This window comes from Apium graveolens, chromosome 5 (genome assembly GCF_009905375.1).
Source record: "Apium graveolens cultivar Ventura chromosome 5, ASM990537v1, whole genome shotgun sequence".
In the NCBI taxonomy this organism is placed as follows: Eukaryota; Viridiplantae; Streptophyta; class Magnoliopsida; order Apiales; family Apiaceae; genus Apium; species Apium graveolens.
Window position 1 is genome coordinate 255894167 of NC_133651.1, and position 72089 is coordinate 255966255.

At 35.9% G+C, this 72089-nt stretch overlaps 1 protein-coding gene and 1 non-coding gene across 3 annotated transcripts; both read right to left on the bottom strand.

Moving 5' to 3' along the window:
• Positions 1 to 19792: 19792 nt before the first annotated feature.
• LOC141662274 (small nucleolar RNA R71) lies at positions 19793 to 19899 on the bottom strand. The gene has a single exon (XR_012550396.1). It is a non-coding gene; the product is annotated as a small nucleolar RNA R71 (small nucleolar RNA).
• Positions 19900 to 34698: 14799 nt separating this feature from the next.
• On the bottom strand, positions 34699 to 38524 carry LOC141725080 (uncharacterized). 2 transcript variants are annotated; one of them, XM_074527464.1, is made up of 4 exons: positions 38278 to 38524; positions 35522 to 35883; positions 35342 to 35426; positions 34699 to 35242 (listed from the first exon to the last, which is right to left on the bottom strand). In XM_074527464.1, the coding sequence occupies exons 2-4, from the start codon at positions 35858 to 35860 to the stop codon at positions 34848 to 34850; spliced, it is 819 nt and encodes a 272-aa protein (XP_074383565.1). In that variant the 5' UTR covers positions 35861 to 35883; positions 38278 to 38524; the 3' UTR covers positions 34699 to 34847. The 2 variants fall into 2 exon arrangements, with proteins under 2 accessions (XP_074383565.1, XP_074383564.1); XM_074527463.1 differs by having other exon boundaries at positions 34699 to 35426; positions 38278 to 38523.
• Between the last annotated feature and the right edge of the window lie 33565 nt (positions 38525 to 72089).

Genomic DNA, 72089 nt, shown 5'->3' on the forward strand with positions numbered 1-72089 from the left:
GGCAAAAGTTTAGTTAGTGTTCTTGGAAAAGTAAGAAATGGTAAGTGGATCTCTCATATTTATAGAGGATAGGAGAGAGAAAGTGATAAGGACACGTGTCATCATGACAACCATGAATGACACAGATCCCCATGACAGCTGTTTTCTAGCTGTCAACCATTCAAAAGATGCAACTCTTAGAAATAATTGCGAGGCAACCAGAAATGTATGCGACCTCACCAGCTCGCGTTATGTAGATGTGAAGAAGTGATGTTGTGGGCTCGCATTCGCGAGAACATACAAACAGGTGTTAGAAATTTCTAGCCTCAAAATGCGATCAGGAATTTTGGGGGGTAGTTGTAATGCCCACTTTTGGGCATGGCCCTAAACATATCCCCATGAGTATATTGGGAAGTTGGGCCCAAATAGTTGGATAATGCGAGCTGGGCCGGTGGGCTTGCACCTTGATCTCTCTGTTGACAACATGGGCCACTCAAAGGATTCAAACTTTATGGGCTGGGCTCGCTATCCGAGCTAGGCTCATGAACGCAGCTATGTGAGCTGGGCTTATGGGCTCACTATGTGAGCTGGGGTTGTTGTGCGAACTGGGCTCATTGGATCACTATCTAAGCCGGGCTCGTTGTGCAAGCTGGGCTCGTTGTGCGAGCTGGGCTCATGGGCTCAATATGTGAGATGGGCTCGTTGTGTGAGCTGGGCTCATGGGCTCACTATGTGAGTTAGGCTCATTGATGCTCTGTTTGTACTGAGCACATGGACTACGAGCCCCTCACATGACTTCCAGCCCACCTCACGTATAAGCTGAAGGGAGTGACCCACATGCGGGCTGGGCTTGTGAGCCCACTTCTGATGAACTGATAAAGGAACTGATTTACTTATTGATATAAGGAGAGTTAGTGCCAGCGGAGGTGTCCAGGCCGGCTCGCATTAGGTAAATTTATCTGAAATATGGAAAATAACTCATAGATGACTTGGTTGTTCGTGAATTTCGGGACTGACACGGGATATTCCTACAATCACGGTAAGAAATGCGGATATGCCATGAGATTGTAGGAAGGTTGTGGAGCCGGTTGAGGTTTACGTGACTAATTGGCTTAATGGCTGATTTAGGTCTGGGCTTGGGCTACAAGGGTAGAATAACCTTAACCCTAGCCTAGATGACTTGTTCCCTAAGAACTACGTAAGGCTTGATCTCTATAAATAGGGTACGTAGGCACTTGTAAGAGACATAAGTCAATATTTAATAAAGAATAAAGAAAACCCTATTTTTTATTGAAAAGTCATCATAGAAGCTTAGTTACCACCATATATAACCTTCATCCGCCCTCAAACACTAATCTTTATTCCCGCCATCAACAATCTCCAAAATACTGTTCTACGAAATTTTCTCTATAACAATTCAGTTTGTATTAGAATACTTGCAGGAATCCAAGTGATGTTGTACTATCAAAGATTCAGTTTAGATATTTAGTGAGAAAATTTCGGTTCAGTTCGGTTTGACTCACTATGTTTATCTTAGCATTTTATCATAAGTTTGCATGGGTGCCTCATCCTTCTGAAAAACTACTAATGTCTAAAGTTTATCTAGTTCACCGCATATCATTATAGGTGATTGTCATAGCTGGATTGCATTCTATAATGTTTTATAGAAAAATGTATTTTTTCAAGCTCTTTTGTATGATAGGCTTGTAACAATGAGAAGGCTGACAAAAATGCACAAAATAATGGTCTCTTTTGCTCTCCCTATGCAGCTGATATCTATTACACTTAAGCCATGTGAGTTCGTCCGATATTTTGGCACACATGTTTAGGAGTTTTGACTACCTAGTTAAAATTATCGTTTTTAAATTTTTCTTTTTCTAAATAAAAATATCAATTCAATACTTTAATTTAGAAAAAGAAAATTTTAAAACAATAATTTTTGACTTAATTGCAGTTTGTATACCTGAAGTATAATTTTATTGCACGAAGTTTTCTAAATTATATTTCTAGCCAGTTGAATGGCTAAATTATTTTATTTTTTATCGAAGGGGCTCCGTGTCCTCCCCGTCTGTTTCACCGTCAAAATGTAACAGAGCCAGGGGTATTTCCATCTTCATATATTTGAACGGATATATCTTGTGTATATAAGAAGATGAGTGAACCAGATGCAGTGCAAAGCTTAACTGAAGATCGAAAATAAAAAATTCATGGAAAATATCTGTTTATGTGGAAGATGGGCGGTGGAAAGGACAGCGTGGATAGATGCCAACGCTGGTAGAAGGTTTTTAGGTTGTGTTGAAGGTGAAAATGGTTGTGGATTTTTTAGGTGGGTTAATGCTCCATTTTGCAATCGAAGGCTCGATGAAGAGAATAAAGTTTCTGCAAATCATGAAGAAGAAGTAAAGTTTTAGAAGAAAGAAGCAAGGAAGTGGAAGTGTTTGGTTTTTGGTCTAGCTTTGGTCTTTGTTTATAGTTTATTCAGTAAGAAATGAATTGACAGCCGATGCTAAAGTCTACTTCCTTTTATGCACTTATGTAATGGATCGAAAGTAAGTTAAGCTTATGTACTTATGTAATGAGTTTGTGATGAATTATGTATGATGAAATGAAGATTAATAAAACACTGCGATAACATTAAAAAGATGTCAAAGTTTCCTTGCGATACCATTCAAAAAAAACTCAAAAGATGTCAAAGTTTCCAACTTGGTTTTCATACCAAGTGGTACAACATATCCTACTGTCTTAACAAAAGTAGATAATTAAGTTAAGATTTAACATAATACTACTTATACAAGGTTTAACTTAAAGTTTAAAAAAAGTTTTAACACAATATGGCTAGATTTTCCAAGGTGCTTTCTTAGCACCATTTCCTTGTTTAGAAGAAGCTTTGTTACTCCTCTTTGCTGCAGCCTCTAACTTCTTGAGAGTGTTGGAAGTTTTGTTCGGTGGAGTTTTTCCTCTTTGCTGCTGTGCTTTGTTCCTTTTGGAGCTTGGTTCCTGAAAATCAGAATCTTCAGCTGTATTGCTGGACTTTTGCTTTTCTTCTATTCTTCCTCTGGTTAGAGTGGTTGTTGGAGTTTGATTTTCAGCTGCACTGGCTGTTGGAGTTGCAGTGGTGCTTTTCTTCTGAAACATTAAAGTGGAGCAACATATAATGAATTAAAACAAAACTATTTAAAACTCAAAACTCAAATGTCTATACCTTCTTTCCATAGGTCCTTGCATTATGACCTTCTTTCCCACAAGTTCCACAAGTTCCACACTTCACCTTTGTTTTTCCTACCTCCACATTACTACCTTCTGCTGCTGCTTTAGCCACCTCATCAGATTTCTACAAAATTATATAGTTAAAATACCAGGATTTATATATACTAGAAAGGATGAAATTAAAAGGGAGTTGATATCTAACCCTTGCAGCGCAACTCCTCCAATTATGACCAATGGTCGTGCAATAAGTGCATTGCACCTTGGTACCTATTCTTTGAAGTTTTGTGGGATCTCTTGGTATATCATTCTTAGTGGTCCTTTTCTTCCTTGGCCTACCAATTGGGATCTTAACATTGGGTGGTAAAGGCTCAGGTTCATTGCAGTATTCCCAAAATCGAGGACCAACTACAGATTCTAATGTATGGCTATATAACTGCAAGAATGTGTAATACCATATAGTAAATGCTCTAATTATGTGTATGTAAAATGTGTAATATCATATACCATATAGTGTAATTATGCAAAAATAAACCTTCATGTAGGTGTGCTTATAACAGTCCTTAACATGCATTTCCCAAGGTTCATTCCTTAGTGCAATACATGCACATGCATGATAACAAGGAAGCCCAGTGAGGTCCCATTTCTTGCATGTGCATGTTTTTCTTACCAAGTCCACAACCAGCTTATGCCCACCTTCACTGGTAGTGACACTATATGAACTACCTTCAGACCATGTAACTACACATGCTCCCGCATAGTGCATAGCCCTGTCATGCATTCAAGTTAGTTTATAATGAGGTGCATATAAACATGTGCATATATAAAAGTTAGTCTATAATGAGGTAAAATATACACTTACTTGGTAAGTTTTTTTCTGTGCACTAGGACATATAATTAGCTCTCTGCCACTCATTTTGTCTCTCCTAACTTGTATTCTACTCATCACAGCCTTATGAATTTCTCTGAGCATAGTAAGAATTGGCAGGTCCCTGTACTTCCTAATAGAGCTATTAAAGACCTCACAGTGATTTTTAACAAACATATCGATTCATGAGGTGGTTCTAAAAGCAGACCTAGACCACTGTTCTCTTGGTTTTGCCATTAGCCATTCATAGCATTTTAGTAAAAAGCTAAACAAAAGGATATATTAATGCAAGTATTTCAAAAATTAAAGTAATGCAAGTCATAATGAAAGTATTTACCTATTTCATTCATATGCAAATTAAATTCCTAAAGAGTTGTTGCTCTGGCAGCTTTCCACAACAATGTCCTTAAAGCAATCCCCTTGTGGTCCTTATGCATGTTTTGATGTAGATGCATTACATAAAACCTCATTTCTGATTGGGGTACAGTGGCTTCCAGAGCATTTATTAACCCCTAATTTGTAACCATAAAATGCAAGTTAAATGAAAGTAAAAATAGGTAGGTTGGGAATTTAATGCAAGTACTAAAAGATGGGAATATACCTTTTGTCTGTCTGATATGAAGGTCCACTCTCTATCATTAGCAATCTTCAAATATTGACTTAAAAATTGAAAAAACCAAGTCCAAGAATATGTTGTTTCAGACTCAACAACACCCCAAACAATGGGGTACACGCCATCATTGGTATCTACCCCAACTGCTGCCAGAAGCTGACCACCATAGGGCTCTTTTAAGTGGCACCCATCTAGCCCTACAATCTTCCTACAATTCTCAGTAAATGCCTTCTTTAATGGTCCAAGACATACATAAAATCTCAAAAATCTACCCCTTTCTTCACCAGGCTCAGGATCTTCAGTAAAAATTTTAACAGTACTTTCAGGGAGCACATTTTTTATTGCATAAGCATATTCCCACAACAATTTGAACTGATCTGCATGAGTTCCATTAATCTTCACCAGGGCTTTTGTCTTTGCCCTATAAACTGCATGTTTGCTGACATGACACTTCAGTTCATTAACAATTTTCTTATGAAATGCATAATGGGCCAGGTAGGATTCATGCGTATATCTTGCTCATAATAATTAGCAAGCCACTTAGAGTTAATCTGATTCTGATTGAAGGTTGGCATACAAGTATGTTCCTTGTAGTAAGTTTTGATCTGATAAGTTGTTGATATGCCCATTGGAGAGGCATAAATCCTCCATTTACAGGGCTTTTCACAAATGTACTGAACCTTTCTACCAAAGTTCCTGCAATTAATGATTGGCCTTCTTTCTAGTATGGCATGTTTCTTTACAGCTTGCCGGAATGTCTTCGAATCTTTAAAACACAATCCAACTTCAAATACAGGCCTCACCATGTCAACATCTGGATTAAACACTAGATATGTGACTTCAACTTCCTCATCAGTTGAATTGGTAGCAATTCTCTCTTCATCAGATTCTGCATACACAGTTGAAGCATCATCATCCTCCTCTGGACCAATGCTCATCTAGCCTAGGATATTCTGCAGTAGTATACTCAATTTGCGGTAGTTCTTGCCTAAGATTCTCATCTACATACTCAACCTCTACATCTTGTGTGTAATTCTCAGCTTGTGTTGGTGTCTCATTTTCCCAGGCTACTTCTTCATCAGGCTGCGATACATGTATAGGAGGGATTGTTGACACAAATATGTCAACATATCTTGCCTTGGGCATTAAAGTACACATTAGCATGACTTCCTCATCATTATCTAGCTCAGCACACCCCCTTTCCATATCAGTACCATGCAACCTATACCATAATTTAGAATACCCAATTTCCCCCAACCTATTTAAGCATATGTATAATTTCTATTAAACTGATATGATCGGCATCACAGTAGTCGAAGTAATCTATATTACCCCCAACATAACATTTTTGTTTCTCCTTCATTTATCCACCATGGTGCAATTTAATTGAAAAGAACTCTATTTCTGCACATTTATTCATATACAAATACAATTTTTTTTATAACAAATGCAAATTTAACTCAAAAATTAGCATATACAGCTATGCTTTAAAAATAGACTATAATCGGGCATTGGTATCAAATAATAAACGACATTTTCAATTACAAATCAAAACCCTAATATGTACTACAATCATTTACCATCGAAATTCTTTTTAAATCATAACAATGAGTACAAAACCCTAATTTATACTACAAAACCCTATTTTGTACTACAATTATTTACCATCAAAAACCTAATTATAAATCATATCCATACATAATCATAAAGCATCAATATCATTCAGTACACATGCAACAAGTTATGATGCTTACCACGATAATCAGGGCATTCTCGTGGCTTGTAGATCTCAGCATCTTCCTTAAATCTCAGATACCAACTCATTTCGTCCTGATCGTTATGGTAGTCGCCTGCAGTTATCGCCTTAGGAGAGAGGGGAGGGAGACTAAAAGACTTAACTTGCAATTTGAGGGAAAATGTGTTTGATATGAGGGTTGCATGTTACTTTCCTACTGATATTACTATTTTATCCATTATTCATTGCTTTCAGTCCTAACGCCGTTAAGCACAGCCTGACGGAGAGGACACAGAGCCCCTTCGATATAAAAATAAAATAATTTAGCCATTCAACTAACTACAAATATAATTTAGACAACTCTGTGCAATAAAATTATACTTCAGGTATACAAACTGCAATTTAGTCATAATTTTAACTAGGTGGTTAAAACTCCTAAACACGACCACAATTATTTAAAAAACAGAGGGAGTATTAAGTAGTAAAAAAATTATAATCCTCTAAATTTTTTAATTTCATATTTCATGTTTGTTTTGTTGAAATAGAGGGTTTAATTATAATTTTCTCTCATATTTGGTTGTGTTATCCCTCTAACAAATCATTTTTTTAAGTATTATAATTCATTTATTAAAATTTTATGTGAAACAAATATATGATTGAAAAATTTAAACCACTATATTCCAATCTCAATAATTATCCCTCAAAACTAGGATAAAATTTTAAAATATTATAATTGAGTCATAAATTTAATCTCTTCAAATTTCTATATTTATTTATTTCATAAAACTAATATTAATAGAATTAATTATTTATGAATTATTTTTTCGGAATTACAATTTCCGAAACAAAAAAGGACCTAGAGACTAGAGTAGCAGACATATAATATAATAGGGATAATTAATTCTAACGTTTTTTTACTAGGTCCCTGAACTATAAATATAAATTTATAAGTAATTCAAATTTTGATTTTTTCTTATCGAAGTCCTTCCATTAAAATCAGATTGACGCGGTTAGTTTCGAAGAACATTCTTGAAGGTCCGCAGAATCAAAGGCAATTTTGAAGATGATTCCAGTTTCCAAACTTAAAACTTGAGTAACCAAATCGCTCGATTTTTAATACTTTATCCATCACCATCGTCAAAATAACTGAAAAAGTAATCAAAACCATAATTTCATTCAAAAATTAAAAGTTTCCCAAACTGAATTTTGATGGTATAGATGGGTAGAGTATTGAAAAATGAGCGTTTTGGTTACTCAAGTTTCGAATTTGGATATCAAAATCCCCTTCAAAATTGTCTTCGATTCTCTGGAATTTTATAAATGTTCCTAAGAGATTTGTCACCTCACTGAAAAAGTAACGGCGTTACTCAGATTTTAATGGAAAGATCGCGATAGGAAAAAATCAAAAATTCAATTAATTGTGAATTTACTTTTATAGTTCAGGAACCTATAAAAAAGTGGTTATAGTTCGGAATTTTATAATTAATTTTCCCAATATAATAAAGTTTAAATAATTAAAAAGCCAAATTGCATTAATAAAACAATTAGAATTATCGAACCGCCATACATAGCTTTTGAGGAGGATTGAGATGATATTATTAGAATAATACAACAATAAATTTTTGCACCCGGAGGGTCAGAATTCAGTATAGTATTGGATCCTTTATAAGACGGGTGACACCTGTCCTATTACGAGGACACTCGAAATGCAAAGACGCTAGCCAGCATAGCTTGATACGAAGCAGCAGGGATTTTAGCCTATGTTACTTGATTCCGAAAAAATTACTCGCATAATCTTATATTTTTTTATATATACTACTACTCAATTTCAATTATAAAATAAATTATAAAATATGTATTGTAGTTATTGACCCGATAATAATATAAATAAACTTACACCAATACTAGTAACAAATTTTAAATTAAATATATACTCTTTATTAATAAGCGAAACCATGTATAATTTGGTGTTAAAAGTATCAAAATACAAATTTTGGTATTTACCTAACATAAGTTGACTTCTATCCTCTATCAAGTTTATTTTTAACACAACTCGACTTCCATTCTTTATAAATTTTATTCTTTGTAAGTTTAATAACATCTATTTACTTTTAATTTGTATATTAATTTTTATCGATAATTAAGTAATATTAAATAAACTATATTGAAAAGGCTAATTATAAGATAATTATCAAATTATATTAATTAATATTAAATTTTCTAAAGAACAGATATTTGATTCATAAGATAGAGATACAATTTGTTTCACAAAAATAAAACTAATATGTTAGATTTTTTTTATATCAAGTAAAACAATGCAAAACAAGAATTATAGTAGAAAATTTCATAACTGATTTGATTCTTTTTAACTACATAACTATTTTTTGCAAGTACCAATTTAATATTTGATATTAATATATTAATTTTAATTCGTATTTCGCACGGATTTGAATAATTCTCTACAAATATTAATTCAATATTTTTAGTCTCGGTCGCGTGTTTCACACGGGTTATCAGCTATCTATACTAATAAGCGAAACCATGTTTAGATCCAAATTTTGGTACTCACTAGAAAATTATACAACTATTTTAAAAATTTTATGTAATAAAATATCAACTGACAAAAATTAACTTTTACTCTCTGTAAATTTTATTTTTCATAAATTTTTATTTGTTGCTGAACATCCAAGCGTCGGTTTACTTTAAAATAATCGTATTAGTAAGTTAACATGTCAGATTTATATAAGTAAATAATTAGATACATGCATAACTAAAACTATACGGTGAAATTTTAGAGTTACACTTAATTTTGATTTTTTAAAATACAAATTTTAAAAGTATTTTATATATTATATTTAGATCTGTATTTTGCACGGATTATGAGTTTCAGTTTTTATGCAATAATGTGGTATTATTATTTTTAAATTTCGGTTCGTGCTTCGCACGGGTACCAATTAGTAAATAAGGACAGAAATTCTCTGTAAAATAACCATTCATTCTGAAATTTTAAGGCCTTGTTCACTTTAACAGTTTTCTGGAAAAATATTCTAGGAAAACAAAAAACAGTAAAACATGTTCAAGTCTTCAGTTTTCCAAAAAAGAAAACCAAAAATTGGAAAACAAGATTTTCTAAATTTTAACTAAATTTTAGAAAAATTTTGAAAACTGATTTTAGATGTTTTCCACAATTTTCCATATAAATTAGAAAATAGTTTTCTAACTTTAGAAAACTAGAAAACACGGCAAAAAATAAGGAGAGGTTATTTTAACGTTACCCATGATACACCACTTTATATTTTTATCTAAACTGTTTTTGTTCATGTTCTACTTTTGCTCTACCGAGCTCTTCTCCACCTCTATTTTTCTACCTTATTTTAAGCACCTTTCATTAAGGTATGATTTCATGGAATTGTTTGTTAATGTTGTTCATTACTTTTTAACCTGATGGTGTATGTATTGTTTGTATAGTTTTAATGTTATATATATTACAATTAATTACTATATTATATATTGCAACAAATATAGATGGGTGCACACCCTACTCATGGAGAACCTGTGGAGTGGACTGAAGAAACTGAGAAGAATTTTTTAGAGATTTTGGTTGAAAGAGTTAAGAGAGATCCAAATGGAGCTCCGATTTTTAAAATAATTGACTGGCAAGAGATGGATGACAAGATGTTTGTAAAAACTGGAATAAAGTATGGGCCTAAAAAATTAAAAGGAAAATATCATCGAATGCGTTCAGTGCATCCTAAATTTGGGGAACTTATAAATAATACTGGTGTTACTTGGAGTTCTGCTACTAGTATGGTGAATGCTGATGAAAGTGTTTGGGATGCTTTTTTTAAGGTTTGGTCTTTCTTTGTTATTTTTAATTTTAGGCTAAATCATTGTTTATTATATAATACAATAAAATATTTGATAATTTTACAGCGAGACAAAATTTTCAAAACCTTTAAGAAAAAAGGGTGTAATATCTATCCATTGTTAAATATTGTTTTCAATAGTTCTACGGCTACATGCGCTTTTCATAATGCATCAAGTGCTATACATCAAATTTCAGAGGAAGAACAAGCAATTGAGTAAGAGTATTTATGTTGTAGATAGCGGTTATCCTAATTTAAAGGGTTTTTTAGCTCCATTTCGAAGTGAAAGATATCATCGCAGAGATTTTGATACTGGTGGAGGAATAAGAGGAAAAGAAGAATTATTTAATTATACACACTCATCTATCTGAAATGTGATTGAAGGCGCATTCGGTGTACTTAAAGCTAGATTTCATATTTTAAAAGATATACCTAATTATCCGTTGAGGCGTCAAATGTTGATTCCACTTGCATAACTTTATACGGATGGAGGATCGAGCTGACATATATTTTACAATTTATGGTCAAGATTATTTAGAAGTTCCGGGAGAAGGGTCCAATGTTGTTCAAGAAGGTTTTCCATTGGATATGACTAATCACGACGAAATGATTCAAGTCAGAGAAACAATTGCTAATAATTTGTGGAATCATCATACAACAAGGCGCCGAAGATAATCATTTTCGTATGATTTCTAAATTTGCATTTTACTTGATTGATGAGAATAAGTTTAATGCACAAAATAAACTTGAATAATTTGGTGCGGTAGATTTGTCACCGTAGAGAATTTTTTTCATGTGAGTTCTAAATTTGCGTTTTACTTGTTAAATGAGAACAAGTTTTATGGCATAAATGAGTTTGAATATTTTTTAGTGTTTTTTTATTTTGCAAATAACTGGTATAAAATTGTACAATTCATAATCTATATATTTTGTTAAGCTTTGATTTTTTATTTCCATATTGAAATTAAATTATAAGTAGATTATATATAATATTAAGTATTTATAATAAATAATAAGTAATTTTAAAAAGTAAACTTAAATATAAGATGTTTTACTTTTGTTAAATATTCGTTATGTGAAACATGTTTTTTAGTTTTTCAGGAATAAAAAACTGTAACATGAAACAAGTTTTCCATTTTTCTTTATTGGAAAACTGCTTTACTTTTGGAACACATTTTCTTTGTTTTCCAAAATTTTCTAAGAAAATGAAAATTCAAGAAAAACAAGAAAAATGAAAAACAGAAAACTGGAAAAAATTTCTGCAAGTAAACAGCCCCTAAGATTTTCGAGAAAACCCAACACAACACAGTAGTCGGATAAATGTTTCTGGAAAAACATTGTCTATTAGTTGAGCATATATTTCATGAACTCTATTCTACCATTACTCCATCTCTTTCCTTCAAACCCCACGAACACCAGGCAGCAAATGGCCTCTAGGCTTTTACTTCTGGTAACTCTGTTCTTCCTTGGTACTCTTCAGGTATGGACAAATATATAAGAGCCTATGTTATAGCCAAAATTTGGTACAAAAGATATCCAGGTCAAATTTGGGTCAATAAAATTTAATAAGGGCGGACGACCAAGGACAAACGGCCAAGGAAGGACGTCCAAGGAAATGGGTTTTTTTGCTGGAAAAGTTAGGGCAAGCCCAAACCTTGGAAGAGTTAGGGCGCGCCCAAACCTTGGACGAGTTAGGGCAAGCCCAAACCTTGGAAAAATTAGGGCGCGCCCAAACCCTTGGACAGCTTGGCACGCGCCCAAACCCTTGGACAGCTTGGCACGCGCCCAAACCCTTGGACAGGTCAGGGCAAGCCCTTACCTTTGCACATATTAGGGCGAGCCCTAAAAGTTTCCTCGGACAAATTCCATGGACGGGTTCCTCGGACATGATTACTTAAACAGATTCATACCTTGGCTTTACTTGGACAGAGTTAACGTGAGCCCTAATGTTGAATAATATAAGGAGCGCCCTATAATATAGAATGACAAAAGAAGAAAGGCTGATGACACAGGGCGGCGCTAACGTACAAAAATGTTTGGGCGCGCCCTTAACTTCTACTTGGCACATAATGCAACTTTGACATGCTACTTGGATGAACTCTTAGGAAGATACAAGGAAGATGGAGATTATTATTACTAACCTATTTGATGCAGGTACTCTTTTGAAGAACTCCTTCCTGTAGCATATCTATAGGAAAGGCGGTGTTTGTGGTCAGAGACCTCCAGGGGTATGCCTGGACTGAAGGCCTCCTCCTGTAGTCAATGAGCGTCCTCATTGGGGATGCGGGGTGAAATATGGTGTGTGCTTTGGGAGCTTTGTCTCTGTAGTCAACGGGTGTCCTCGTTAGGAGACTTTGGAGTATCCTGCACTTTGCACCCAAAAGCTTAGGATCACTTATCCTGCAATCTGGTAGGGGCTCCTTATCGGGGGACAAGGATGCGTCTAACATTTGAGGTGAACCACGGCTATACCTGCGTCCGCGGACTAGAGAAACAGCTGGTAGCGGAGGGTTATCCTTGGCCAGGGAGATGCCTTATCCGTGAAGTCTCGAAGCCGCGGACGAGCCTTGGGCCTTTGTGGTTGGGTCTCATCGGCGGACATTCCTAAAGCTAGTAGAAGACGGTTTCCAGTGGGTTTCCACTGGGCCTCGGGATAAGAAATCTAGGCCCATTAGGTTTCTTATTCTCCAAGAACTACGTGGGCTCAATTCCCTATAAATAGGGATACGTAGGCAAATTGTAAGGGGTCAGAAGCGGGAGCGCAAAGGAGCCACCACTAACCCTAAGTAATCTCAGCCCCCAATAATCTTCACCACCAAACACTGTTCATCTTTCCGACGAATACTGTTCATCGGATCCACCGATTACTGTTCATATTTCCGACGAAGAACTACCATCACAGATCTTGTTTCCGGCTACGAACCTCAGACTTTGTTGTTCCCAAATTCCTCCGTCAACAAATTGGCGCTAGAAGGAGGGGCTAATCAAGATCAGCATCTAGGAGGAGAGATGCCTTAATACCGTGATGGAAGTTTTTATGAAGGAAGCTCTGAAGAAGAATCTGATCATGACTATGATCACCATGAGCCTTATGTTCCGCCAATGACTGATCGCCCCACCCAGTTGTTGGGGGACAGCCACATGTGCTGATCAGTAACGCTGACTTGCTGGAATAACTTTATCGTATAGGAGATGCTCTGAACGGGTTCGACTCAAGGCTGAGCACCGTGGAATGATGCAAGACCAAGAGGGGCCTTCGCCACAATCGTACTGCCCACGCACCTGGAAAAACTCCCATAACTGAGAGAGATGACTTGGTCGGCCGCGGCCGAACTGAAAGAGGGCGCATGCCAATAATCCCGCGGTGCCTCAATTACTCCAACGATGTGACCCCAATCGTTGAACTAGTTGATGAAGACGCGGATGGTCGAGAGAGGCCGCGGGCAGGTAATCAAGTGATTACTTGATAAGTGGCATTTTATACCACTTTGAACGTCTTATAATAGCTTAAATTGGTGTCTTGAAATCAAGTATTTTGTGTATTTGATACGTTTTTCTAGTGTTTGTGCATTTCAGGGTATTAGTTGCATTTCGGTGAAGAATTCATCAATAATAAGCCTTGGCATGTGTTTAGCATTGCAAGTGGGAAGATAGGGGCAGATGTAATAACCCCCAAAATTTTCAACTTTTTGTAACCCTTATGAATAGTGTTTTAGCTGAATGAGAAAACTTTTCATGCCACACTATGTAGGGGTTCTGTTATGGATATTCTGATATTTTATTAGTACTCTACATGGTATATAAGTGTATGTAAAGATCACCAGAATCCAATTCCGAACACTTTGATTTTTCCCAGAAATCCACTAGATACGGAAAGAATTGAGTATAAGGTAACAAGATAAAAAGGATTTAAATTAAATGATTATAAGAGAGGATCATAAAAGGAATATAATATATTGAGAAAGGTTAAGGGAACCTAAGTAATAAGATCCCGGGTATGATCCCTCAAACGATAAACGAAAACGAAAGTTAAGCAAACCGTATAACAGATCAGCGGTCATTAGGCAAACAATTAGGAAGTTAATCAAAGAGATTAGTGGGGATGATGTCACCCAACCAATGAGAAGAGGACAAGGAGGGAAATATGACATCATAGCATGACATAAGCATGACATGGGAAGGAAGGAAATGTGGTGGATTATTAACCACACAAAATCAAGGGCAAATAGGTAAATTACCAAAACAAAAACAAAACTACAACCAACCAAGCCAAATAATTCATTCTTCATCAAAACAAAAAAAAACCAAGGCATTATTTCTTCATTGCTCTCGGCTTTTACTATTGCAAAGGAAGAAGAAATTCAAAACTCAAGATCAAGGCTTCCTAAATTGGTAAGATAATTCCCTAATCATCCTTATGCATAGTTATGGCTATATCATGAGTTTAAGCACCCCATTCATTCTCAATCTTCTTCAATAAATCAATGAAGAAGACAATGAATAGTGACTTCAAGAATTTTAACTTGATTTTCTTGTTTTTCCTTTAAGATCCAAGCTTTCCTAAGACTCCTCAAGGCTTCTTAAGGCTTCCTAGCTACTCCCACCACTTCAAGGAAGGTATATCATCTCCAAACCCTAGATTCCTTTGTATTATAAGATGATTTTGATTATTATGGTGATATAGTAGCTTAATGCTTGTGGTTTAGAGTGTGGGTTGGAGTGGTAGTGAAATGGAATGGTGGATCTTGTTGTTTTGGTTAAAAGAAATTAAGTATAGTTAAATTCAAGCTTAGGCATAAGTATAAATGTTAATATTGAATTGATTGGGGCTGTTATGATGTGATAAGGATGGACTTTGGTTGTATGAATGGATTGAGGTTGAATTGTGATGGTTTTTGAATGGTTTAAAATTGGGAAATCGCGTAAACATAGCCGTCGTAATGTCCGATTTACTTTAGACTACTTTTGTTCATAACATTAGGACCCGAGAACCCCCTGCTATATGTTGACCATTGCCATGTTTAGATAGCTCATGTTACGAGCTTCGTTTTGATATGTAGTTCGTTCGATTCCGATGCACGGTTTAGGAGAAACGACCGTTTCAAGTAACGGCGTTTCGCGAACAAAACTTTTCCCCTCGCCTTACTTTGAAACATAGGTTAAAGACCAAAAAGGGTTAATTAATGTATGAAACAATTATGGTAAGTGTGTTAGGCAATTGGTAAGACACCCGCGAAAGAATCGCCTTAAAACTCGTAATGGTTAATTTATTAAAAAATGGTGGAGCCGAGGGTACTCGAGTGACTTAAGAGAATCAGTAAGTGCAAAACAAGCGTTAGAATCTAAGTTAGTTAAAGTATAGATTTACAAGTGACTTTGGTTTAATTCCAACTTACTTGTTGTTTATAGGTTACCAGACTCGTCCCGAGCCTTTTATCACCCCCAGTCGCTCAGGCAAGTTTTCTACCCGTTATACTGTTGTTGTGATGTATATGTGTATATGCATGATCCTGCGATAAATGCATATTTGTTATTAGCAAATTCTTGCGATATATTGTAGCATGTGATATGGTATATATGCATGCCTATTTCATATTCTTGGATTATATATCTGTTGGTTAAAATGCTTACAGTTGCATAATACCTATGTTAGAGATAAGCGGTATTTGAATTTACCCTTAGTATAGGGGATCAAAAGGTGAACATATTTCTAAACCGGGAGTCGATGTTCCCGAGTATAATATATATATTTTTATATATATATATGGTTATAGTTTTCAAAACTATTAATCGAATAAGGTTTATTCGATAACTTTAACTTTATTTTATTATTGAATATTATTTCAAATATTCATCCGAGTACTTATGACTCCTTTATTTTATTATTGAATATTATTTCGAATATTCATTCGAGGGCTTTTGACTCAGTTATATTATTAATGATTATTAATTGAATATTCATTTGAGGATGTATGACTCCGTTATTTTATTTAATGAATATTATTTATAATATTCATTCGAGGTATTATGACTCCGCTTGGTATTTAATAATATTCTTTATTTTATTAGAGAATAATGTTTCGACAATCAAACTTATTTTCGATTATTCAAATAAAGATAGTACTTTCGTATAAGTATATCTTTGATTATTTAATACTCATTTCAAGTATAAGTCTTACAACTTCTACTTCAATTATTTGTATAAAGATTATTCTTTATGGGAATATTATTTAAATAATAATATTCGGACATTTTCTAAATATATTGGGACTGATTTACTTCATTAAATCAGCATTACTCCAAACACTCTTTAAAGTGTTTTCGAGTCTTCAAAATGATTTTTAAAAGTTAGAGCGGATCCCAAAACTCATTTTTATATTTAAGATCTTCCTTTTAAAAAGGGGATTTAAATACTCGCTCAAAACCTGAGGGACCCGGCTCTATGGTGTATTTTATATTCGCAACAAGGTTGCAGTTTTGGTAAATGAATTGATTACTTACCCAACGTTCGGGAAGTAAGTCCATCTATCGAGTCGGCATAAGCAACATGGGCTCAGTGGGCGTCCATGATAGTGTAAGTGGCTCAGTGGGAGTCCATCAAATGCATAAGTGGCTGAGTGGCAGTCCAACATAAGGTCCTATTGCGACCAGGGTGATGACCAGTGGGGAATTCGTCCATCTACTAGTAGAAAAGGTTACTTATTGGTATCTTTGCCTGATCAGCAAGATATCGGGTTTATGCCACAATTCTTTTTCCCTTCCAAAAATTCATTGGATGTTACAAACTCTGTTCATACTTTACATGACAGAGGTTTTCAGGGACTGTATAAGGAAGATATATATGTGGATATATATATCGGAACTTAATGAAGTATATCATAACTTCATTTCCTTCAATACTACTTCAAAGATTTAATTTATTCAAATCTGTCTTGTAGTCTCATCTATGTGATGAACTGTTGAAAGCTCGTTATACTTTGAACAGTGGTAGTTCAAGTAACTTTATAATTGATATAAGTATAGTGAAGTATTTGGTAACTTCATCCCTTGTTTTTACTTATATCTAGTAAGTAATTATCTTACACATGATAAAAGATTCTAGTAGGTATCCATTTAGATACTTGTATTATTGTTATCACTATATATTATCTTGCGAGTTATAAGGCTCACTCTTGCTTTATTTCTTTATCACACAACAACAGTTAGGAAAGATGGCCAGACTCCAGCAGACCCAGCACAAGCGCGTGGGAAGCGTCCCGCGTCTTCCCGTTGATGTTGTAGCTGCTATAGCTGCAGAGGTAGATCTATTGGTAGATCAGGCATTCTACTTTTGAGAATTAATTATGTATAATTATAACTTGTGTCAGATAATGGCAATTAACTGTAAATTTATCAAGTAATCATTTTGGGTTGTAATAACTTTTAATTGTGGATTCAAGGACTTGTACTTATTTCAATTTCATCTCTGAGACTATAACGGGTTGTGGTGTGTGTTAGTGGGGGGTCACAGCATAAGGTTATTTATTATTAATCAAGTGAAGTGATATTGTGGAAAGAAAGACCGTGACGACCCGGATCCCTGACCCTGGATCTGGGGGTGTTACAGCAGATTACAGCGAAGAAACGGAGCAAAACAGATCAATTTTCCAGAAGGGGTCTGAGCGCCCGCTCAGCTCTGCTGAGCGGCCGCGCAGGAAGCTGCGCGCCCGCTCAAGAAAGCTGAGCGGCCACGCAGGGTCGTAAATTCAGATTTATTATTTTAGAATTCTATTTCTGTTTAGCTTCCAACTTCTGAGTTATTTGGGTTTTATGGGACTCCTATATAAGTAGATTTCAGAGACGTTTCAGAAAGGTTGGATCGTTGTATTAATCAATGAGCGAAGGAGATAAGGAAGAAGACCGTTTTAGCACACCGCAACGAAGAGGAAGCATATTTTCTTGTGATTCTTTATTTCGTTGTAACGTTGGATGCTAGTTTTCTTACTTTGAACCTATTTACTCTTGTGACGTACTCTGGTTTAATATAAGTAGTTTTAGTTATTATTCTCTTGTGTTTATTTATCATGTTTTCATATGAACCCATGATGACGATGAGTGCTATCATGGGCTAATCGTGATCATGGGGTCGTAACGGATTTACTATGAAATTCTGTAGTTAGTTGTTTAATACCTTAGTGTGTGATGATTGTATGATATCTAGTATTGGTTGTGCGTATTCGTCTTATGTGCGTCGCAAACATATAAGATAGGGTGTTAATCTCTTGTAAAGCGACGGTGGATCTTGAGATTTAGAACTTGCCATGCTAGCATAGGTTCATGTATGAATATTCATGATCAGTGGGTAACTCTAACAATTTTATTCGCCCTATGTAATCAAAAAGGAATAACTTGTGCTTAAATCGTTATATTGTCAATTTTTGTAGACATATAGGGACTCAACATAATTGATGCCTATTCAACTTCTATCTTAATTGTGGATGTTTGGTCGAATGGTATTAGTATAATGAAAGTTGACTTTTATCAGTTTCGTGTTATTCGATTAATATCATCAATGTTGCATGCTAAGGGTAATAACAATAGCTATTGAAGGAAGTAGTAATGAAGTTGTGATCTCATGAGTATTTTAATATTGTTAATTCGAGTGTTAATTAAGTGGTTAATTATAGTAGTTAATTATAGTTAATAATTAGTTAATCAATTCTAAGTGTTATTGTCTTAGCATTGAGAAGTAATCATACATTGGTGAGTGAGTTAATTGAACAATAATTAGTCTGAGTCTCTATGGGAACGAACTAGAAAGTATTCTATATTACTTGCGAACGCGTATACTTGCTTGAATATTAGCGCGTGTTTTCACCCTAACAAGTTTTTGGCGCCGCTGTCGGGGACTCGGCGTATTTGTTTAGTTTATGTACTTACCATCATTGGTCATTAGGACTCAGTGATTAAGACGTGTATACTTATTATTTCTGGTTGTATTTCAGGTACTTTAGTGAGCGTTTATGCAAACTCGTTCTCATACTCGCAAGAGGACTTTAGATACAGCTGAGGAGACAGACGAAGTTCTTGATATTCTGGAGAAGATAGATTTTGAAGATTCGGATTCAGGAAGTGAGCAGAAAGAACCTTTAATCATGGGTGATCGTATTGTTCCGGCAGATCCAGCTCTTATGGACTTTTCTCGGCCTAAAATTGATGACATTCAGTCTAGCATCATGCACCCGGCTATTGAGGCCAATAACTTTGAAATCAAGTCGGGCACTATTCAGATGGTGCAGAATTCTGTTTCTTTCGGTGGTGCTGCGACTAAAGACCCCAACATGCACATAAGGAATTTTGTCGAGATCTGTAGTACTTTCAAATACAATGGTGTGACTGATGAGGCTATCAACCTGAGGCTTTTCCCATTCTCTCTGAGGGATAAAGCTAAGGACTGGTTACATTCTGAACCAGCTGGGTCTATCACTACTTGGCAAGTTCTTGCGCAAAAGTTTCTGGTGAAGTTTTACCCAATGGCGAAGACTACGGCTATGAGGAGTGCTCTTACTCAATTTGCGCAGCAACCTATAGAATTTATGTGCGAAGCTTGGGAGCGTTACAAAGAGATGTTGAGAAAGTGTCCACATCATGGAATGCCTGATTGGATGGTGATCACTGGTTTCTATAATGGTTTGGGGGCCCAATCTCGGCCCATGCTCGATGCAGCAGCTGGAGGCGCCTTGTGGGCCAAAAGCTATACGGAGGCTTATAATCTTATTGAGACTATGGCTGCAAATGAGCATCAAAACCCAACTCAAAGGATGATGCCTGGGAAGGTAGCAGGTATTCTGGAAGTCGATGCAGCTACAGCTATTGCAGCACAGCTCCAAGCGCTGTCTATGAAGGTCGATTCTCTAGCTACCTATGGAGTCAATCAGATAGCTATGTTCTGTGAGCTTTGTGCAGGTTCTCATGCTACGGATCAGTGTTCTCTTGTTAATGAATCTGTTCAGTACGTAAACAATTATCCGTGACAGCAGCAGCCTGTGCCAGCTACTTATCATCCTAACAACAGAAATCATCTAAATTTCAGCTGGAGTAATAATCAAAATGCTATTCAGCAACCATATTAGCAAGGCGTTAGTAAATAGTTCAATCCACCAGGATTCCAACAACCACAACATTATGTTCAAAGGCAATCATATCCTCAACAAGGAGGTGCAGCTCCACCCTCTAGTGCTGATTTTGAGGAACTTAAGCTGTTATGCAAGGGTCAGGCGGTTTCTATCAAGACCTTGGAAAATTAAATTGGTCAAATAGCCAATGCAGTACTCAATCGTCAACCTGACACACTTCCCAGTGACACTGAAGTGCCAGGCAGGAAGGAAGCTAAAGAGCAAGTCAAGGCTATTACCTTGAGGTCTGGGAAAGTTGTTGATGCTGAAAAAGCAAAAGAAGGAGAAGCTGAAGCTGGTGATGAAGACGCTAAGGAAAAGGAGAAAGCGGCGGAATTAAGGAAGACTACTGTTGAACACACTCTTCCTGAGGGTAATACAGGGGAGAAACAGCTTTATCCTCCACCACATTTCCCTAAGAGATTGCAACAACAAAAGCTGGATAAGCAGTTCGGTAAGTTTCTGGAGGTGTTCAAGAAACTTCACATCAATATACCTTTCCCTGAGGCTTTGGAGCAAATGCCTAGTTATGCGAGATTTATGAAGAGTATTCTTTCAAGGAAGGTGAAACTGGAAGACCTTGAGACCGTTGCTCTAACAGAAGAATGCTGTGCTGTGCTGCAACAAAAGTTACCTCCAAAGCTTAAAGACACAGGTAGCTTCACCATTCCTTGCACCTTTGGCAAGTTGTCTTTTGACAAGTGTCTTTGTGATTTGGGAGCAAGCATCAATCTGATGTCATTGTCTATCTTTAAAAAGTTGAACTTGCCTGATCCAAATCCCACCTACATGTCTCTATAATTGGCTGATTTTTCTATTACTTACCCAAGAGGCATAGTGGAGGATGTGCTAGTAAAGGTGGATAAGCTCTTCTTTCCTGCAGACTTTGTTATTTTGGATTTCGAGGAAGATAAGAAGATCCCCATAATCTTGGGAAGACCTTTCTTGGCTACCAGCCGTACCTTGATAGATGTGCAGAAAGGTGAACTTACTATGCGGGTGCAGGATCAGGATGTGACATTCAATATATTCAAAGCAATGAAATTCCCTACAGAAGATGAGGAGTGCTTAAAAGTGGATTTTATCGATTCTGCGGTTACTTCAGAACTCGATCATATGTTAATGTCTGATGCATTAGAGAAGGCCTTAGTGGGGGATTTTGACAGTGATGATGAAGATGGCAATGAGCAACTACGATATCTTAATGCTTCTCCCTGGAGGCGAAAGCTAGACATGCCGTTTGAATCTCTTGGTACTTCTGACCTCAAAAATGCTGAAGGAAAGCTCAAACCATCTATTGAGGAAGCACCTACCTTGGAGCTTAAGCCATTGCCTGAACACTTGAGGTATGCTTTTTTAGGTGATGCATCTACTTTACCTGTTATTATTGCATCTAACCTTTCAGGTAGTGAGGAGGACAAGCTCTTAAGGATTTTGAGAGAATTCAAATCGGCTATCGGATGGACTATAGCAGACATCAAAGGGATCAGCCCTTCATATTGCATGCATAAAATTCTGCTAGAAGAGGGTAGTAAGCCGACTGTTGAGCAACAGCGCAGAGTTAATCCTATCATGAAAGAAGTGGTGAAGAAAGATGCTCTGAAGTGGCTAGATGCAGGAATCATTTATCCTATTTCTGACAGTTCTTGGGTGAGCCCCGTGCAATGCGTACCTAAGAAAGGAGGTATTACTGTGGTAGCAAATGAGAAAAATGAGCTCATCCCCACTCGAACAGTCACAGGATGGAGAGTATGCATGGATTACAGAAAGTTGAACAAGGCCACAAGGAAAGATCACTTCCCGCTTCCGTTTATTGATCAGATGCTTGACAGGTTGGCCGGTCATGAGTATTATTGTCTTCTGGATGGCTATTCAGGGTATAATCAGATTTGTATTGCACCAGAGGATCAAGAAAAGACTACCTTCACTTGTCCATTTGGCACGTTTGCTTTTCGTAGAGTTTCGTTTGGGTTATGTGGCGCACCAGCCACTTTTCAGAGATGTATGATGGCTATATTCTCTGACATGATTGGAAATAATGTCAAGGTGTTCATGGACGACTTCTCCGTCTTTGGACATTCGTATGATGAATGTTTGAATAATCTTCGTGCAGTACTCAAAAGGTGTGTGGAAACTAATTTGGTGCTCAATTGGGAAAAGTGTCATTTTATGGTGCGTGAGGGCATTATTCTTGGGCATAAGGTCTCTAGCAAGGGTCTTTAGGTGGACAAAGCCAAGGTGGGAGTCATTGAAAATCTTCCACCACCTATTTCTGTAAAAGGAATTTGTAGTTTTCTTGGTCATGCGGGTTTTTATCGGCGTTTCATCAAGGACTTTTCGAAGATATCTAAGCCGCTGTGCAACTTGCTTGAGAAGGATGTACCTTTCAAATTTGATGATGAATGCTTAACGGCATTCGAGACTCTTAAGAAGAGTTTGATAACTGCGCCAGTTATTACAGCACCTGATTGGACAGAGCCTTTTGAGATGATGTGTGATGCAAGTGATTATGCGGTGGGCGCAGTTCTTGGGCAGCGCAAGAATAATCTCTTTCATGTGGTCTACTATGCTAGCAAGACCTTAAATGGGGCCCAAATAAACTACACCACTACTGAGAAGGAGCTCTTGATGATAGTGTTTGGTTTCGAAAAATTTCGATCTTATTTGCTTGGGACAAAGGTGACAGTGTTCACTGATCATGCGGCCATTCGCTATTTGGTTTCGAAGAAAGATTCGAAGCCGAGACTCATTCGTTGGGTGCTCTTGCTACAGGAATTTGAGTTAGAGATCAAGGATCGAAAAGGTGCCGAGAATCAAGTAGCTGACCATCTCTCTAGATTGGAAATCCCAAGTCCACTTCATTTGATAAGACATTGATCAACGAATCTTTTCCGGATGAGCAGTTGTTCGCAGTTCAGGAGGAGAAGCCATGGTTCACAGATATTGTGAATTATCTTGTCAACAATATAATGCCTCCTAATTTAACCACAGCTCAAAAGAAGAAGTTTTTGCATGAGGTGAAGTGGTATATATGGGATGAACCATATTTGTTTAGACAGGGAGCTGACCAGATCATCAGGAGATGTATCCCATTCTGTGAAACGGAGGGGATATTACGAGATTGCCACTCCATAGTTTATGGTGGACACTATGGTGGTGAAAAGACGGCAGCTCGTATTCTGCAAGCAGGTTTTTTCTGGCCTACTTTGTTTAAGGATGCTCATCAGTTCGTTTTAAGGTGTGACCGTTGCCAAGGAGTGGGAAATCTTACGAGAAAGGATGAGATGCCATTAAATGTGATGCTTGAAGTCGAGGTCTTCGATGTTTGGGGAATCGATTTCATGAGGCCTTTTGTCTCATCCTGCAATAATCATGACATCTTACTGGCAGTCGATTACATCTCAAAATAGGTAGAAGTCAAAGCTCTACCGACTAATGATGCAAAGGCAGTGTTGAATTTTCTTCATAAGCAGATTTTCACAAGGTTTGGAACGCCACGAGTAATCATAAGTGATGAAGGGTCGCATTTCTGCAACCGTAAGTTTACTTCTATGATGCAGCGCTACAATATGAATCATCGAGTTGCTACTGCCTATCATCCGCAAATAAATGATCAAGCGGAAGTGTCTGATAGAGAGATCAAGCGCATTTTAGAGAAGGTTGTTTGTCCGTCAAGGAAGGATTGGTCTTTAAAGCTCAATGAAGCTGTTTGGGCTTACAGAACAACATACAAAACTCCACTTGGGATGTCCCCGTTTCAACTTGTGTATGGTAAGGGATGTCATTTACCTGCGGAGCTTGAGCATAAGGCCTATTGGGCATTGAAGAAGTTGAAACTGGATCTAGATGCAGCTGGAAAGAAGCGAATGCTTCAGCTTAATGAACTTGATGAATTTCGATTCCAAGCGTACGAGAACAACAAAATGTACAAGGAAAAAGTGAAGAGGTGGCACGATAGGAAGCTACATCCTAAGTTATTCATGCCGGGGCAACAAGTTCTCTTATTCAACTCTCGTCTCCGACTTTTTCCTGGAAAGTTGAAATCAAGGTGGTCGGGACCTTTTATTGTCAAAACTGTGTTTCCACATGGAGCGGTGGAGATTTTTGAGAATGATCCGGACCAAGCATTCAAGGTTAATGGTCAGCGTTTGAAGCACTACTATGGGGACACGGAAAACCGGGAAGTGGTTAGTACCGTTTTATTGTCAACTTGAGGAAGGTACGCAACGTCAAGCTAATGACGAAAAAGAAGCGCTTCGTGGGAGGCAACCCATGATTTGTTGTTACAGGAACCCTTAGAAGTTAATAACCTATCCAAAACCACAAAAAAATCAGAAAAACGGAGCCTGGAAAAACATTTTCCAGAAGTCCCATGAGCGCCCGCTCAGCTTTGCTGAGCGACCGCTCAGGGGTCGACTGGAAGAATTTTTTTTAGTCCGAATAAAAACAAAAAAAAAAGCTGAAAAACAAAAAATAAAAACACAGCCCCATTACCCACGACATATTTCCCCATTACCTCATGATTTTAACCCTCAAACCCACTCATAATCAATTTTTACCCTAATCCCTACCCTATATATATATACACTTATCCCATATATTCCCCATACACTTTCAAACCTTAAACTCTCTCCCAAACACAAAAACACAAAGATCTTTAACACTTTTACTCAGTTTCGATGGCACCCAAGAGATCAAGGACTATCGATAGCAGCAACACTATCCCTACTGTTGATTCCACGAGGGGTACTGCTGTGAGGCCTTGTTTGAATGATAGGCTGCTGAGGAGGTTACTAGGCTTCTGGGTAAGCCGATTTTGAAGGCGAGGGGGTTCTTACCATCGGGGAGGGATGGTGAGTTGTTGCCTATGATTGCTGAGAAGGGGTGGATAGCTTTTTGTGAGTCTCCTGAAGCAGTGCCGATGAGCGTGGTTCGCGAGTTCTCTGCGAACGCGAAGGCCGAGAAGAATGGATATTCTGTGGTCCGGGGGATGACGGTTGATTATCACCCTGCGGCGATTTGCCGTGTGATTGGGCAGAGACAGAGGAAGCCCACGGAGGAGAACTGGAATGAGAAGACTGCTGAGGATTTTGACTTGGATTTGATTTGTGCTACTCTCTATAGGTCGGGCACAGTTTGGACATTCAAGACTGGAACTATTGAGTATCGTCACTTTCCGGTGATCGCCATGAATAGGTATGCCCGTGCATGGAATGCTTTTATTTGTGCTAATATTTTGCCTACTTCGCATGCACATGAGGTCACAGTTGAGAGAGCACAGTTGTTGTAGGGAATTTTGAATGAGGAGTACTATATGGACCTTGGTGAGTTCATCTACCAAGGAATTCTGAAGTTTTTAAGGGGAGCTAAGCACATGAACATCCCGTATGCATCCACGGTTACCAAGCTATGCCGAGCGGTGGGAGTTCAGTGGCCGTCTCATGAGCAGTTGCAGTTGTCGGCCACTCCTATTGATTCCGGGACTCTGCATGCGATGCAGGAGTGGACTGGTGGTGAGCCCGAGAAGTATGGGCTGGGTTATCATCTTCCAGGAGGGCGTCCAGCACGAGGTGCTACCATGGAGAGGCCCAGGCGAGATGAGGCTGGTTCTTCTAGAGCTCAGGAGGGTGCTGGGATGGCTGATGCCCAGTATAGGAGGCTTTCGAGGAGGATGGATGCTATGTACGAGACATAGAGCAGGTTTGCTCAGGAGCTCACCCTTGCACTAGGGACTGCTTTTCGAGGCCTTGGAGCTGACATCCAGTGGCCAGTTTTTGGTGAGGACTCTGCATATCCGCCTCCTGATACACCACCCTCTGAGGGTGATGGTGATGGTGATGATGATCTCTCCGAATAGGTATACCCTGCGTTCCTTTCTACTACCTTCACTGGGGACAGTGAAGATTTTAAGTTTGGGGGTGGTAGTTAAGGAATATTTTGTGTGTGTGTCATATAGTTGCATATGCATAATAGTTAGTTCATATAATTGCATAATTTTTGTCATATAGATTTTTTTTTATTTATAGCTTTATTTGTTTATCATGTCATGTAGCTCATGCATAGACCATGATCCCTTTTGCGCTGATTTACTAATTGATTTGTGATGTTGATGCGAGTGTAGTGATAGCGTTAAAGTTGATGTTTAGTCGTGTAAGGTGACATGCATGCTAGAAACACTTGTAATTTCACTAAGTCTTAGAGAATACTGAAGGACTAGATTGTTGTTATGGTTTAATGGTTTTTGAGGTTAATCTATTGATTATGCTTAGAATTTATAATAGGTTCTTAGTGATAAAAGGCATGAAAAGAAAAAAATGGAGTGAAAAATGGAATTCATTGCTAATTGTGGCTAGACGTCAAATGGCTAGTAGCCGGCTCGTATGTTTATGCGAGTAGTCTAGGGTTGAGCAAGATGGAGCGAAACACACTTGCTCAGAAAGTTGAAAAAAAAAAGATAGAAGAAAAAAAGAAGAAGAAAAAAAGAATATAAAGAGTTAATGCATAATTGATCAAGAGTGGGCTCTTTGGTATTCGAGTTATTAAGTTCTTAGGGGACTTTGTGCCTAGTGACCTAAGGCTTTTATAGTCTGGGATCCGCTAACCTAACGCTCGCTACATAGATGCCATTGTATAAGTCTTTTGTGGACCTCACTCATTGCACGTTCAAATAAGCATTTAAATAAAAAGCATGATTCCGTAATAAGCTCCAGGATTCTTGAAGTGTTATAAGTAACTTTGTGCCTAGAATTTTTATTCTTCGTATAGTCATGCGATTGCCTTGAGGATAGTTGAGTCATGATAATTGATCTAGTTTCGAAGCATATCTGTTAAGCATTTGCACACACCACGTTTCTGGCTGTATGTTAGTTTGTATGATTCGATTGATCTTTATTCGCCTAATTGCATTTGTTGAGATGTCGTAAGTTGGTTGGTTTGGTCGTAGTAAGGGGGATCACTGCATTTCATATAGATTGCATTCATGCATGTTTTTATTTTGTTTTTGAGTCTGTGACGCTTGAGGACAAGCATCGATTTAAGTTTGGGGGTGTGATAAGTGGCATTTTATACCACTTAGAACATCTTATAATAGCTTAAATTGGTGTCTTGAAATCAAGTATTTTGTGTATTTGATACGTTTTTCTAGTGTTTGTGCATTTTAGGGTATTAGTTGCATTTCGGGAGAGAATTCATCAATAATAAGCCTTGGCATGTGTTTAGCATTGCAAGTGGGAAGATAGGAGCAGATTACAGCGAAGAAATGGAGCAAAACAGATCAATTTTCCAGAAGGGGTCAGAGAGCTGAGCGGCCGCGCAGGAAGCTGAGCGCCCGCTCAGGAAAGCTGAGGCCGCACAGGGTCGTAAATTCAGTTTTATTATTTTAGACTTCAATTTCTGTTTGGCTTCCAACTTCTGATTTATCTGGGTTTTATGGGACTCCTATATAAGTAGATTTCAGAGATGTTTCAGAAAGGTTGGATCGTTTTATTAATCAATGAGCGAAGGAGATAAGGAAGAAGACCGTTTTAGCACACTGCAACGAAGAGGAAGCATATTTTCTTGTGATTCTTTATTTCGTTGTAACGTTGGATGCTAGTTTTCTTACTTTGAACCTATTTACTCTTGTGACGTACTCTGGTTTAATATAAGTAGTTTTAGTTATTATTCTCTTGTGTTTATTTATCATGTTTTCATATGAACCCATGATGACGATGAGTGCTATCATGGGCTAATCGTGATCATGGGGTCGTAACGGATTTACTATGGAATTCTTTAGTTAATTGTTTAATACCTTAGTGTGTGATGATTGTATGATATCTAGTTTTGGTTGTGCGTATTCGTCTTATGTGCGTCGCGAACATATAAGATAGGGTGTTAATCTCTTGTGAAGCGACGGTGGATCTTGATATTTAGAATTTGCCATGCTAGCATAGGTTCATGTATGAATATTCATGATCAGTGGGTAACTCTAACAGTTTTATTTGCCCTATGTAATCAAAAAGGAATAACTTGTGCTTAAATCGTTATGTTGTCAATTTCTGTAGACATATAGGGACTCAACATAATTGATGCCTATTCAACTTCTATCTTAATTGTGGATGTTTGGTAGAATGGTATTAGTACAATGAAAGTTGGCTTTTATCAGTTTCGTGTTATTCGATTAATATCATCACTGTTGCATGCTAAGGGTAATAACAATAGCTATTGAAGGAAGTAGTAATGAAGTTGTGATCTCATGAGTATTTTAATATTGTTAATTCGAGTGTTAATTAAGTGGTTAATTATAGTAGTTAATTGTAGTTAATAATTAGTTAATCAATTCTAAGTGTTATTATCTTAATATTGAGAAGTAATCATACATTGGTGAGTGAGTTAATTGAACAATAATTAGTCTGAGTCTCTGTGGGAACGAACTAGAAAGTATTCTATATTACTTGCGAACGGGTATACTTGCGTGAATATTAGCGCGTGTTTTCGCCCTAACATTACTCACCCTCATCGGTCCGGGCGTAGGCTCGAGGAACGACGACAAGCAGAGTCTATGCCGGAGAACGAGCAATGGGGATTTGCTGCTTTGAAGGATCGTTTGGGGATCCACCTGGAAGATGATGATCTAAGGATGCTACTTTGGAATGGAAAAAGGAAGTCGACCGCGGAGATGTGACGCCCCACGGTACAACGCGTGTGCCCCTGACTTCCCTTTGGAATCAGGAGCGGCACCGCGATCATGAGAGAGCTCCTCCTCGTGGGTCGTTGGATCGGTATGGCCAAAGATACAGAAGTGACCGCTAGCGAAGATCCTAATGGAGGGGAAGAGGCGGAGGACGAAGCCGGTACTCAGATGGCTACCGCCGCGACAACTATCGGGGTTATAGGGGCACTCACACCTATGACCACGCTGAATGAGACGACAACACAGAGAATCATGGCGGGAGAGAAACCCAAAATTATAATCACGAAACACCTCGTGGCCACGACCAAGGCCAAGGAAGAACCCAGGGAAGAGATAGAAGGCAAAACTAGGAAATAATCAAAAGGCCTGGAGAAGGTTCTCCAAACTAATACCCACGACACCGATCAGCAACAGGCTCCTCCTGGTGGTGATCGAGTAGTGATACCTCCGCCTCAGCCCCAAGATCCATAACCTCATATGCAGGTTATCCCGGGCGTGGGAACTTTTAACGTGGATGACCTAAGGAGGCTGCTTATTCACTTGGAAGGAAGGGTAATGGCCACGGCCGAAATCCCTTCTCCATTCTCTGCTGTGGTAAGAGAGGCTCAGTAGCTGGCTGGCTATCGCAACACTACTAGCGGTCTCCATTTCCACGGAAGCTATGATCCTGTGGAATTCTTGGACCGATTCAATACAGAGATAGACGTGTATTAAGTTATGGACTTGGCTCGATGCCGACTCTTGGCGGCAACTTTCAGGGAAACTGCTCAACAGTGGTTCTAAAAACTCGGGCCAAGAGTAATCACCTCTTGGGAGTTGTGAACTTGATCGTTCGAAGTGACTTAGAATTGGTAGTAAACCAAGTCAACGGGGGTTTTCGAGCTCAAGGACCTCGAACAGAGCTATATATGAGTTGTGTGCAGCGTCTGCTAGAGAAATTTGGAAGTGCTAAACTAGAAGGTGTGCCTCAGGAAGATAATAGTAATGTGTCTTGGCTAAAATGGGATCAAAAATGGATAGCGTGCTGCTTGGACAAATCCCTTTGGGGATCCAAGAAATCCCCAGTATCCCGGAAATAGGGGTATTCCAGACATAAGAAATCCCGCAAGAAAGCTGGATGACCCCCATTCATAACTATATTCAAACAGGAGCTGTACCAGAAGATAAACTACAGGCTCGACGCCTTCGATACCAGGCTACAAAATATGTTGAATATGATAGGGTATTATACAGGAAAGGATTTAACCAGCCACTGTTACGCTGTGTGGACATAGAAGAGAGAATTTATATTCTCATAGAGGTACACGAAGGGATTTGTGGCAATCACTCGGGGGGTGGTTCGTTGGCATTAAAAGTCCTCATACAAGGATATTACTGGCCAACAATGAAAGAGGATGCCTTCAAGTTTGTTAAAGCATGCGATTGTTGCCAACGATTTTCAAACTATTCCAATGCACCAGCAACGTCTATCACTTCGCTGACCAGTCATTGGCCTTTCGCGTTGTGAGGAATTGATCTCATTGGAGAATTACCCAAGGCCAAGGGGGTGTGAAATATTCTGTGGAAGACCCTTCGAGGTAGATGCTCCTCTTACAGAGGACGCGCCCTCCAAGGAAAAAAACCTTGTCGAGGTGGATGCAACTTTGACAGAGGACGCGCCCTCCAAGGATGATTTCCCTTGTCGAGGTGGATGCGTCTCTGACAAAGGACGCGCCCTCCAAGGATGATTTCCCTTGTCGAGGTTGATGCGTCTCTGACAGAGGACGCGCCCTCCAAGGATGATTTCCCTTGTCGAGGTGGATGCGTCTCTGACAGAGGACGCGCCCTCCAAGGATGATTTCCCTTGTCGAGGTGGATGCGTCTCTGACAGAGGACGCGCCCTCCAAGGATGATTTCCCTTGTCGAGGTGGATGCGTCTCTGACAGAGGACGCGCCCTCCAAGGATGATTTCCCTTGTCAAGGTGGATGCGTCTCTGACAGAGGACGCTCACTCGAAGGATGATTTCCTTTGTCGAGGTGGATGCCTCTCTGACAGAGGACGCGCCCTCCAAGGATGATTTCCCTTGTCGAGGTTGATGCATCTCTGATAGAGGACGCGCCCTCCAAGGATGATTTGCCTTGTCGAGGTGGATGTGTCTCTGACAGAGGACACGCCCTCCAAGGATGATTTCCCTGGTCGAGGTAGATGCTCCTCTTATAGAGGATGCGCCCTCCAAGGATGATTTCCCTTGTCGAGGTGGATGCGTCTCTGACAGAGGATGCGCCCTCCAAGGATGATTTCCCTTGTCGAGGTGGATGCGTCTCTGACAGATGACGTGCCCTCCAAGGATGATTTACCTTGTCGAGGTGGATGCGTCTCTAACAGAGGATGCGCCCTCCAAGGATAAATACCTTGTCGAGGTGGATGCATATCTGACAGAGGACGCGCCCTCCAAGGATGATTTCCCTTGTCGAGGTGGATGCGTCTCTGACACAGGACGCGCCCTCCAAGGATAAATACCTTGTCGAGGTAGATGCTCTTCTTGCAGAAGACGCACCCTCTAAGGATGAATACGTTGTCGAGGTAGATGCTACTCTTACAGAGGACGTGCCTTCCAAGGATGAAGAATTTATCGAGGATGATGCTCGTCTTGTAGAAGACGCGCCCTCCAGAGATTAAAACCTTGTCGATGAAAATGCTCCTCTTAGAGGGGGTGCACCCTCCAAGTTTAAAGACTTTGTCGAGTTAGATGCATTTCTTACAGAGGAATTTCCCTCAAATGGGTGGGAAAGATGCCAATACCAAGGGCATGCCTTCATAGATGAAGATGCGGAGGGCCCGCCCTCATGATTAAGGATAACATAAATTTTTGCTTGGGTTTAAAGATAATGGGGACGAATGTCTTCCATGATTTTAATCAGTTAAAATTCTTTGGCTGCGCCCTGAAAGTTACACCAACATAGGTACACCTTATTAAGAGAACGATGCGTACAAATTTTTGAAGCCAAGAAAGTTAAAAATTCCAATCCCATTTCCAATGACATATGGAATTTGGGGGTAGTTGTTATAGCCAAAATTTGGTACAAAAGGTATCCGGGTCAAATTCGGGTCAACATGATTTAATAAGGGCAGACGACCAAGGACAAACGGCCAAGGAAGGACGTCCAAGGAAATGGGTTTTTTGCTGGAAAAGTTAGGGCAAGCCCAAACCTTGGAAGAGTTAGGGCGCGCCCAAACCTTGGACGAGTTAGGGCAAGTCCAAACCTTGGAAAAATTAGGGCGCGCACAAACCCTTGGAAAGCTTGGCACGAGCCCAAACCCTTGGACAGCTTGGCACGCGCCCAAACCCTTGGACAGCTTGACACGCGCCAAAACCCTTGGACAGGTCAGGGCAAGCCCTTACCTTTGCACATATTAGGGCGAGCCCTAAAAGATTCCTCGGACAGATTCCATGGACGGGTTCCTCGGACATGATTACTTTGACAGATTCATACATTGGCTTTACTTGGACAGAGTTAACGCGAGCCCTAACGTTGAATAATTTAGGGCGCGCCCTATAATATAAAATGACAAAAGAAGAAAGGCTGATGACACAGGGCGGCGCCAACGTACAAAAATGTTTGGGCGCGCCCTTAACTTCTACTTGGCACATAATGCAACTTTGACATGCTACTTGGACGAACTCTTTGGAAGGTTCAAGGAAGATGGAGATTATTATTACTAACCTATTTGATGCAGGTACTCTGTTGAAGAACTCCTTCCTGTAGCATATCTATAGGAAAGGCGGTGTCCGTGGTCAGAGACCTCCAGGGATATGCCTGGACTGAAGGCCTCCTCCTGTAGTCAATGAATGTCCTCATTGGGGATGCGGGGTGAAATATGGTGTGTGCTTTGGGAGCTCTGTCTCTGTAGTCAACGGGTGTCCTCGTTGGGAGACTTTGGAGTATCCTGCACTTTGCACCCAAAAGCTTGGGATCACTTGTCCTGCAATCTGGTAGGGGCTCCTTATCGGGGGACAAGGATGCGTCCAACATTTGGGGTGAACCACGGCTATACCTGTGTCCGCGGACTAGAGAAACAGCTGGTAGCGGAGGGTTATCCTTGGTCAGGGAGATGCCTTATCCGTGAAGTCTCGAAGCCGCGGACGAGCCTTGGGCCTTTGTGGTTGGGCCTCATCGGCGGACATTCCTAAAGCTAGTAGAAGACGGTTTCCAGTGGATTTCCCATTGGGCCTCGGGATAAGAAATTTAGGCCCATTAGGTTTTTATTCCCCAAGAACTACGTGGGCTTGATTCCCAATAAATAGGGATAAGTAGGCAAATTGTAAGGGGTCAGAAGCGAGAGCGCAAAGGAGCCACCACTAACCCTAAGCAATCTCAGCCCCCAATAATCATCACCACCAAACACTATTCATCTTTTCCGACGAATACTGTTCATCGGATCCACCGATTACTGTTCACGTTTCCGACGAAGAACCGCCATCACAGATCTTGTTTTCGGTTACGAACCTCAGACTTTGTTGTTCCCAAATTCCTCCGTCAACGGCCTGTAAATATAATAAGCCTGTAAATATAATAAGCCTAACAATTTATGCTAGTGTTATGAACATTAATATGTTCTTTTATGACTGTTCTTAATTTCGTTTCTTTAGCTTCAATCCTATGCAGCAGTTGATGATCAAAAGCACCTACCCCTGCAGGTTGTCATTATCTCCTTGCTACCTAAATCACACGCACACAATATGTACATTTATTCATATGTTCTATATGATTAACCAGGTCGTGAAAGGACCCAACAGGAGACTTTTGACTTGTGTTGGTAAGTTCTTTGGATCAATTACTTACTTTCTAATTTACTCCTATATAAGTTTCTATGCATGTTCCTTGATTTTTACTTGATAAAAAAATTCAGTCCAGTAAATTGTTTAAGTCATCTACTGTAGCTGAAGCACTCGTATAAATTACAAAAGTGGCTCGAGATTACTCCAATTACATGAAAGTTGATAGAAGATAACTTGTTTGATGAATTAGCAATTCTACAGATGCACTTATATTCGTCAAATGTGTTGATTATTGTTGCGTTATTGCAGACTGCCCAGGACTATGTAAAGTGAGGTGCGGGGCGCATTCAAGGCCTAACGTATGCAGCAGGGCTTGCGGAACATGCTGTGCTCGATGCAAGTGTGTGCCTCCTGGCACTTATGGTAACCATCAGGCCTGTGGCAAGTGCTACACCGATATGACCACTCTTGGCAACAGGCCCAAGTGCCCTTGATTCAAATACCCTGTCATATGTAATCACTATGTGTATGCATATGCCAGTATGCATGTCAGGTGGATCAGTTTTAATATATTTCTGTTGTTTTTAGATCTGTTATTAAGAGATATCAATGTATGTCCGTAACTCGCTAGGTGTTGTGTACCTTCATAATATGTAGCTGTCTTTTGAGTCGTCAATGTACCAGGCCGGTTTAGCTAAATAAACTGAATTAAGATTATATCTAAACACCTGAACTACATTAAATTTACCTTTTAAGGTCAAACTTGTACATTTTACTTGATATTCATAACTGCAATGAACAACACAGCTCCTCTAATGATCAATAAACTGAAAGCAATACAGTTCATATAATATAATAAAAAATAAATTATGATATCAGAAAATACCCCGGTTGTCTGACAGCAACAAAATTATGGGTATGTGAGTGAGTTTAACTAGCTAAAGAAAATTTAAAAACTTACTAGTCTAAATTATCCATACAAAATTTAGTAGCAAACCTATACAGACAGGCCTAGCTTTCGCGAGATCATTTTAACCCATATTTCTGCCTCATCTTCTTCCAAATTCATCCATGCTTCCCTGTGACTTGCACTCTCACAAAATATCCCAAGAGCCAATTGATACAATGGATTTTCTGCTGACCAACCAAGACTTTTTAATCTACCTCTACACTCCATATTTGTAGGTCCATTTTGTTTTTGAATTATTATTTCCAAAGCCTTGCACATATTTTCTTCAAATTGGCTATTATTAGATTGATTCACCAGTTGTTTGGATTTCTTTCTGGGCCTTTGACTTTCATCATGGCGAGTATCTTTATTTTCTTGCACTTGTGGTGTTACCTTTTCGGGATTAGGATTCGAGACATTAGATTCTTCAAAGGATCCTCGACCTGGCACAAGGACAATACTATAATCAACTTCGTGTACCTCAGATTCGTTAGTTGAATAAACCCTACTTCTTGTAGATGTAGGCTCCAAAATATTCACACCGGCACTAACACCATCAAAAAGTTGAATGCAGAGATCAGGAAATAATAGAGGTGAAGTCTTTAAGGTCTTAGCCTTTGGGTTGGTCTGCATTCAGAATTAAATGTAATAAAATCAGAGAACTGATACGATACGGCTATGAGTGATTTCTATAAAAAAAAAACAAAATTAAAAGGGCAAACCTGTATCTCCTGGTCCCATTCTTCTTCGGATAGATTGAACGTGTTAGTTGATGCATCATAGACATTTTGAGACTTATTTCTGAGCCTGCACCAAGCTTGATACTTATATCTAATATAATCAAATCGATTTTTTGTTTGTTTTTGGTCAACAACAAAGTTGTGAGATTCTTTCAATATTTTTATTACTTTTCTCCATGACTGCTGCCCAAAACTCCCACCTTGTTTGCCACTGTCAGCTGCTTCACGAATGCATGCTTCTAAAAACGTTTTCGTGACATTTTCATTATTCCAAATCACTCTAGGCTTTGTTTTTGTAAGTTTTTTGGCTGAATCTTCCATGCTTGAAAAATAGTTGTTCTTTACTGTCACGACAAAAATCAGATTATACATTATTGGCAATCCTTATTTCCACTAATTTGTGCAGTTTTCATTTGTTAGTTTAAATTATTCTACCAATACAAGAACATAGCTAGAATCTGTGGTTCTCACTTCTTCATATTTTCTAAAGGTATTACAGTGTGGTACTACTACATGTCCCAATGGATTGGCCAGGACAAGATAAAGGTTATCTCAAAGCAAAACTAAAATTTTCTCATAATAGCAAATGTGAAAGAGGTAAAAGGGTTTATTCTGCTCTATAGAATCATACCTACCCACATAAATTTTGTGAAATTACAGTCACACTAGCTAAATAAATGTTATATATTAGGACTCTGTAAAGCTTTGTCAGTTATATGCTAAGTTACTCCGACTCTTCTGTTTAGGTTGCCGTACCCGTGTCGGACACTTGGACACTCGGACATGACACTTATTCCGTGTCGGATCCTTTGACTGAAACATGGACACTTTGACCAATTTATTGAGCAAATACTAGTCACACTTAATAATCAAAATAAATATGTAAGAAGAACAAAAGGAACTATAATGAGATAAAAGTTGAGAAGATCCCAAATTCGTAAAGTTCTTTAGAAAATTAACTTTAATCTAAGTTATGTTGTTACTTTATTCTTAGATGTCTGACTTAACATACTTGTTTATTAGTAAAATATGTCGTGTCCCCGTACCCGTGTCAAAAAATAGGACAGTGTCCCCGTGTCCCCAATTTTTAGACTACTAAAGTCCGACACTCGGATATGTGTCGTGTCCAACACTCCGTACCCGAGTCAGAGTAACAATGGTTATATGTTTTCAAGTCAAAACACAAGTAAAGATATAACATGTGGGAAGAACAAAGGTTGTTCGACGTATCTGTATGCCCTGTCTTCAGGTAGCGGCGATTCTAGAATGGTGTGAGAGGTGACAATTGTCCCCCCATTATTTATAAAAAAAAGTTTTTTTTTTTTAAATATGATGTAAAAAACACACCTAAATACATACATGTGGCTGTGAGCTATGGCCATGTGTATTCTCTTCACTCCCAGGTCTCTCTTTAATATAAAGATCACAACTACTATCACCACTCCATATCCTATTTGTAACTTACATATAATCATTTGATGTCTGGCTTTTTCTTAAGATAAGAAATATCCCTTTCACTAATTCATCATTTGATATTATGTCATATACTTGCATCGTTTTCGGTCGAAAGAAACTCGTAGGGGAAGATATGTGTTAGGCAAACATGTGTCACAGTCTCTTCATGATCCCCATTCCTTGTAGTTCCTACCGGTTTCAAGCTGCAACAAGGGTTTATAGTGAAGAGACACAACTCTGTCAAACTAGATTTATAAAATTTTAAGAGTCAAACTATAGGAGGCGTTCTAAATAGTCTTCGACAATTGGACAAACTGTGACAACAAGAAACAAGTTGTTCACCTGAAGATAGTGGCGGTTCCAAGATTTTGAAAATGGGGGTAAAAGTTGTAAAAAAAAATGCACAAATAGAATTTACTCAAATTGTGCCAGACCACCGTTTGCAAAGTGCAAACCAGATGCGGAACATGGGGACAAAGAATAAAAATCTGTCGTTGAATCAAGCAGTCCATTAAAGTCGTGGGGTGCACTACCTACACCTCCTTCCTCAACAACTGAATTTTGTTTTCTCATTAGGTATTAACATTCCAATTAAATGTATTAACAACGTTACTGAAATAGCTCATTATGCCGGCATTTGTTTCAAAGTTAATAGAACCAGTTTACACGAATCAGAATCTTATTATTATTTCAGTGTATATAATCATTATTATTTTTCAACTGGAACCATTCCAATTAATCGGGTAATGCATACCTTACTAGAGTCATAAATCATTATTAGGTATTAACATTCCAATTAAATGTATTAACAACGTTACTGAAATAGCTCATTATGCCGGCATTTGTTTCAAAGTTAATAGAACCAGTTTACACGAATCAGAATCTTATTATTATTTCAGTGTATATAATAATTATATTTTTCAACTGGAACCATTCCAATTAATCGGGTAATGCATACCTTACTAGAGTCATAAAATTCCATTTCATTTCTACTCCCATTTCCCCCATTCTCATCCTCATTAAAAGTCCCAATACCGGGTAACAATAAGCTACGAATCCGGTGATTACAACCCCCCCCCCCCAAGTACAAACATGGATTATATAATTATATCTAAGGATTTAGCAGATATCAAATACCAAATTTTAAACCCAACCCTGAGTTGCCTTCATCATAATATTAATACAAAATACATATCTAATTGAAATTGTATAACCCAATTGAAACAATAAAACATATAAAGAGAGAATTAATTTAGAGAGCAAGTTGTAATGGAGTAGCGTACCTGTATATGGAGCGATTTATAGAATGGAAAACCTTAAATCAGTATTTTAGGCTTAGCGAAAAAGTGTTAATTCTGGTCGCGATTGATAACTTAGACCAATTCTAAAAGTAGCACAAGATGATCAAGAGTTACTCAACAAGAGTCGATAGACTGTAACAGCATCTCCGACGCATTATTCTATTCATTACCATTTGTTGGGGGTAAATTATACATTTACTGTTTTCAAATGGCTTAAATTTCAAATAGTCACTAAATTTAGGTTTATATATCAAAAATATCAGTCTAGTTATCCGCTACTTATATGCACTATTTTAGTTGGGATAATGACAGAACCGTTAATCCTATTCATTTACTTAAGAGGGACATGATCAACGAAAGTAATAGCCGAAAAGGTGTAGAATACGTGAAAGGCTCCGTGACTAATTTTCACTCTTTTAATAGCAAATTAACTTTATTTTTAAAAATAAAAATAAAAATGCTTCAATTAAATTTTGTAAACAAATTGTATTAAACTTCACAATTTAAAAAATATTATTTTTTTTCAAAATTTAAAATTGTTCACCAAATATTATAAACCGGATTATGATAATAAAAAATCTTCTTTTCATATCTTTAAAAAATTCAAATATTACATTAAATGACTTTGCTTTTTAAATCTTAATATTTCCTTTAATTTTATAGAAAAATAATTTTTTTTAAAATAGTCTTTTTAAATTTACAAAATACTCCAATTTTATTTTAAAAAAGAACACTGAATTTTTATTTTAGATTTCAATGCTTTTGTTTTAAATTATAAAAAACTCAGAAAAATGTTGAATAAATTATGAAAAAACAAAAAAATAGCTAAAGAAATCTTTATTAATTTAAATATTCTAAGACTAACGGTGTACTATATAATTTGGAGATCAATTGTAAAAACCCAAACTTTTGACATTGAAAAAAGACATTTATTCAAATTAATAAAGATTTCTTTAACTATTTTATAATTAATAAAGAGAGGAAAATTTATAAAGTGACCAAGAGGCTATTTTACAATTAAAAAGACCTTTATTAAAATCGTAAATTAATAGAGATTAATTTCTATATTCACTTTATTAACCAACTGAGTTTAGCCTAGAGGAAAATCATAAATTAATAAAGATTTTTTTAGCCTAGCCTTTGAAAATAGGATGCATATTGTCCTGCACACTTTCTATATTTACAAGAAGCCTATTTCCATCATATTTCCATGAATCAAGCCAAGCAATTCTCTCTGTCTCCAAATTGATTTTCAATAACACCATGAAAAACAAATTCATATCTCATGATCTACTCATTCAAAAATCACCAAATTTTTACCAAACCTCTTTCATATCATGGGTAAGTCACGCACCAAATTTCATGCCCATCCATAGAGTTTTCAATTTTATAAAAATGTTTGAAGTTGAGGGTGAATAGTAACTCCGAAAATCACTAACTTGTTTTCTTGATTTTTCATGGAAGTTTAAGGCTCCTAAAGCTAGACCAAGGTTTCATCAAGGATCTTAGGACTTTATTAAATACTACGTGCGAAGCACGGGCCGTTCGTTTATGCAGTATTTTTAAATACTATTTATGTGTCATTATATTATTTCGAGCGTAAATATAATATTTTATTCTTTGACAAAATATGTAAATGTAACATTTGCAACCTAATAACATTAATAATAATAATAATAAGTACTATGTTTTTAAAAAAAATTATGGATCAAAAATACATTTGAACTGATTTTTCTATTTTCAAATTCGTTAGGATATAAGGTCATTATCATATTATCTATATGTTCAAAATTACATTCGAAATAGATACTGAAACTTTTAGATTTTAAATATATTATACCACATTAAAAGTATCTGTAATTTATTGTTGTAAATTATTAAATTATTTCATATAATATAACATGATTTTGATGAAAACATGTTCTTGACATGTGAATTACGATATCCTAAATCGTGATTAGATGAAGATGTATGACATGTGTTATTTTATATTTATTTCTTTTTTAGCGTAGATTTGGCGTCATAGTTAAGTAATACATGATGGGGCATATCATAAACATAGTCTTGTTGCACACACTTTGTTTAAATAGAATTTGGAACATATGTTGTATGTAAAAAAACTCATACCTAATTTTATTATAAAAGTATAATTGAACTACTAACCTTATAATTGTACCCAAATTTTTTTTGATATCTTTAATGTGGTTTACCCTTTTAATTTTCATATCAACTATATAGTACTTCAATGTCTTATATTTTTATTGTTAATTTAAAATATTATAAGATTATTAGTTTGATACAATATGTTATAAAATTGACTCGTTATAAAAATTTATTTTTTTATCATTAGTTTTCTGAGCTTGATGATTAAGACTTTTAATGATTTTCATGTAATTGTTATAAACCAAATCTCAAATAAATGATTTTCTACAATTTCAAATAGCAAAAATAGAGTAGATATGAGTCAGGCCCTATAAAGTTCATAAAAACATGAAATATTTAGCTCAATTAGTTGTGTAGTTACTATTTTAGCTTTGAGCAAACTCACATTTTTAAATAATATTTGATACTCGTATTTCTTAGGGGTGAGTAATGTAGCATATCATGTTAAATTGTTAAAGATCAAATCAGATATTCGATATTCTGAATTATGAAAAAACTATTCTTGTTCTAGTTCCCTTTAATCAGATATTAGTTTTAACCATATCGCCTGAGATTATCCGGTTCAGGATTAATTCTTTATTTTTAGTTTAATTTGTAAATGATTAATCAATTTAATTGTAGTTTGATTCATTTTTTAATTGGTATGTTATATATTGATTGACGGCATATTATAAATGATAGTTTTAAGACTTTAATATAAGTAACTTATTTCTTTATTTTATTTTATTTTAACCAAATAAAATTTACAACTCAATTCTTTTAGTAGGTCTTGTAAACGCTTTTTATTATTATTTGGTTGACTTTTGATTAAGAATATATAATTCCCCTAAATTCACCTTTAAATCACATGTTATAATATTTCAAATTCATATATCATCAATATTACATCATTTAGATATATTTTATGACACCAAATTTGATGTCTTTGTCCCAATTCTTATATCTATAATTTTTTTAAAAGATTTAGTTACACGTCGAATTCTGAATTCATAAATTTAAAATAAAAAATAATCTAAATAAGAATATTCTTTCAGTTATCTTATTTAGTGTTCTCCAAAAAAATTGTAATCTCTTTATAAATCACCTTTTATAATAAAAAAAAAAATTAATATGATATAGTCCATGTTGAAAGTCCATCAATTTTTCCTTTCAAAGATGCTTACTGAAATTTTAATTTTTGTGCTTAATTAATTCGTCACATTCATGACTTAAAGTTTCTATAATATTGTATTGGTACTCGTTTAAACTGTTAAGTTAGATTTGAATTCGTTCCTTTTTATTCAAAATGAGTTATATCTGAATCATGGTTCGAGCCCGATTATTTAGATTCTTTTTCATTTTAAAATTCATTTACGTGAATTATTATATTATAGGTAGTAATATACATTTAAACAATATATGAGACTTACCTGATATAATAACTTGATCTCGAATAAATAAGATATTAAAGAGAATATAAATACAACAGTCTTAATGTATGTGGTTAATGTTTTTTAATAACAAAGTGAATGCTTGTGTAACGAAATTTTAATTTTTGTGCTTAATTAATTCGTGACATTCATGACTTAAAGTTTCTATAATATTGTATTGATACTCGTTTAAACTATTAATTTAGATTTGAATTCGTTCATTTTTATTCGAAATGAGTTATATCTGAATCATGGTTCGAGCCCGATTATTTAGATTCTTTTTCATTTTAAAATTCATTTACGTGAATTATTAATTTATAGGTAGTAATCTACATTTAAACAATATATGAGACTTATCTGAAATAATAACTTGATCTCGAATAAATAAGATATTAAAGAGAATATAAATACAACAGTCTTAATGTATGTGGTTAATGTTTTATAATAACAAAGTGAATGCTTGTGTAGCGAAATTTTAATTTTTGTGTTTAATTAATTCGTCACATTCATGACTTAAAGTTTCTATAATATTGTATTGGTACTCGTTTAAACTATTAAGTTAGATTTGAATTCGTTCATTTTTATTCGAAATGAGTTATATCTGAATCATGGTTCGAGCCCGATTATTTACATTCTTTTTTATTTTAAATTTCATTTACGTGAATTATTAATTTATAGGTAGTAATCTACATTTAAACAATATATGAGACTTACCTGAAATAATAACTTGATCTCGAATAAATAAGATATTAAAGAGAATATAAATACAACAGTCTTAATGTATGTGGTTAATGTTTTATAATAACAAAGTGAATGCTTGTGTAGCGAAATTTTAATTTTTGTGCTTAAGTAATTCGTGACATTCATGACTTAATGTTTCTATAATATTGTATTGATACTCGTTTAAACTATTAATTTAGATTTGAATTCGTTCATTTTTATTCGAAATGAGTTATATCTGAATCATGGTTCGAGCCCGATTATTCAGATTCTTTTTTATTTTAAAATTCATTTACGTGAATTATTAATTTATAGGTAGTAATCTACATTTAAACAATATATGAGACTTACCTGAAATAATAACTTGATCTCGAATAAATAAGATATTAAAGAGAATATAAATACAACAGTCTTAATTTATGTGGTTAAAGTTTTTTAATAACAAAGTGAATGCTTGTGTAGCGAAATTTTAATTTTTGTGCTTAATTAATTCGTCACATTCATGACTTAAAGTTTCTATAATATTGTATTGGTACTCGTATAAACTATTAAGTTAGATTTGAATTCGTTCATTTTTATTCGAAATGAGTTATATCTGAATCATGGTTCGAGCCCGATTATTTAGATTCTTTTTCATTTTAAAATTCATTTACGTGAATTATTAATTTATAGGTAGTAATCTACATTTAAACAATATATGAGACTTATCTGAAATAATAACTTGATCTCGAATAAATAAGATATTAAAGAGAATATAAATACAACAGCCTTAATGTATGTGGTTAATGTTTTATAATAACAAAGTGAATTCTTGTGTAGCGAAATTTTAATTTTCGTGCTTAATTAATTCGTCACATTCATGACTTAAAGTTTCTATAATATTATATTGGTACTCGTTTAAACTATTAAGTTAGATTTGAATTCATTCATTTTTATTCGAAATGAGTTATATCTGAATCATGGTTCGAGCCCGATTATTCAGATTCTTTTTTATTTTAAAATTCATTTACGTGAATTATTAATTTATAGGTAGTAATCTACATTTAAACAATATATGAGACTTACCTGAAATAATAACTTGATCTCGAATAAATAAGATATTAAAGAGAATATAAATACAACAGTCTTAATGTATGTGGTTAATGTTTTTTAATAACAAAGTGAATGCTTGTGTAGCGAAATTTTAATTTTTGTGCTTAATTAATTCGTCACATTCATGACTTAAAGTTTCTATAATATTGTATTGGTACTCGTTTAAACTATTAAGTTAGATTTTAATTCGTTCATTTTTATTCGAAATGAGTTATATCTGAATCATGGTTCGAACCCGATTATTCAGATTCTTTTTCATTTTAAAATTCATTTACGTGAATTATTAATTTATAGGTAGTAATCTACATTTAAACAATATATGAGACTTACCTGAAATAATAACTTAATCTCGATTAAATAAGATATTAAAGAGAATATAAATACAACAGTCTTAATGTATGTGGTTAATGTTTTTTAATAACAAAGTGAATGCTTGTATAGCTTAAATGGTTTATGTGGTGTTTTTCAATTCAAGAGGTCTTGGGTTCAATTCTTGTGAATGACAAAATTTTTTATATATGAGGAGGAGTTAGGTTCGGAGTTAGGCTCAAGTTCGGAGGTAGGTAATTTATTTGCTCAGGAGGGAGGTTTGACATGTACATGTTGGGCTATTATTTAGATAAAGGATTAAAAAACTTCAAGGAAGGTATAAACATTCATCCAAACTTTGTTTACGTTTTAAGTTTCAAGAAAAGTGAGGATCTTGGATATAAGTATGGTTTTGATAATTGATTTGATATTATCTTGATGTTTAGTTAATTAATTTTAAGGTTGATAATTGTTACCTCAAGAACATGATGTTCTTGATAGGAGTTAGTGTTGAGATAATGATTTGATAATTGTTGATGGTGGTATAATGATTTAAGATGTAAACAAAACTCGGATCGTAATCGTAACCTCGTTAAAACGAACAAAACTCAACTTAAGTTTCTGCTGAAGTTACCAAATGTATAAACTGCAGTTTCTTGAAAAGTGAGCATTGATTATGATAGAAAATGTTATGAGGATCGTTTAGGCGCTTGAATCGCTTGATTTTAATTTACGGATCAATAGTTATGACCGTTTTAGTAAAAGTGATTTACGCGACAAAACTGCTACAAATTACGAATTTTGTAAATATAAATGATCAACTTAAAAATATTTAAAAATCATGAACTTTTTACAGATAGTAATAAATAGAGTTTATTAACTGTCATAAAAATTTCAAGTAAAAATGTTGAGTTTTCAATTTTATAAAAATATCGGACCCGAGGTCGCGCGAAGTACGAACGTCAAAAACAACCCCTGTTAGGAAACTGCCACTTCGGGATTTTTAACCCTGTTACTAGAAAACCATTTTCAAGTGATGTGTTCCAAATTTTGTCTAGATCGCGCACACAAAAATGGTGCATCAATTGAGTTAACGGTTTGAGAGATACCAACATTTTTAGTGAAAGCGGTTTGAATAGTAAAATTCTGTAGTTGACCGAACTTTTGAAATACTTTTCACCTAATTAAATTCATTTTATCAAAATGAAACTTTTAGGATAAATATTAAAAGCACTAAAGAAACTCCTCGAGGTGGTTTCGTATTAAAATACTAATTTTACAATTTATTAAAAATGATAGAGTGCGAGTCGCGTAATAGTAACATTTGGTAAAGTCAACTCTAGAAGACCACTTTGACCGTCCGGTTCGACCAAGGATTGATACTTATTTCGAGTCGGTCGAATATTGAAAATTATGAAGTATTGAACTTATTAGAAATATAAGTTGGTGATGAGATTAGGAATACTAATTAAGATTATGATATTTGTTGATTAGAAAACCCGGAACGAGAGGAAGTCGGAAAACGTATCTTGGACTCCAGGCAAGTTTTCAAACCCAACCTTTTTAGAACTGTTGTGTTGTGATTGCTTTTAAACACTGCGATGCGATATATGCATGATAAATTTTTTACGGTGATTTACAAATTATTATATATTGAATCATAAGATATGATGATTTTGGTATAATAAAAGTACCAGATTTGAAACGATATATTTAGACCGAGGATTGGTCGGTGTAAGTTTATAAAAACCCGGAAGTATTCCGGAGTTGTTATATTTGAGAAATGTTAACGCTAGAAAGTAGCGTGACATGTATATTGTAGACCGAGAGTCGGTCGGTATGTATATTATAGTAAAAACCCGGGAATCATCCTGGTGATATTTTAGGACGATTAAAGTCCGTAGTAGTTGTAATCCAAGGGACTCGACGGCCACTTATGAAACATTAAATACCTCGAACTTTTATTAAAATTATTTCCAAAGATCGTATTCCCTCAACTATATTTTATTGTTCGAATAATGAATATTATTTAACTATTCATTTATTATAGAAAAAGTATTCTCCAACGATTATTTATTTCAAACCCGATTTATTATTAAAGATTACTTTAAACTACTTAAACATAAATTAGTTGAGGAATATTATTTCAAATATTCTTTTAAAGTATAATTATTCGAGTTTTAATTATTTAAAGATTAATATTTAATTATTAATAAATAATTTATTATGATTTAAAGATCATAAAACCTGATTTAAAATACTTTCTGATTTTCGAAAAATCATTCCAATAATTTCAGATCGTCGGAGAATATTATCTCGACTTGTTTCAAATATTTTGAATATAGTTTCAAAAGAAACTCCCCCTTATTTACTTATCTGTTGACAACGGTCAACTCACATCCTTAGTACTTCCTCCGAAAACTTTCGGAAGTACATATATATATATATATGAGGTAAAGTTGTGCCTATCAACAAGCAAAATGCTTGGGGAACTTTGATATAGTTCGATGATTCCAAGTATATGATAGGATTCTTAAAAGGACAAGGTTGGGTAGAGATCCAGTATTTCATGGACTGGGGAGACTGCCATATTTATTTTCCATATGAGAAGGTACCATGTGTACTGAAGGACATATGAAGTATGCAAAATATACCCTGGTGGAATGGGGAAGCATATAAAGCCCGGATGCGGCTTGGGTGACAACCAGGATGTTAGGAAGTCGTCCCTCTACATGTAGAAACGGTTATTGTTACCGTTATACGACTGATCATCGTATCTCAGGGGCTCCAGTGAATGTTCTATTCTTCCAATTGGAATTGTGATGCAATACCATAACCCAAGCCTAGGTGTTGGGTTTACCATTAAGGTATTCGCAGGATAATAAGTCCACAAAAGAATTGTTTTCGAAAGAAGGTGTGTATCACCGAGGAAAACTATTTTTGTATAAACATATTTATCATATATGGAATTATACTTGAATTTCTCATACAGTCTTTTCATACTGTACATTATTATGGCTGAGCATTATTGCTCACTCTTGCTTTCTTTTAAATGTCACAACACAACAGATAACCAGTATGCCGGTGTGGGACTTAGTCGCTTGCAGTCATGGGGAGAATCCCTGGCTGTAAGAACCCTAAATTTTGTAATATTTTAAAACTTCTGTGAATAATAATTGGATGTGATTATGCAAAAATTTTGAGTTCACCATAAATGAATAGTGGAATCTTGAGAATCCGAGAACGTATTCTGGTTTAACGAGCGAAATAAGTGAATGCAAAAGTCGTCGAAATTCGAAGATTCCCACCCATACTACGTGTTTTAGAATCCGTAAAGAATGGTGTAGAACCGGGAATACTACGTTAAATAAACATCTCATCAAGATGTTATCAAGTTCAAGAGAAATGAATGGAAGTGATTAAAGGATTATAGACGATAAACGAAATCCTTGCGAAACGAAACGTTCTACGGGGAAACTATCGGAATAAAATGACAAGTTCATGAACGATAATTAAATGAGGAAGTAATTGGAAGCCATGCAAGTTGACCATGCACAATTCTACACCCAACTAGTAGTTAGAAGTGTAACTAGTAGTTAGTCAATCAAACTAGAATAATGTTGTGAATTGTAAAGGGGAAGACAAGGAATAATGTTGTGAATAGTAAAGGGGGAGACAAGGAGTACATGCACTATACCTCCATATTTCTCTCATTCAACACACAATCACAAGCCATACTTCTATTATTTCTTTGTCCAAGTGCAGCTCTTATACATATATCCACATATGTATACTTATAACCTATGATACTTTCAAGAGCCAAGCAAAAGAAAGCCATTCTCTCCATCCTTCTCCATTTCCGAATTTCCAAGAACCCCCAAGAAAGAAATATTCATAACTTAAGATCTACCCACTCAGATATCATGAAATTTTAACCGTAGCTGCTCCATATCATAGGTAAGCTTCATACCAAATTTCAGACTCAAATAATTTTTTTCAATTTTATAATAATGTTTGAAGGAGATGTTGAATAGTAACTCTGAATTTTACTAACTTATTTTCTTGATTTCTCTTGTTAGTCTAAGGCTTGTTAGGGATAGATCAATCTTCTACAAGGTTAATACACTCCTCCTAGGTGTTCTAAGGATTCAAGAAGGTATAACTCTTCACCCTTAAACATTTTATGGTTGGATTTTAAGGATTATTGTTATATGGTTTCAAGATTTAAGAGATTGTGAATGCTTAAGGTTTATATGTTTAAATCTTGTTAAGTTTTAAAGATTATGAAATGTGGTTCTTGGATGTTACACTAGATGATGTAAAGAATGAATAGATGAGTGAATATTGAAGATTATATGTGTTGATGTTGGTTACAAGTAGTGGAAATGGCAAGATCTTGTTGTGGTTGTTAAGTAGTGGACTTGTTGCACATGTTCTGGTTTGTGTAGAGAATTCAGCAATGAAATAATCTGTAAAGTGCGAACCACTAGACATGAAAATCTAGATATTGTTTTTTAGTTTCGGTACATATAAAGAACGTCGCGAGGCGATTTACGGTTTAGGAGTTATGGCCGATTTAGTGAAAAGCATTTCTGTGAGAACACAGTTACGGATTGTGGAGTGTGTGATGATTTTGGAACCCTACAAATTATAATTTGACTATGGAAAAATCATGGTAACTGGATATTACAGTAAGGAAGAAGAACCAAAAATAATTTTATTAAAATATTAATTTTCCAATTTTATAAAAATGTTGGAACCAAAGTCGCGCGGTAATGCTACACGACGCGTAGCCACTGCCTAGCTACTGCCCTATTTTGATTAAATCTGGGAAATTTGTTTTCTAAAAAGGACAAAGTTTGTTTTTGATTAAAACGTAGAAGTTATCTAGATCGTGCACGCAAAGACGGCGTGTCGATTGATTTAACGGTTTGTGTGTTATGAGCGTTTTAGTAAAACTAGCGCGAATAGTAGAACTCCATAGTCGACCGAACTTTGGAAATGTTTTCACCTATTTAAATTCATATTTTCAAATCGAAACTTTTGTGATAATTATCAAAAAACACTCAAGTAGTCCTTGAGGTGGTTTCGCATTTAAATCTTAATTTTTTCGATTTATTAAAAATGGTAGCGTGCAAGTCGCGTAATAGTAATTCAGTGAAAAGTCAACTATGGAAGTACTACTTTGACCGCCCGTTTTGGCCAAGTTAATAATATAATTTGGAGATGATCAAAACACACGAGTTGTTAAGAATTGTAAGAAGAACACATAGGTGTGTCGAACGAGATTTTAAATGGATAGTAACGAGGTGTGAGATGTCGTAAGTTAAATGAACCCGAGAGAGTGAAGATCGGGTAGAGTGAGTCTACTTAGAATAAGTCGATCATTGATTAACCCGACTAACCGAGGTTATATTATGTCTTGGTAGAGGTTCCAGGACCAAGAGGGATACATCAAGGTAGAGCTTGGACATCAAGCAAGTTTTCGAAATCTTATCTTATGATATCCATGCTTTAATTACTGTTGTGATTAGGATGCCATGCTTTACAGTTTTAAATAAACGAATGATATATGCTTGTCTATGATTTCAATATGCCTATAATGTGCGTTTGTTTATGAAATATAATTTCATTCCATACAAGTATGAGAAGTTGGAATTTATTTCCGAGATAATACATTATAGTGGGAGTCAGAGATATTTTTAATAATGATTTAATTCGGGGATTAGCCAGATTTGAGATATTTCGATTTTATTAACAAAGTAAGTTCGCGTGAGATATATCGAGCGAACGTTTGAGATTTAATTTGAATCAATATCTTTAGTAAGTATTTGAATATTCATTTAAGGAATATCCTTATTTGATTATTTATTATGTAAAATAATATTTAAATGATTATTAAATATCCAGAACGTATTTAAAAATACATTGAATAGATCATAAATCGTTTCACTTTACTTAAAAAGTATTTAACTATTAAAAGGTATTTATAGGGTATTAAATCATGTCTTAACTATTTATTTAAGGTTTATTAATTAATTAAACCTTATCTAAAAATATTCTGATACTCTAAATATTTAATAAAAATATTTTTCCGGACTTCTAAAAATTATTTAAAAATAGACGTAGTTTCCGAAGGTACTTTCTAAATTAATTCAAACCTCAATGAAAGGATCAATCAATTGAAACTTATCAAAACCTTGGGGAACTTGGTCTAGAAGCATAAGAGTTTTGCTTTTTCGCTCAGTGAAAAATAAGAAGTCAGTATATGTATCACCCTACTATAGTTAGGGATTTGAAAATGATTTCAAGTCAAAAATCCGACAACTCCCAAGGATCAATTGAATTAAAAGTTGAAAAACAAATAATCTGATTAATGATTAACTCTAAGTGATCTATTCCGTCAAAAAGGATTTTTAAAAATAAAAGTTAGCATTGTTTTGGGACTGGAATGTGGCCTGCCCGGCACAGAGAGGTATAGGGCAGTGACCAGGCGCGGAGTGGCGCAGTGTACGGTTATATGGTCTATGTGACCATTGACTTTCAGACTTGCATGGCAATGGGCAACCACCGTGTAGTGTCTTGATAAGCCCAAAGGCGGCTAGGTTTGTATTCCTTCTACTAGTAGAGAAAATTTCGTACTCGGCTGATCACTGGTACGTGGTTTATTCCAGTATAGTCCCTTTCTTCCATTTTGGAAAATTATTGTGCAATCTATAACAGAAGGCCGATAAGGCTGAGTTTTAAATCATGAGATACATGATGTGAATATCAAATCCAGTTCATAATTCTGGTTCGAGTAAAATCTTGAAGTTTGAAAAAGAGATGGATACAAGTATAAAGTGGATATAATGTTACAGTTGATTTTGAGAATATTACAAGTTTGACAAGCATATATGTTTTCAGAAATCTTTGAAAAATATGAAGTACATTTATTGTTATATATATATATGTATACATATAAATATACATGTACCTTGCTGAGCCATAGTGCCCACTCTTGCTTTAATATATTATATCACAACAGATAGCCAGTATGTTAGAGAGAAGGCAATTGCGTGGAGAATACGTAGATTGCCCACAAACTCTTTGCAGCTTTGCTCAGGTGGACCAGAGTATGCAGATAGGATGGTGTTCAAGTTAGAAATATTCATAACTTCATGTAGAGGTTATGAGTAATAGTGTGAGATCCTGGAAAGTGTATTTGATGTGTAATAACAGATGTTATTGGTTATGTATTGTTTCTAAGATTATAACTTGTATGTGTGAAGGATTGGGGTCTATGATGTAGTTTTGTTGGATCATGGGGATTAACACATGTGACAAAGGATTGGATGGATATGTGACGACCCAGATTCCTAACCCCGGATTTGGGGGTGTTACACTGGCAGCTTTGTCTCAAGTGGGCAGAGTATCAGATAGGTATAAGATATCAGTCGTAATTATTGTAACTTCATGTAGAGGTTATGAATTAATTGTTTGAGATCCTGTAAAGTACATTTGAGTTTTAATAACAGATGATACTTGTTGTACGTCGTTTCTAAGGCTATAACTTGTGAGTGTGTGAGATTGGGGGTCTGTGATACGGAATTATTGGATTATTGAGTTAATGATGTTAGGCCTCAATGATACTATAGAAGGGGGTTGATTATAGTATCTATAATCAATTCGATTATGAACACAAGTATGTAACAGAAAACAAGTTTATTCAATATATCAAACTCTGTTACAGTATGTTTTAATCTACTATCTCAGTGATGTATGATATCACTAAGAGCTGCTAGGGTTACAATGAATAATATTCTCGTGAATGATAACACATATAGTGTAAACCCTAATATGTGTTTATATACTACACAGTTACAAGATATCTCCTAATTGATATGATATGTTCTATTTCATAAAATACATCAATCAGAGATTATCTACTGTAGTCCTTTAGCTGTACAACTTTCCAAGCATATCTTCTGTTGTTTAATCCAGATCCTCTTCTGTAAATCAGCCGCTTTTCATCCCTGAAGTGTATCTGCACTTAAGTTCTGATGCAAGTCCTGATGGCTTAAGTTCTGATAACTTCATGTTTCAGTAAGTTCTGATTTCTAGTTAAGTTCTGATAGTAAGTTCTGAAACTAAACAAATCAGATTAGACATGACATTAAAAATATATCTAACAATCTCCCCCAATTTTTAAATTATAAAAATATACAAGTTTATAGATTTGATGATGTCAAAAACATTTAAGTACAAATGCGATGAGAGTTTATATGCACCACTAAATACAACTTACAATCCATGCAACTTTTACCAAATTCACTGAATCAGCCTGAATCTATAATGATTCCTTACAAAGTCTGATACCAGCTTAGTCTCTGCATTTCTCTTAACATCAAGTAACTGAGCTTTGACTTGCTGCATTTTTTCATCTTCAGTATCACCAATCTGATATATGGCAGCTCTGAGTGCAGAAATTGGAGTTCTTTCAAGTCCATCTCCCAGTCTGATTACCCTTGGATGTGTAGAATCTTCATTATAACATAAGCATCTTCCTTTCAGAATTATTTCTACCTTAGCAGAATTCTTCCTCATAGGAATTTCTCTTCCATCATCCTCAGTTATCATTGGAGTATACTCTGTCATTCTTGCACCAGAAATTTTGAGTAAATCTCTTGTTGTCTTCAAAATATATTCTGACCATTTCCTAGTAACATCAGAATTTACCTCCAGTAGATAATGAATATATTGGAGCTTTTTGACAGATTTCTTTAGCACATCAGAGTCAGATAATCTATAAGTTATGCCATCAACCAGAAATAAGATCAATTTCTCTTTTTTTTCATAACCATCATGAGTATCCATCACTACTTGAGCAGAAAGCACTTTGTCAAGGTGCTTCTGTGTGATCTCTTCATATGGCTTGTCAGTCAATGTGAATAGATCTCTAATATTAACTTTTATCCCAGTCTGGAATTTCTCTCTGTTGAGACCTAATCTTGAAGTGTTTCTAGCTTGCTTGGCTTTTACCCCAAATGCTGCAAGTTGATTCAACATCTGATTTGTCTTAGGCTGAACTGGAATAGACTTGTTCCATAGCAGCTTCTTCCTATCTTCTAATGTTAAGCTGTCTATGTGAACTTGAGCAGTGTCAGAGGTTGATGTCTTGATGAATTGGTCAGAATTTGCAGTTTCATCTGTAGCTTGCTGTTCTGAAATATCTTCAGGATTTATTAAGTTATGAACTTCTTCACTCTGAACAACTTGAGCTATGTCAGAGGTTGTCTTAGATTCTTCTGTCATCCTCTTTCTCTTCAGAGTTTCAACTATTTCATCTTTAGCAGCACCATCATCAAAGACTTGAACCATCTTGCACACAGGATCTATCAGAATTTGAGGAATCTTCATCTTCTATTTCTTCACTGTCTCCCCAACTTTTCCTTTTTCCTTGTCTTTGGGATCAGTAGTAGTTTGAGATCTAATCCTTGATCTAGGACTCTCTGTGGCAGATCTTTCTCTGATCACAATCCCCTTTTGGCCTTGGTGGCTTTTTAGCATCAGAAGCTTTTGACTTGGGTTTGCTCTTCTCAATAGCAAATTTAGCTTCTTCTTCTCTTAATTCCTATAATCCACTCTTGGATTATCCTTAAGGAATAGTCTCTTGGCCAATTCTTCATCAATAGATTGAATTTTGGGATCTTTGTAGAAGAATGTTGCTTTCTTTCCTTTGAATTTCAAAGTCTGCAAAAACTTATGTGACTCTTGGCTTCCAGCTTGGACTATCACATCAGAAGTAGTTGTCAGAACTTGATCATCAGTATTTGAAGTATTAACATTTGTTATCAACAAAGGAACATCCTGATCTGTTGGCTTCTTTCCTTTCTTATTCCTCCCTTGCATAGCAGATCGATCAAAGTTCTTGCTACCAGACATTCTCTGATGAAAACTTGTCTGTTGAGTGGGAATTCTGCTCAGCTGCTTCCTTTGACTTTGACATCTACTCTTTTCAGAGTTTTCCTGTCATCTCCATGATCATCCTTTTTCTTCAGTGTTTGGCTTGGTGAGCATTTGGACTTAACTACCTTCTCCCCCTTTTTGGCAACATCTGTCAGGAGTAGAGAAAGAAGGAGTTCTACTGAAGATTGGATCTTATTTAACTGAGTCTGTTGAGCAGCTTGATTTTGTAATACCTCATCCAGTTGGGCCTGCTGCTTGGTTTGAACAAGCTCAATAGCATCCAATTTTTCTTGAATTGGTCTGATAAACCTCTTCTTGTCTAGTTTTTGCATCATGGCTAGCTTATTAGCTGTTTACTAAAGTTTATCAACCTTTGCATGAGTCTTGGAGTGTTGACCTTGTAGAGTTCTTGTACTGAGAGCAGTGACCTTTAGTTGATGCTTGAAGTAAGATCTTGTCAGCAACTCATCAGCTTTTGAGACATGTTCTGTCATAATATGTGGGCTGGGAATAAAATCAGTATCATTCCATTTATGCATCCACTCAGCCCCTCTAAAGGTTTCCTCCCATGGAACTGGAGCAGCCTCTTCCTCAAACTGGAATAATGCCTCATTTCATGTAGGCATTGGAGTGTTTACTGGAGCTGACTCTCCAGAACTTGCCAGAATCTCCTCATCTTCAGATAACACCAAGGTGTGTGTGGCTGTAGGAGATTCTGAAGCAGTTGCAGCTTTGTCTAAATTCCGATCTTTAGTTCTAAGATCAAGAATTGGTGTTGTTAATATCTCAGCCTGTAAAATTGGAGAAGTAACAGGAGTTGGCTGTTTTGTAGTTGGAGCTTCCAGATATAGAACAGTAGGTATATTCAAATTATGAATATCTATTTCAAGACTTGTCTCTTGTTCTTCAACATCATCTGTAGCTTTGATTGGAGAGTGAGGTGGAGAAATCACAGATGCTTGTACAAGTTCTGATATGTGGACTTCAGGAATTTCAGATTCCTGAATCAGCACTTCTTCAGCTGCTGGCAGGGCTTCAATCACAATAGGTTCTGATGAGATCAGAGATTCCTGATCCCCTTCCTCAGCATCTTCAGCATCCTCAGATTGAGTTTGTGCAATATGCACACCTGCTCTCACCTTCCTGAATTTTGATTTTCTAGATGGAGGGGTGACATGATCTGTATCAAATTTTGAAGACCTCTTTCTTTTCTGAATTCCAGAAGCTTCAGCTGCTTTCTCCTTCTGAAGAGTTGACTCTTCATCTTCTTCTGTCACAGGTTCTGATGCAAGAACCTGGACCTGTTCTTCCTCATCTGATTCATCTCTCAGAATCAGCCTTCTCTTTCTCCTTGGTGAAGATTGAGGAACAGATTTAGCTCTTGAGGTTTTGGGTCTGGAGGATGTGTCAGATTTTACAACTGGCACCTTTTAAGAATTACCAGAGGTTGGTTTGGTTTTGGATTTGGGTCTGGACTGTGAAGTGCTGACAACAGGTGCTGATGTTGGTGGTTCTGAGGTAGAATGTGGTTGTTGAGTAGTGGATGGTTGTGATGGTGCTACATCAGGGGATATGGTGTGTAAGTGCCTGGGATAGTGTTGACTAAGAACTGTTTGACAGATTGGGGTATTTGGAGAGGTCTTAGTACTTCCTTCTTGTTATCAGCAAATAACAAGTCAGTAAATGCCCTTTTATGTTGTTAGATATATTTGAGATGTCATGTCTAATCTGATTTATGTTTAGTTTCAGAACTTAATATCAGGACTTATCAGTACTTACTGAAAATCAGACTTTAGTGAGGACAGGAAGATATCAGAACTTAAGGTATCAGAACTTGTGATATCAGAACTTAAGGAGGATATGCTTCAGGAGTAAAGTGCGGCTGATTATAGGAAATGATCTGGACTAAACAAAGGAAGATATGCATTAAGAGTTGGACAGCTAGAAGACTTGTAAAAAGATAATATCTAACTGATATATTTTAGGAGACAGAATCATATTCCATATCAATTAGAAGATATCTTGTAACTGCGTATTATATAAACACAGCTTAGGGTTTACATTATAGGTGTTATCATTCACGAGAACATTATTCATTGTAACCTAGCAGCTCTTAGTGATATTGTTCATCACTGAGAGAGTAGTTTAACCTACTTTGTAACATAACTTATTATATTGAATAAACTTAATTACTGTTACATACTTGTGTTCTAAATCGATTTGATTGTATCAACACTATATTCAACCCCCTTCTATAGTGTTGTGTGACCTAACAAGTGGTATCAGAGCCTCTCTGTTGATATACAAACAGTGAGATCCAGTTTACAATCATGTCTGACAAAACACAAACTCCACCTAAGCCCACCAAAACTCAAGATACTCAAAACAATCAAACACACAGTCGATATGAGAGTATTAGGGTTCCCATACTGAGAGCATTTGAGTATCATATATGGAAGGTAAAGATGGTTATGTTTCTGGAAGCCACAGATCCAGAATACCTTGATAGAATTAATGATGGACCATATAAGCCTACCAAGCTCCTTGTTGCAGTTGTTGATCAACCAGCAAAGATGATACCAAAGGAGAAAGGTGATTACACACCTGAAGATATCTCATCTATTGCCAAGGATACAAGGGTAAGGCATTTGCTTCATAGTGCAATTGACAATGTCATGTCAAACAGGGTAATTGGATGCAAGACAACATAGTAAATATGGGATGCTTTGGAGACAAGATGCCAGGGAACGGAAGCCATCAAAAAGAACCAGAAGACTATACTCACACAAGAGTATGAGCACTTTGATTCAAAAGCTGATGAATCATTAACTGATTTATATGTCAGGTTTTCCAAACTCCTGAATGATCTGTCACTGGTAGACAAGGAATATGATCTTGAAGATTCAAATCTAAAATTCCTTTTAGCTCTTCCTGAAAATTGGGATTTGAAGTCTACTACCATAAGAGACAACTATGACCTTGCTGAAACTACTCTTGATGAAATTTATGGTATGCTCAAGACTCATGAACTTGAGATGGATCAAAGGAGCAAAAGGCATGGAAGAAAGTCAAAGATAGTTACTCTTAAAGCTGAGGAGGAATCTCCTAAAGTGGTTGTCTCAAAGAGGGGCAAGGGAAAGGCTCTCGTCATACAGTCTGATTCAGAGTCATCATATTCTGATGATGATGATTCAGAATCTGAAAATTTATCTGAAGTGGATATTGATGCAGAGATGATGCAACTGTGTGCTCTTATGGTGAAGGGTATCACAAAGATAGCCTACAAGAAATTCAGAAAGGGCAAGAAGTTTTCTAAGAAATGTGCAAGTTTTGAAAAGAAAGGGTTCAAAAAGTCTGAAGGCAAAGGAGGAAAGTCTGACAGAGGAGACAACTCAAATGTCAAATGTTACAATTGTGGTGAAAGAGGCCACATCTCTCCTGACTGCAAGAAAGGAAAAAGTGATAAAGGCCAGGCACTTATCACAAAGAAGAAAAACTGGGCAGACACTTCAGACTCTGAAGAAGAGGTGAACTATGCCTTGATGGAAAATACTGATAGCAACTGCTGAATTGAAGGTACCTCATTCAACTCTAGCTTTTTATACTGATGATATTTCTGAGCAAAGTTTATATCTTAAAACCATGTTCATTAGTTTTATAGATCAGACTTTAGAAAATGAAAGATTAAAATCTGAAAGTTTTGCTCTTAAAAACGGAAATGACTACTTAGAAAAAGAGTTAGTTATATTCCATCAAACTCAGAAAGAAAGAGATGAGGCTTTGTACGTTAGAGATGAACTGCTAAAATTGAATAAATCTCTTAAATCTGAACTGGAAAAGGAAAAGAAAATAATAAAAACTTGGACTAACTCTGGAAGAACAACTCAGAAAATCTTAGAAAATGGAAATTGGAAAGAATGACTAGGTTACCTAGATGATAAAAAAGAAAAGGAAACTGTGTCATCTAAACCAAACTTTACCAAGAAAGCTGAAAAGCCAAAGGAAAATCCTGTTAAATTTGTTGCAAAAACTGATGTGTCAAAATCTGAAACGATGAATTATTCTAAAACAGAAGTCAAAGAAAAGTCAACTTCTGAAAAATTAAAACAAGATAAACCAACTGTGGTAAATGTTGGCTTAATGACAAAGAAGCAGCTTAAGTATAAGCTGAAAGAGATTAAAAATGTGAACAGGGTAAAGGAAGCTAGGAAAAATAGGAATGGAAAGGAAGGTGTGAATAAAAGCAATAATTATAAGCCTGTTCCTAATGCTCCTAGAAAGAAATGCTATAATTATGGAAACTCTAACCATCTTGCTTCTTTTTGCAGGAAAAATAAAGATATAAACTCTTTACCTCCTAGATCAGGAGTTAAGAGTCAGTCTGTTAGGTTTAAACCACAAAATCCTTGTTTTCATTGTGGTAGTTTATGGCATTCTATTTATACTTGTAATGAATATCATAGTTTGTACTATGATTATTATCAAATAAAACCTTCTTTAAAGAAAGTTAGTGTAATTCCTTTTAGTGTAAATTCTGATGCAAAGTCTGATATAAAGTCTGATAAAAAGCATGTTAGCATAAACTCTGAAATTAAATCCACTGCAAATACTAACATACTTAATAAGGCCAAATGATCCAAGCAAGTCTAGGTCCTTAAAATTAACCAAAAGTGGTTTTTGTGATTGCAGGGCAACAGGAAAAACATCCTAGTTCTGGATAGTGGATGTTCAGGACATATGACTGGAAATAAAGCCCTGCTATCAGACTTTGTGAAGAAAGTTGGCCCAGGAGTTTCTTATGGAGATGGCAACATGGGAAAGACTCTGGGATATGGCAATATCAATCTTGGGAATGTCATAATTGAAACAGTAGCTCTTGTCTCAGGACTTAAACATAATCTGCTAAGTGTGAGTCAAATCTGTGACAGAGGTTTTTTGTGGATTTCTTTGAAGAACACTGTGAAGTTGTAAGTAATTCTAGTGGCAAAGTGGTTCTGAAAGGTTACATACATGGTAACATATATGAAGCCAGACTTTCAACAAACTCTGATGGTTTTGCAATATGTCTGTTAAGCAGAGCATCAATTGAAGAAAGCTGGAATTGGCACAAGAGACTCTCTCATTTAAATTTCAACAACATAAATGAGCTAGTAAAGAAAGATCTTGTGAGAGGGCTGCCAAAATCAATATTTGCTCCTGATGGTCTTTGTGATTCATATCAAAAGGAAAAACAAAGAAAATCTACATTCAAGAGCAAAATTGAATCCTCAATTCTTGAACCTTATCACTTACTGCATGTTGATCTATTTGGTCCATGCAATGTCATGTCTATTGCAAAGAAGAAATATGATATGGTTATAATGGATGAGTTCACAAGTTACACTTGGGTGTATTTTTTGCACAAGAAGAATGAAACTGCATCTACTCTAACTGATCATGTCAAACAGCTGGATAAGTTAATCAAAGATTATGTTAAAATTATAAGAAGTGATAATGGCATTGAGTTCAAGAATTCAATCATGGAAGAGTTCTGCAAAGAACATGGAATAAAGCAGGAATTTTCTGCACCTGGAACTCTAAAGCAGAATGGAGTTAATGAAGCAAAGCTACTAACCTACTTTTGGGCTGAAGCTGTGCAGACTGCTTGTTTTACACAGAATGCTACACTCATAAATAAGCATGGAAAACACCATATGAGATAGTGAAGAAAAAGAAGCCAAATCTGAAATACTTTCATGTATTTGGATGCAAGTGTTTTGTTCTTAAGACTCATCCTAAACAGCTGTCAAAATTTGATCTAAAAACTGATGAAGGAATTTTTGTTGGATATCCACTTTCCACAAAAGCCTTAAGAGTCTGCAATTTAAGAACAAGGGTTGTCATGGAATCTATCAATGTATCTTTTGATGATGAAAAAATTACTGGAGTTGAAGATTTTAATGATCATGATCAGCTGAGATTTAAAAATGAAGATATAAATTTTGATTCCATAAATTCTGATGACCTAAGTCCTGATCCTGTAAGTTCTGATGGGTTAAATTCTGATGTTATTGAAACTGTGGTAACTGCTCCAAAGGAAAATGCACCTGTTCAGGGGGAGCAAGCTAATGATCCTACCACATCTCAAGACCCTCAAGAAGTATCGGAACCAGTCACTGGCTCTTCAAGTTCTGATTCATCAAGTTCTGATGAGCCAAATTCTGATAATTTTGGAAACTCTGATTCTTCAATTCCTGAAGGATCCAGCTCAAATTCTGGAATTTCAGAGAGCATAACTTCAGGGGGAGCATTAGAAAATGCTGATGGAGACAACATGGATCATGGGGGAGGATCCAGTTCTAGAGATCAACTTCCATCTGCAAGGAAGTAGACTAAAGCACACACACCTGACTTAATAATTGGAGATCCTGAAGCAGGTGTCCGAGCTAGAACTGCAACATCAAATGAATGTCTCTATCATTCCTTTCTATCTCAGACTGAACCAAAGAAAATGGAAGAAGCTCTTCAAGATGCTGATTGGTTGCAAGCAATGCAGGAGGAGTTAAATGAATTTGAAAGAAATAAAGTATGGACCCTAGTGCCAAGACCAAAGAAAAGATCCATTGTTGGCACAAAATGGGTGTTCAGAAACAAAACTGATATTGATGGCATAATTACAAGAAACAAAGTAAGGCTGGTTGCTAAAGGTTACTCTCAACAGGAGGGTATTGACTATGATGAAACATTTGCTCCAGTTGCTAGATTGGAAGCCATAAGGATCTTTTTGGCTTATTCTGCTCACAAGAAGTTAAAAGTCTTTCAAATGGATGTGAAAAGTGCTTTTCTCAATGGAAAATTAGAAGAAGAGGTATATGTTGAACAACCTCCAGGATTTGTAGATCCAAAATTTCCTAATCATGTCTACAGACTTGATAAAGCACTCTATGGCCTTAAGCAAGCTCCAAGAGCATGGTATGAGACTTTAGCTCAATTTTTTCTGGAAAGTGGATTTACCAGAGGCACAATTGATAAAACTCTGTTCTACCTCAACCATGGAAAGGACTTACTTTTGGTACAAATATAAGTTGATGATATCATCTTTGGTTCTACAAATGCAAAACTTTGTGAAAGATTTTCCAAGTTAATGCAGTCAAGATATCAAATGAGTATGATGGGATAACTTAGCTATTTTCTGGGATTTCAAGTCAAGAAAACTGAAGAAGGTACTTTAATAAATCAATCCAAGTATACCAGAAATTTACTCAAAAAATTTGGAATGCAAAACTGTTCAACTGCATCCACTCTCATGGCCACTGCAACCAAGTTAGATAAAGATAATGGAGCATCAGTAGATATTACTAACTACAGAGGTATGATTGGCTCTTTACTCTATCTAACTACAAGTAGACATGATATCATGTATGCTACCTGTCTTTGTGAAAGATTTCAGGCTGATCCAAGAGAACCTCATCTAATAGGGGTGAAAAGAATTTTCAAGTACCTCAAGGGTACAGCTGATCTAGGATTGTGGTATCCCAGGGAATCAGATTTTAAGCTAATAGTTTACTCCGGATGCAGATTTTGCAGGATGCAAAATTGACAGGAAAAACACTAGTGGAAGCTGCCAATTTCTTGGAGGCAGATTGGTTTCTTGGTTTAGCAAGAAATAGAAATCAATTTCCACATCAACTGTGGAAGCAGAATATATTGCTGCAGGAAGCTGTTGTGCATAGATTCTTTGGATGAAGAATTAGTTACTGGACTATGGGTTAGAATTATCTAAAATACCCATTTACTGTGATAATCAAAGTGCTATTGCTATGACAGGTAATCCAGTTCGACACTCAATGACAAAGCACATCAGCATTAGGTACCATTTCATAAGGGAACATATGATGGAAGGTATAGTGAAATTGCATTTTGTTCCAACAGATCAACAACTAGCAGATATCTTCACAAAACCACTATGTGAAGCTACTTTTACAAGACTGGTAAATGAACTTGGAAAGGTTTTAGGTTCTTAGTTTTTGTTCTCATGCATCAGACTTTATGATCAGTGTTTACAGATTGTCCTATCTCAATGTAATCTGTACTTAAATTATATCATATTCAATACTGATTGTTATCTGATGTGATTCTATATACTCTGATAGTGTTTTGAATGTTCTGTGACTATTCAATCCAATGAGGATTATTTTGTTAGATGCTGACTTAGTAGTCTTTAACAAACTATGTATCCCATGTTTGAATTAGTTTTTTATGTGGAAATCATTAACACAAGCAAATTCTGATTTTGATCTTAGTTAAATTTACTTCCTGTATCTTATTACTAAGTCACAAACTAGATTTTTGCTTCTTATCTGTCAAATTCTGATGTCAGTAAATCTTAAAGATGAACTACATGCTTGATAAGCCTCACTTATCTGAAGATAATAAAAAAAATTGAAATCAGTTACTCCTTTGAGATTTAGAGTAAATATGTGAAATGGAAGATCCAAGTGCATTGCTGGTATTAAGTTATATGCATTAGAAAAGTAAATTAATTTTTCTTGGTGACTTTTCACATTCTCTGATTACTTTAGAGATATTCTGATAACAACATAAATTTTGAAGGCAGTTGTAACTCATTTACACTGAGAATCCATTGTCAAAATAATTTCAAAAGATGCATAAAATAAGCACAAACAATTGAGGTGGACTCTTGCATAACTTTATTCTATAGTAGACTTTACAATTAAAGACAGATTTTAAGCATTTTTCTTAGTTATGCCTTATTTGTAAGATATACTGAAGTTTATCAGACTTTAATCTTTATCTGATCATTTGCACATGCACACACTATCACTCCAAATGAATGATGAAAATTACCGTGGTGATTAACTTGTTTCTGACAAACAGTTAAGTATCATTTGCATAAATTCTGAGGACAAGTTCTGATGATTAAACTCGAAAGAAACCAGTCAGTATTTATGTGAAGAATCATAGAAACAGTCATTCACTTTTTGAGTACATAAGCCATGTTCTGATGACCATTAAATTCTGATAATAGTCAAGTTCTGATGCAAATCCTGATGGAAACTCTGATGCTTACGTGTCATTATTTAATTACTTGACTTATTTTTGGTATTTACTGTAACGGTCATATTTTATCAGAAAATAATTAGGTGAGATAAAAACAGTGATAATCATTTGGTTGATGGGTTGCGTGTTTGTTTTGGTAACAGCATGTGAGCAAAAATTACTGCACATTTGCCGTGCCCACTAATAATGTTTTGACTGATTACATGCTGCCAGGTGTCCAATGTCGGTTCTGCTTAAGAATTTAGCCGTTGTAACTAGTGGAGAGTATATATATATATATGAGAGATAAAAGATTTTTACAATCTTTTACCTACTTTTACTCTTTTCTAATCTCTCTTTTACTCTCGATTATTCTCTGAAGCTATTTTTCACAAGCATTTTATCAAACACCTTGCGTACACACAACTTTTCACTTAATTTCTTACAGAAATGGCACCAAAGGATGTTATCTTTAATGAAGCCAAGTTCGTCCCCAACAATTATATGGTTATTCTCACCAAGGACGATGTTCCTTCAGATCTTCAGTTTATCCAAGACTTTCTTGCTCACAGTGAGATTGGGTATGCTTTGACCCAACCACAATCACTCTCAGGAACACAGATACTAGAGTTTTGGAGGACTGAAGTATATGATGATAGTGGTGAAGATGGGTCTCCAAGCATCATTTTCACATCTGGGGAAGATGAGCACCTGGTTACCTTGTCTACTATTCGACAAGCTCTGCATCTGCCAGAAAATTGTACTTTCAATGCTCAGATTGAAGATCCACTGCTACAGGATATGATGGCCAATCTTGGCTATGATAAAAGTTTGTCCAAGGTGGGACAACTAAAAAGGGCCCACATCAAAAGGGAGTGGAGTTTCTTTTTCGACCGCATCACCAGAGCTTTTGCCAACAAATGCTCTAACTTTGATGCTATTCCAATTCTGAGTCAGCGAATAGGGTATGTACTTCTAAATCAAACTCATTTTGATTATGCTACTGCTATTTTGGGTTTTATTGGGGATAGGATGAAGGAGGACCCAAATATTCTTTATTTTGCTAGGTTCTATCAGCTTATTTACAGTTTTTGTTGTTCTGATAAGCCCCAAAACTTTAGTGAGATAATTCAACCTTTTAAACTTCATAAAAGGGCTTTCACAGACTTGTTATCTACTGATAATAAGAAAAACTTAATAAGACCCCTTCAAATTCCTGAATATGTAAAAAAGTTCTTAGTAAACTCTGACCTCAACACATACACACCCAAATTTTCTAAAGTTGCACCCTCTCAACCTCCACCAACACAGCCTTCCAACTCTCAACCGCAACCTACCATCAAAACCTATTTCCAACCAGCACAATTCTCTCAACCACAACCATCAGCACCTACCATCAGAACCTCGCCTCTCAAATCCAAAACCAAACCAATCTCTGGTACTTCTCAAAAGGTGCCAGTTGTAAAATCTGACACATCCTCTAGGCCTACAACCAAAAGAACTAAATCTGTTCCTCAATCTCCACCAAGGAGAAAGAGAAGGCTGATTCTGAGAGATGAATCAGATGAGGATGAACAAGTCCAGGTTCCTGCATCATAACCTGTGACAATAGAAGTTGAAAAGGTAATTTTTCAGAAGGAGGTACAAACTACTGAGGGTTCTGGCATTTTAAAAAGGAAAAGATCTGCAAATTCTGATAAAGATCATATCTCTCCACCATCCAAAAGATCAAAGAAGACAAGAGCAGGTGTGCATATGGCACAAGTTCAATTTGAAGATGCTGAAGAAGCTTTGGAAGGGGATCAGGAATCTCTGATCTCATCAGAACCAATAGTCATTGAAGCCCTTCTGGCACCTGAAGACACTGTTCCAGACACAGTGATCACACCTCCTATCTCTCCATTCAAAAAAATAGCTACAGTTGAAGATTTAGGATTAAGTCCTGAAATTGATATTCACGGGTTACATATACCAACTGTCTTGTATCTGGAAGCACCATAAGCAAAGGAGTCAACTCCACCTGTTTCTCTATTAAATGCTGATATTCCTACTACTCCAATTCTGGGTTTGGATCCTGAAACAGATGAAGTAGTTCCAGAATCTCCTTCAGCTACACACACTCTTCTGTTATCAGAAGATGAGGAGATGTTATCAAGTTCTGGAGACAGTGCTCTAGTTAATGCTCCAATTCTTGGAAAGGAGGCACTACTTAAATTTGTTGACGAAGATGCTCCTGTTCTATGGGAAGAAACTCACAGAGGAGTTGAATGGACCAAGAAGTGGAATGAACCTAACTTCATTCCAAGCTCAAATGTTCTGAAAGATCATATTTCCAAAGCTGATGAGTTGCTGACAAATTCTGATTTTAAGACACAACTTAAAGTCACTACTCTTAGTACTAAATCTCTTCAAGGTCTACAATCCACAACTACAGCAAAGGTTGATAAACTTCAAGAAACAGCTGATAAGCTAGACATGTAGATCAAATTAGACAAAAAGAGGTTTATCAGACCTATTCAAGAGAAAGTGGAAGCAATTGAGAAAGTTCAAGAAAAGCAGCAGGCCCAACTGGATGAGGTCTTACAAAATCAAGTTGCTCAACAAATTCAATTAACTGAGATCCAATCTTCAGTGTAACTCCTTCTTTCTCTACTCCTATCAGATGATTCCAAAAAGGGGGAGAAGGTAGTTAAGTCCAAATGCTCAACTAGCCAAACTCTGAAGAAGAAGGATGATAAATGAGATGACCATGGAAACTCTAGTGAGGGTAAAGGTCAAGTTCAAAGCAGCAAAGTTTCTTCACAGAAACTAAATTCTGATTCTAGCAAATCTTCTACACAGAAGAATACAAGTTCTGAAGCTGCGAATGCTCAAGTTCTGAAAGCAAGTTCTGATGATCAAAGTCTGATGACAAAGCCTGATATTCTGATTCAGTCTGGAAGTCAAGACTCTCAGAAGTTTTAACAAACTCTGAAACTTAAGGGAAGGGAGACTACTGTCTACTATAAGGATCCCAAGATTCAGACTCTTGATGAAGAAATTGCTAAAAGATTGTTTCTCAAGCATAATCCTGGAATGGATTTAGAGACTCTAAAGGAGGAAGAAGCTAGATTTACAGATGAGAAGACAAATCTTAAATCTAAAGCTTCTAATACGAAGAAACCTCCAAGGCCTAAGGAAAAAGGCATTGTGATCAAGGAAAGGTCAACTTCTGAGGCTTCAAAGCCCAATACAAGATCACAAGTTGAAATTGATCCCAAGGAAAAAGGGAAAGGAAAGATTGATGAACCAATAATGAAACAGGAGATGAAGATTACTCAAATCCTGATGGATCCTGTGTGCAAAATGGTTCAGGTTTTTGATGATACAGCTGCAGAAGATGAAACTGTTGAAACTCTGAAAAGAAAGAAGATAACATAAGAATCTAAGACAGCCTCTGACATAGCTCAAGTTGTTCAGAGTGAAGACATTTCAGAACAGCAAGGTATAAATGAAACATCAAATCCTGATCAAGTCATCTAGACATCAACCTCTGACAGAGCTTAAGTTGATTTGAACAAGATGACAATTGCTGATAAGAAGAAGCTGTTATGGAACAAAGTTACTCCAGTGGAACCTAAGTCCAATCTAATGATTAATCAACTTGCAACGTTTGGTTTAAGAGCCAAGCAACCTAGAGATAGAGCTGGATTAGGTTCTGATGAAGAAAATATACAAACAGGAGTAGAAGTTACTCTCAGAGATCCTTTCATGTTGACAGACAAACCATATGAACAAATCAAACAAAAGCACCTTGACAAAGTGTTGTCTGCTCAAATTGTGATGGATGATCATGATAAAGATGGTCTAAAAGAGAAATTGATCTTATTTCTCAATGATGGCAGAACTTACAGAGTAGCTAATACTAATGTGCTAAAGAAGTCTGTCAAAGAGCTTCAACATATTCACTACCTTCTGGAAGTAAAATATGATGTTACAAGAAGATGGTCAGAATATATTTTGAAGGCTATAAGAGATCTTCTCAGAATCTCTGGTACAAAGGCTTCTCAATACATTCCAAAAATAACTGAAGATGATGGAAGAGAAATTCCTATGAGGAAAAACTCTCCTAAGATGGAAGTTATTCTGAAAGGAAAGTGTTTATGCTATAATGAAGACTCTTCACATCCTAGAGTTATCAGATTTGGAGATGGTCTTGAAAGAACATTTATTCCAGCACTCAGAACAGCCATTTATCAAATTGGTGATAATAAAGATGAAGAACTGATGCAAGTCAAAGCACAGTTAGTCGAAGTTATGAGAAAAGGTGAAGACAAACTGGTAAAAGACTTTACAAGGAATCACTTTGGATTCAGATTGATCCATTGATATTGGTAAAGCTACATGTACTATAAGTTGTAGTTAGTTGTCTAAATAAACTCTCATTGCATTTGTACTTAAATGTTTTTGACATCATCAAATCTATTAACTTGCATATTTTTCATAATTTACAAGTTGGGGGAGATTGTTAGATATATTTGAGATGTCATGTCTAATATGATTTGTGTTTAGTTTCAGAACTTAATATCAGGACTTATCAGTACTTACTAGAAATTAGACTTTACTGAAGACAGGAAGATATCAGAACTTAAGGTATCGGAACTTATGATATCAGAACTTAAGGAGGATATGCTTTAGGAATAAAGTACAGCTGATTTACAGGAAAGGATCTGGACTAAACAAAGGAAGATATGCATGAAGAGTTGGACAGCTAGAAGACTTGTAAAAAAATAATATCTGATTGATATATTTTAGGAGAAAGAATCATATTCCATATCAATTAGAATATATATTGTAACTGTGTATTATATAAACACAACTTAGGGTTACACTATAGGTGTTATCATTCACGAGAACATTATTCATTGTAACCTAGAAGCTCTTAGTGATATTGTTCATCACTGAGAGAGTAGTTTAACGTACTTCGTAACAGAGCTTATTATATTGAATAAACTTAATTACTGTTACATACTTGTGTTCTAAATCGATTTGATTGTATCAACACTATATTCAACCCCCTTCTATAGTGTTGTGTGACCTAACATATGTAACTTAAAAGGTTCCATTCGGTCATTGAACACTTGTGGCTTATCAGAACAACAATAACTATAAATTAATTGACAGAACCTAGCAAAATATACTACATTTGGATCTTCCTTCATTCTGTCACCAATATAGCTTAACACATCAGATGCATAATCAAAATGAGTCTGATTAAGAAGTGCATACCCAATTTGTTGACTCATGATTGGAATGGCATCGAAATTGGAGCATTTGTTAGCAAAAGTCTTTGTGATACAATCAAAGAAGAAGCTTCATTCCCTCCTGATGTAAGGCCTCTTCAACTGTCCTAGCTTGGACAAGCTTTTCTCATATCCCAAGCTTGCCATAATGTTCTGAAAAACAGATTCTCCAGGTGCTGAGTTGTAAGTGCAGTTTTCAGGTAGATGAAGAGCCTGCCTCACTGTAGTAACAATTACCATATACTCATCTTCTCTTGATGAGAAGATGATGCTTGGAGATCCAGTTTCACCTCCATCATCATAGATTCTAGTCTTCCAGAACTCCAGCACTTGTTTACCAGAGATTGCTTGAGGTTGGGTCAGAGCATACCCAATCTCATTGTGAGTCAAGAAATCCTGAACAAAGTGAAGTTCTGAAGGAGCTTCATCCTTGTTCAAGATAGCAGAGTAGTTGTTGAATGAGATATGTCCTAAGTCCAATCATGTGTGAGGATTTATGAATAACTTTTATGTAATCTGTTTTGATTTCATTGATATTAATAAAAGACTTGTTTTGTTTTTATTGCGGGCTCTATCTATTTAAATGTTTAAATAAGATATACCACAGTTTAGAGTAAAGCTTTTTATGGATTGTGATGAGATCATAATAATGAGACCTAAAAGATGATAACTCTAAACTTAAATAGTTCCTGGTCGTAGGATCACTAACTGGTAATTAATAATCCGCAAAGATCGGTACATACTATGCTTGCTTCATTATGAAGGATATCTATTCTCCTAGACATTTGTGTGGTGACACTATAGATAGTATGTAGGTGCTTATTATAGAATAAGTTTACTGAACATGAATCACACAGCTGAGTTCACTCACGTGTCAGCAGTTATTCACATAGTGATAGTTGTACAAGTATCCATAGACTTGAGATCATCATAGTCATCTTGTGTACACTGAACTATGCTTTTGTTTAGTTCTTAGTCTCAAGGGACAATTATAAGGGCTCTACTGGGTATAGGAATTTGTACACGAAGATAGTGTATGATCAATAAAGGATATACCCTTTCCAGTGTAGGAAGAGAATGTTCAATGCTGATCCACTTATGTTAGTTCAGGAATCTCTGGCCAGAGTGAATGAAATTAGAAAGGAGTTTCTAATTTACATTAAATAGAGCTAAGTATAGTGAATGGGAAAGCAAGTGATTAAATAAGATAGGCTTGACACAAGTTCCATGCCTTGTATTTAATCGTGACATTGTAGGGTAGAAGGAATTAATTATACGGTAACTATTCACTGAATAGGTTCTTGGTATTCTAAGCAGTGAATTCGTATTATCCGGATAGTCGCGATATGCTGAGAAGTATCCCTCACGATGTAGAATAAATATAATTAATTAATTAATCATATTTAATGAATTATAGAATTTATATAAATAATGATAAGATAGTTTTATTATTATTTATTTCTACTACCGGCTTAATATTGAACCTACAGGGTCACACCATAAAAGAGAATGATTTAATGGTGGAGGAATTAATTAATAATGGCTGATAATTATTTATTTATAAAATAAATAATTAATCGGCAAATTTAATAATTGATTAAATGAGATTTAATTGATTATAAATTAATTAAGAAAAGTTCTTAATATTATTAATTAAGAATTTAAATTTTGGAAATTAAATCAAGAGAGAGAATTATTTCTAAAGTGTTTAGAAAAAGAATTAATAATTAAAAGGTGTTATAATTATTAGTGAGAATAATAAAGGGTTAATAATAATAATATTTTATGGGAAATTTTCAGCTGAAAATTTTGCCTATAAATATACCATTATAAAACCTATTTTTGCCTCAACCCAAATATTTATAAAAGCCTAATTATATCCACCTCCTCCTCCTTCATTACATCGTTTTCTTGGTGGATACCGGTGGAGTGCTTCACACTTGAGGAACAGCTGCTAAGGATCTCCGTTCATCGTTCTTGGATCGCTATTAAAGACCTCCATCTTTCCATTAACGTAAAGCTTCTTAAGGTAAACATATTGAACTACGAATTAAATATTATTTTTCGCATGGATCCTGCAGAGGGTTTCGTTTTTTTTTAAGATTTATATTTACGTTTTCGTTGCGTTTATGTGCTAAAAACCCTTCAGTTGTTTGGGACAAACTTAGCTCCATTCAAAATAACATCCTTTGGTGCCATTTCTGTTGAAAAATCAAGTGAAAATTTTGTGTTTGCAAAGTGCTTGATAAAATGCCTGTAAGAGAACGTCAGAAAATAAGAGAGAGAGAGAGAGAGAGTAGAGTAAAAGAGTGGGTAAAAGATTGTATAATATTTTATATCTGATATTTATACTTTGCACATGGTAACGTCTCTTTTGAATTAGAACCGGCAGTTTTTACACTTGGCAGCGTGTAATCAGTCAAAACATAAATAGTGGGCACGGTAAACATGCAGTAATTATTGCACACACGCACATACCAAAACCAACACGCAACCCACTAACAAATGATTATGACTGTTTTTATCTCACCTAATTATTTTTTTGTGAAATATAACCATTACAGTAAATACTAAAAATAAGTCAAGTAAATAAATAATGCTACGTAAGCATCAGGATTTGCATCAGAACTTGACTATTATCAGAATTTAACGGTCATCAGAACATGGCTTCTGTATTCAAAAAGTGAATGATTGTGTCTGTGTTTCTTCACACAAATACTGACTGGTTTCTTCAGAGTGTAGTCATCAGAACATAATCAGAACTTGTCCTCAGAAATTATATAAATAATACTTAACTGTTTATCAGAAACAACTTAATCATCACAGTAATTTTCATCATTCATATGGAGTGATAGTGTGTGTATGTGCAAATGATCAGATAAAGATTAAAGTCTGATAAACTTCAGTATATCTTAGAAGTAAGGCATAACTAAGAAAAATGCTTAAAATCTGTCTTGAATTGTGAAGTCTACTGTAGAATAAAGTTATGCAAGAATCCACCTCAACTGTTTGTGCTTATTTTATGCATATTTTGAAATTCTTTTGAAAAGGGCTTCTCAGTGTAAATGAGTTACAACTGCCATCAGAATTAATGCTTTTATCAGAATATTTCTCCAGTAATCAGAGAATGTGAAAAGTCACCAAGAAAAATTAATTTGTTTTTCTAATGCATATAACTTAATACCAGCAATGCACTTGGATCTTCCCTTTCACATAAATTACTCTAGATCTCAAAGGAGTACCTGATTTCAATTTTTTTTTTCTTTTATTTTCTTCAGATAAGTGAGGCTTATCAAGCATGTAGTTCATCCTTAAGATTTACTGACATCAGAATTTGATAGATAAGAAGCAATAATCTAGTTTGTGACTTAGTAATAAGATACAGGAAGTAAATTTGACTAAGATCAAAATCAGAATTTGCTTGTGTTATTGATTTCCACATAAATAACTAATTCAAACATGGGATACATAGTTTGTTAAAGAATACTAAGTCAGCATCTAACAAGATAATCCTCATTGGATTGAATAGTCACAGAACATTCAAAACACTTTCAGAGTTTATAGAATCACATCAGATAATAAGTAGTGTTTAATATGTTACAATTTAAGCACATATTACATTGAGATAGGAAAATCTGTAAACACTTATCATAAAGTCTGATGTATGAGAACAAAAACTAAACAGATTTTGACAAAGACCTGAAACCATTCCAAGTTCATTTACCAGTCTTGTAAAAGTAGCTTCACATAGTGGTTTTGTGAAGATATCTGCTAGTTGTTGATCTGTTGGAAAAAATGCAATTCCACTGTACCTTCCATCACATGTTCCCTT

What these genes read in the sequence shown, in the direction of transcription:
- LOC141725080 (XM_074527463.1), bottom strand. Translation starts at nt 35,860, where the DNA reads ATGGAAGATTCAGCCAAAAAACTTACAAAAACAAAGCCTAGAGTGATT. An exon ending in AATGGGACCAGGAGATACAG is followed by an intron (nt 35,427 to 35,521) that starts GTTTGCCCTTTT and finishes TTCTGAATGCAG; the next exon opens with ACCAACCCAAAGGCTAAGAC.